Source organism: Saccostrea cucullata, unplaced genomic scaffold (genome assembly GCF_032062105.1).
Source record: "Saccostrea cucullata isolate Sc308-1 unplaced genomic scaffold, CSIRO_AGI_Scuc_v1 ctg1309, whole genome shotgun sequence".
In the NCBI taxonomy this organism is placed as follows: domain Eukaryota; kingdom Metazoa; phylum Mollusca; class Bivalvia; order Ostreida; family Ostreidae; genus Saccostrea; species Saccostrea cuccullata.
The window spans coordinates 23,324-95,412 of NW_026921628.1; the positions used below are offsets into that span (position 1 = coordinate 23,324).

Here is a 72,089-nt window from a genome sequence, read left to right on the forward strand (position 1 = left end):
TGGCCCGATGGCTAGAAAATTCTGGCAATGTATGACATGAAAATTGATCACAGGCAAGGAAGAGTGCACAATAATGCGGATTCTTTAAGTAGAAGACCCTGTGCGAGTGAGTCGTGTTCACATTGTGATAACAAGGATCACAGATTTGATACTCATCGCGACGTACAAACTCAAACTGAAATGACTTATCCTGAGACTTTGACAGAGATCTGCAGCTCAATATCTTCGGAAATGATGATAGGACAATGTAATAGAGTGTCTCAAACCACAGAGAGATTTCCAGAGAATGACTCAGATGGGAGCTCAGTGATTGGAAATGAAAGTTGTCACGATATATTGAAGAGTATTCAAGAGACTGGAGTTATCTCCCTTAAGAATGTAAAGAAGCTTCAAGACAATGATAAAGTCCTAGGCAAGTTAATGACTTGGATTAAGTCTTGGGAAAAGTCAGAATGGAGAATTATTTCACCTGAAAGCAGGGAAGTTAAGTTTTACTTAGCCAGATGGGATTCAATTTACCTTAGACAAGGTGTATTATATCAAAAGTGGGAATCTGATTCAGGACATCAGATAGCGGGAAGCTGGTATTACCTAAAGAGCTAAGCTCATTTATTCTATATGAATTGCACAGTTTACCATCCTCTGGACATTTAGGAGTAAATAAGACATTAGAACGGATTAAAGCTCGATTTTTCTGGTATGGGATGAGAAGAGATGTTGAACAGCTGTGTAAAACATGTGATTTATGTGCATCAAGGAAAAGACCGAAACAGCATTATAAAGGACCATTACAGAGACATACAGTTGGGATACCTATGGAACGTGTTGCTCTGGATATAATGGGCCCTTTACCTTTGAGCGATAAAGGAAACAGATATTTACTTGTTATAGAAGATAACTTTACAAAATGGTCAGAAGCAGTTCCATTGCCTGACCAGGAGGCTATAACAGTAGCAAAAGCATTAATTGGAAATGTGATTGCAAAATTCGGAGTTCCGAGAGAATTGCATTCAGATCAAGGAAGTAACTTTGAATCAAATGTTTTTAAAGAGATGTGTAAACTTCTAGGAGTTCAGAAGACTCGTACAAGTCCTTACAGACCACAGTCAGATGGGATGGTTGAGAGAGCTAATCAGACAATTGAAAATATGCTTTCCATGTTTGTAGAGCCACATCAAAAAGATTGGGACAAATATATACCTTTGATCATGATGGCTTACAGATCATCAGTTCACGCATCAACAGGAGTGACACCATGCTGTATGATGTTAGGAAGAGAAATTGCTCTTAGAGTTGATCTTTATTTTGAAAGACTACCAGAAGAATGGAAGTGTATACAATTCTGTCTATGCATTTGAATTAGAGGAAAAGTTAGCGGAAATTCATGAATATGCACGAAAGAACTTACAGATTGCTGCTGGTAAAATGAAAGAATATTATGACAATAGGATGAATTTTAAGAAGTATGAAAAGGGAGACGCAGTGTGGTTGCATAATATGGCAAGAAAGAAAGGAATTTCACCGAAACTACAAAGGCCATGGCAAGGCCCTTTTCTAGTGACACACCGATTGAATGATGTTTTGTACAGAATTCAAGAGACACCAAAATCGAAGCCAGAAGTTGTTCATTCAAACAGACTCCAGCCATATGTTGGAGAAAATCATCCCAAGTTTAATGTAAAAGAAAAACAAACAGAAGAAATAAATTACGAAATTACAGATGGTGTTGTTTTGTTTGAACATGTTAAAAGAATTTGTGAAAATCCAGATATTTCGATTTTTCAAGAATGTGAAACTGAAGATAATGGGGGGGTCTGAAAATATAAATGAATTGCAAACAGCTGAAAATTCAAATTCAAGTTTCAAGAATCCTATAAATGACCAATTAAAAGAAACACTCTTTGACAGTAAAAGACAAAGAAAATTACCAAAAAGATTTTGAGATTATGAAATGATATAAAGCATTTATGATAATTGTTCTATTCTTATTACATAATTATTTCTATTTTACAGATCAACACATATTTTTGCAAAATATGTGATCTGCAGTCAGAGTCTAAATATTCTATCAATCGACACATAGAACAGCATTCAGGGTTCGCGTGGCAGTGTACGTCTTGCAAAAGAAAATTAAGAAAGAAGAATGAAGACCATTCTCCATGCGGCCAAGATGTCAGAAGTTTATGTTTACATTACAGGAGTAAATCAGAGGGAGAAAAGGCAGAGAAAATGTTTAAAGATTATTGCTTAAAGACGTTGCCAAATGAGGTTTTGCAAATTAAATTACCGAGACCAGCCCCAAGCAACCAAAGAGAAAGAGAAAGAAAAAGAAGTCCTAATGAAGATGCAATTTCCCTTCTATCACCTGAAGAAGAAATTGAGTTTGACGAGGACACTTTTGGAATTTCCTCCAAGAAGACAAAAACAGAGTCTGATATTGATCTTAAGAAGATGCAAAATCACTCGATTCTAGATGTTGGTGGTAACAGATTTAAAGTGAGCAGATACACCCTAAAAAGTGCAGAGGGGAGTATCTTTGCAGGAATTGAGACCGTCAAGCCCTTGCCAGGATCAACTTCAACACCAACGTATTTCATTGATAGAGATCCAAAGTTCTTCCCCATTATTCTGAATTACCTAAGAAATGGAGACATACACCCATCCACCTTACCAGACGAGAGAGGTCAACTCCACGCATTGAGCCTCGAGAGCAAATTTTTTTTAACGCTTTAAAGAAATGCTAAAATTTGATCTTTTTAAATGAGTTTTTAAAATCTTATCATCAACATTTGAATTTAGCTTAAGATAATATATAAACAAGAGAGCTCACAAATGTTTGTAAATATGTTTGCATGAATTTTAACTTTCTGTTCATTTAAGCACTCATGTAGTAGGTTGTAGTTAATTTAGGGACTAAATAAGTCTTAAGAAGGGGGTAATGTTATACAGTCATATAAAACTTAGGTAATAATTTAAAAGTTTATAATTAATTTTGTTAGACATTAAGTAAGTAAAACAATCTTAATTCTAAGATAGAATATAATCCTAGCTTTACACAAAGTTGCATTGATAAGATCTATGTAATGGTCAGCCGGAATCTTAGCAAGCAGGCTAAATTGGAAGATGGGACCTCCTGGTGGAAAAGTACTTTGACTGCAGCTTCCGCCCTTAAAAACCGTAACAAAGACCATTAGACTTTGCAGTTCTTCTAGGATCCCGAAGATGTCAGAGGCCCAACTAAGAGCTGACCGTGAATTGGTATATTTTTGGATCATTTGATAATTTAAACTGGTGATTTTATGGTTAATAATTGGAATAGTTTCATTGGTACATTTAGGTGAAATCTGGATTATACATGGTGCCCTTATAGTATTCTTGAAACATAACCCTTATTCAATAGGAGTTAACTCATTAGTACTGGTGATGTTTTTATACACCAAGTCTCAAATGCATAGATTTTGTACTATTTTATGAAGCTTACAAGAAATATAGCACCAAAAAGGAGTGGTAGAGTTTTGGGGAACATCTGTAATGGTCCCCGTTACAATTAGCACTAGTTGTTGATATTTTAGATTCACCGGGTGCGTTCAATCGTCAAAGTCTGCTCACAACACCTGCACTGACTGACAATATATTGTGTGTTTGTTGTGCTTTCGAACTTTGTCTACTCTGAATTTTTTCGATTGTAGTATTAATTTTATTCATTTATACAAAACAAGATTTCCAATTTTCCTAAGTATTATGAATAAAATTAATTTTTTTCAAAGTGCAAGAATGTGTCAATCAAACCAGCTAAATAATTTGATATTTTAATAACTTTCAAATGAAATAAGATTTAGTATAAATTTTTTTGTGAAATGCTATTAAAATATATATGTAAGTCGTAATAATGTATAGAAAATATTAACTTCAACGCTGTTTCCAAGTACCTTAATACTGTTCGTTATAAATATGTTCTGTATATTAATCACACTATTTTATATGTCACTACAGCTGGAAAACCTTTTATTACGTCTTACCTTTATTATCCTGTATGTTATCGATTAAGCAAAAACTGTTATCTGAAAAAAAAAAATGATATCCGATCCTCAGCCAGGAAGGATAACTCCAAAAATAGTTATCTTTATTTTAGAGTAATAAAATTATTTCTTTTTCTAAAATCTGTACTTTATTATAATTTTCCTCTGAAACCAAAATCTCTATTCTATATACCAAACAAGAGATGTTTGTAAAACACTTATGCCCTCCTCCCCCCAAATTGGAATTTTTTTAAGTCCGAAAGGGCATAACTGTCAAAATTGGTGCGATTGTAACAAAAACAGAACCATTCATCTGATAAATCAGTATACTAAATTTCATCTCAGTACGTGCAACCTCTATAAAGGAAATGAATAAAAACTGCAAATAATTTGAATGTTTCTAAGTCCAAGGGACATAGATCTGTCAAAAATGGTGCGATCGAAACCAAAACAGAACTTGACCTAGACATACCTCTGATATATCTGAATAAAAATTTCATTTCAGCATGTGCAACCGTTGCAAAGAAAATGAACGGAAACTGCAAATAATTAAAATTTTTCTAATTCCAAGGGACATAAATCTGTCAAAAATCAAGCGATTGTATCGAAAACAGAACTTGTCAAAGATGGCGCGATCATACCCAAAACAGAACTTTACCTAGATATTCATGTAATATATCAGTATACCAAATTTCATTTCAGTATGTGCAACAGTTGCAAAGAAAATGAGCGGAAACTGCAAATAATTGAAATTTTTCTAAGTCCAAGGGGCACAACTCGGTCAAAATTGGTGCAATTATACCCAAAACAGAACTTGACCTAGGTATTCATGTGATATATCTGTATACCAAATTTCATTTCAATATGTTCAATGGTTGCGAAGAAAATGAACGGAAACTAAGTAGACCGACAGACAGCATCAAAACAATATGCCCTCCCTTCTTCGAAGGGGGTCATAAAAAGCCCAGTAGCATATCTACGTAATTGTTGTGGGTAGTATACTTTTCCTTCATTTTACATATTTTGCCACGCACACCTTACCTGGTATCTTTTTTGTACCGGTTCCTATAAAATTCTGTGCCTCTATTTTGAAGGCATGGTCGTGCGATTGAGCAGTTCTGATAACAAGCACAGGGCTTGGAAGAGAATTTGAAGTCCCTTTGTACTCCTCTAGATTGACATCTATGGGTGTGTACTCATCATTGTCTTTGTTTTTAGTACTCCACTGAACCAAAAACACCGCTGGACAGGAATTTGTCATCGCTGTAAAAGCTAAAGTCCCATTTCCTCCCTTTTCCGGCCTTTGTACTTGAGGTTCAGGGATACCTATTAGATATAGAAAAATTTCAAATAGTTTTGATGTTTTCTTGTTAATTAGAAGTGCGAGTGTATCCTTAAAATTGAGTATTTTAGAGTGGCGACTAAAGTTTCTATTGTGTGCAACTCTGGAATTTTATAACGTGTTATTCACATGTTCAATGTACATGCAAAGTTTTGGAGAAATATCCCTTTCAAGTATTTTTGACCAAGTCGTTAAAATTGGTAGCAACTGATCCTTCGCCATGCGCTCGGCACTTGGAAGTGGAATTTGCGGGTCCTTCGGATGAGACCTTAACAATCGAGGCCCCGTGTCAGCGGCAGGCATTGGTACGATAAAGATCCCTCAATGCTCAATGGTCCTCAGTGCTAAGTAAAGGTCAAGATTTTAAGCCCTTCACCGGCATACGGTGACGTCTCCATATGAGTGAAAAGTTCTCGAGAGGACGTTTAACAATATACAGTCAATCCAAGTATTTTTACAGGCCGTCTTAAATACAGGTATAGTTAGTTTAAAATTATATGGGATAGTGTCAATTTTTCCCAATTTAAAGCATATTATGCAATTACTAAAATAGACGTCTTGCTCAATGTATATAATATATGATGCTATATATAATGCTATATTTCAAATTGTATGTTAGAAATACAGAATTATACAGTCTTGTTTTCGGAGGGACAAAAGTAATGAAATTTTCCTTTTTTATTGGAGTACTACATAAACATGATAGAAAAAAAAGTAATACAAATGATTGAGAAAATCTAAAATTCCTTTGTTGTAAAAAAAAAAAAACCTTTACTTTTGCCTTTTATGCCCTGTGAATTTCCGAAAAAACTTAAACTACTTAGTTTTAGTTAACAATGCATTAAATATCACAGTCAATGCATTACGATGTCGCGAAATGTGTCAATTTCATCATATTCTGAACAAGAAGCCCATGGGCCACATCGCTCACCTGAGCACTGGTTGGAAAAGCAGAAATCAGTTAATTATTGAAAAGCTTAAATCCAAAAGTGGTCCCAACCAATCCTTAAAGGGAAGAGGGTATTATTTGAACAAACATGAATCTACACTAATTATAACAAAGGATGTAGCTTTATTGCCCTTTACATTTGAACTGACATTGTGGCCCCGCCCTACCCTGAACACAGGAAGAAACAAGACCTTTCAGTTAAAACTGAAAGACGGCTTTCAGTAACTTTTCAGTGGCCATTCAGCCACTGAATGGCACATACATTTCAGTGACCTTTCAATTGCCTTTCAGTCACATTTCAGATACCTTTCAGCCACCATTCAGTGACCACATTTCCGTCAACTTTCAGTGGCCTTTCCATCAACTTTCAGTGACCTTTCCATCAACTTTCAGTGACCTTTCCGTCGTCTTTCAGTGACCTTTCCGTCGACTTTCAGTGACCTTTCCGCCACCTTTCAGTGATATTTAAGTCTCAATTTAGCAATTCTTTCACTAGCGTATTATTTATAATCAGATATTTTTCCTAAACAAGGAAAGCATATTTTGAATAAAGATTTATTATTCAATCTTAATTGTGTTTATTTTTTTTACTTATCGTGATCAAATTCGGGTACTTTGAAATATGTCTAAGCAATTATTGAAATTTTATAAAATATTTGAGACTTATTCAAAATGATTTTTAATTTTCTAGTTATATTTAGAAAACAAAAATTCGTCAAGTGATAAAAAATGATGATCCGAGAACCGATTCAAAATTTAAATAAATGCATAACATTCTATAGTGCTTATACCTGTATTTTTCATGGAAATATATAGTTTTGATTGATGAGACAGAATTTATATTATTTAAACCATCTCTGGAAGATCGCAAGTATTACTGATCAATTTCGTTTCTTAATTATGTCATTGTCAAAACTGCAGGATATTTAGTTTCTGAAAGACATTATTTTAAATTCATTTTTAATTACAAGAATAAATAAATCGTTTATACATGACTCTTGTAGAAAAAAATATATAGTAGATTTTAGCTTTCTAAATGATATTGATTTAATAAAATCATTCTTCTATTAGTTTCTAGAGAGAGAATTTACAACGATCTTAAATCTTTGACACAGGAACAGGTGCCCGTCTCTGATAATTGTCATCATCCCGATAGGAGATGTGTAATTAATTAGTCTGTCCCCAAAATCCGCGCAACTAACATAGAATATACAAAAGATATACAAGATATATACACATCGCAGCTCCTCGATACCACAGGTGAACTGATTGTTCCATCGATTTCTATAGATTAATTGATTTTAAATCCTTATTTCTTAACAAGAAGTCGTGGCGTAATCGATAAGGTCGCGGACACCTATGCAGGAGACCAGGGTTCGATTCTGGGCATGGGAGTAATTATTTTTTCTTGTATTAATTTTTTCCTATTTTTTTTTATTCGGAATTAGATACATTTAATGCTATTATACCAGGAAAAAGTGAAATAAATTTTTTATGTAAAAAAATAAGCCGATTATTCAATAAAAAGATTCAACTGAATGATCACGGAAAGGTCACTGAAATGTATGTGCCATTCAGTCGACTGAATGGTAACTGAATGATCACGGAAAGGTCACTGGAAAGGGTCTTTTCAGTGACCTTTCAGTGATCATTCAGTGGCCATTCAGCCACCATTCAGTCGACTGAATGGTGGATTTTCATCCTGTGGAAGGGGTTATGACTTGAACAAAATTAAATATACACTACCTGAGAATGCTTCCATATAAATATGACTAATTATCACTTTGCTAGTCTTGAGAAGAAGATTTTTCAAGAAATTTCCTATAAATTTGTATGTAAAACTTAGATCAGCCATTGCGGCTCCGCTCTACCCCCGGAGGGTCAAAATTTAAACAAACCTGAATCTACGCTACCTGAGGATGGTTCCAGATGAATATGATAATTCATGCCTTTGCTATTCTGAGAAGAGGTTCTTAAAGAATTTCCTGAAATATTTCTATGTAAAACTTGATCGGCCATCGTGGCCCGCCCCTTACCCCAGGGGTCATTATTTGAACAAACCTCAATCTACACTACCTGAGGATCCTTCCATATACACTTCATCTTTCCTTGCACAGTTGTTCTTGAGAAGAACATTTCTAAAGAATTTTCTATATATTTCTATGTAAAGTTTTGATCGGCTATTGTGGCGCCGCCATACTCCGAGGGATCATGATTTGAATAAACTTGAATCTACAAGACCTTAGGATGCTTCTATATAAATATGATCAGTCATGCCTTTGCTATTCTTGATTTTTAAAGAATTTCACAATATATTTCTATGTAAAACTTTGATCGACCATTGTGGCCCCGCCCTTACCCATGATTTGAACATACTTGATTCTGCACTACACAGGATGCTTTCCTATAACTTTGAAGTTTCCTGGCACAGTGGTTCTTGATTTTTAAAATATACCAACAAATTTTCACTATATTTGAAATATTTCCCCTTGGAAAAGGAAATGGCTCTTCATTTGAACAAATCCGAACCCCTTTCACCTAAGGATACTTTGTTACGAGTTTGGTTGAAATTGGCCGAGTGGTTCATGAGGAGAAGATGAAAATTTAAAAAAAAATTACAACGACGACGACAGACGACGGACAAATTTTGATCAGAAAAGCTCACTTGAGCATTCCGCTCAGGTGAGCTAAAAAGTCTACATAACAGCCAATTTTTAAAGCTAATTTTTGAAAATTGATAAAGAGCGCAACCTTTTATCTAAAATATACAACTTAATAATAGAACTGTTTTGATTCTGTGGTTTAAAAGACATGTTTTAGGTTTTAGATAAGAGAGTGTGCTCGTATTGTTTTTCTTCACCGTAAGTACTCAAATAAACCGTGTTACCTTAAATTCAAGAATATTGCATTTCATAAAGCCAGTTTTCAAAGACCTGGACTTTTAGGAGAATATTTTTTTTATTTGGAAATGAAACCACTAAGTCTGCCTACAGGGCCATTTTCTGCATGAAGTGAACTGAGCTCTTTGAGAGCATACCTTTAATAATTTTTTTGTTGTATAGTGTGTTTATGTCTTTAATACCTTCAGTTTATCATGTCAAAATCACGACATCTATACCTGCATACATATCAGTTGAAAAACCGTTTTTAACATCAGTTACTAGTATATGAAATTGTTATTAATTTTTTTTCATTTTTAACATGTAATTACTTAATTTAATCATCTTTTGTTGATTTTGCAAAAAGTCTGCTTTAAAACAGTAAATATACTTCGTTTTACAATTATGTGCGAGGTAAAGCACAATGAAAATCCAGTCACCCCAATCAAGATGGAGACGATATGGGGCTTTGTGGATGTAAGTCAAATACAATGTCAACTCACATATAGGTTTACAAATGTTTAACATTGCCTGTTTGTACACTCCAAAAGAATTTTGTTTTTTCAGTTGCCTAGACAGTTAATTAATATCACGATTAAATTTTATATTAGAATAATGTAAATAAAGCGCCAAATTATACAGGGATTCCATGTTACCCCAGAGGAACTAGAAAAAGCCTCTACTTCAATATAACTCTTCCTTGTTCTTAATATTCTGAATGCAAATTTAGTGCATTAAAAAAATAACTGAAGGTATTATTACTGTTAGCAAATCCAGAGATATCATTTGTATGATGGATTATAGTAAATATTGTGACATGAATCTATATCGAGTCAAAAAGTAACACAACTGCGACAAAAACACGGCAAAAATTGAATATCAATGATTACCTAGAACGATGATATCCCCAAGAGTTGTTCCCAAGGCGTTGGAAGCTTTACACTGATACGATCCAGCGTCGTGTTCGTTCACATTGTTAATGACCAATGTCGCATCTCTGATTGTTCCTCCAGTATATTTTCCTCCACTACTGGCTGTATCTATCAGTTCATTATTTTTCATCCAAACAATTTCCTTAAGTGGAGGTGAGTTTTCATAGAGAAAAATCTCACATATCAATGAAACTGAACGGTTCTTAATATTCGTTTCAGTACAAATTGAGATGTTTGGTGGACCTAAAGTAAATGATTAAACACTATTAAATTAGTATTGCTGAAATATAAGATCTTTATACCTAATACAATGAGCATTTTCTAAAAAGATTAGAAATTCCGATGCTACTTAGCAATGACGGCTTCCCTAAGCTTTATAAATTTTAAAACATAACACTGCACTGCTAAGTTCGTTAGGGTTTGTTTTGTAAGTTATGTACTTCAAGGTTTCACACTTGTAATTGACTAATCAAAATGAACCAAGTCTCATGTTACATACATATGAAATTGATTTTCGTTCCCACATGGGTTTACCAATTCCTGACTAAGTCATGTAGTCACCAGAAGAACTCACTAACAATACTGTAATATTTACCTCCTGTAACGTTGATAAAAACGGTGTTACTCAGGGATTTGTCGATTTTATTCCACGTTAAAAGTCTGTAAGAAAGCTTGTCATAAAACGTCGCCTTTCTTAAGACAAGGACGGGATTTTTTGGATCTTGTTCAGATCCATAATATTTTGGGTCCCCTACATCTATGTCTTTAAACTCAATCGAATCTGAGCTTTTCTGCCAGACTGCTCCTTCACACGGTGGACAGGATGTAATATTAGTGTCTATCCGAATATCATTGCCAAAACATACAGAATTTTCTGTTGATATTCTAACATTTGGTAAATCTGAAATTAGGATAGAAATAGAAGGTCAATGTTAAACTAGGGCTGATTGGAACGGGAACCGCTATACAGATGTTCCCAAAACGCTCCAAAACACCCTTTTGGTGCTTCAATTCTTCTAAGCTTCATTTAATAAGGCAAACTCTAAGCATCTTAGACTTTAACAACCTTTTTTTCTGTGTATACCATGTATATTGCAAATTTTTGCATTGCACATGAGCGCACGTGCATGTATATGCAAAATGACCATATCATTTTATCTACACTATCAATATTCTTGAATATACGTAAGTTTAAGGCATCTACTTAAAAAGTTAAAAATTACACTAAATCAAGTGCAATTGAAACTTTACGCATTGTACCTGCACGCACGTGCACGCATGTGCATGATGCCTATATCCTCTTGTAGGAGTTCATTAAGTCTATCTATGTTCTAAATCCCATCCCGTTTGGTTGAAAAACAAGGAGGTTATAGCTATTCTAAGTTTAAGCAAATCACATTGCAGTGCACGTGCATGCGCATGTTTTCACGACAACTGTTATATATCATATTGTAGGACATCCTAATGCATGACATTGTTTAAGATTTCAAAGCATTTCGTCAAAAATTAAAAAAGAAATTGCGATTTTTGTTTCAGGCAATCAAAGCAAAGCACACATGCATGCATGTGCATGACGAACATACCTCCTTGTAGGAGTCCAAGATGTCTGTCTATGTTCTAAATCCCATACTGATTGGTTGAAAACAAGGGAGTTATAGCCATTAAGATTGTAGTGCACGTGCATGCGCGTATTTACATGACAATTGTTATATATCATATTGAAGGGCATACTAAAGTATACCTATATTTTAAATTTCATTGCATTTCGTCAAAAACAGAAAAGATACTGAGATTTTTGTTTCAGCCAATCATAGCGAAGCGCACGTGCATACGCGTGAGTTCGTGCTAATTTGACAGTGTCACATTATCTACAGTATTAATATATCTTTATATATTGAGTTTCAAATCATTTCATCAAAAAATGTAAAAGTAATAGCTATTTTAAGTATATCATTCAATTCACCCATTTCAAGCGCACGCACGTGAATGCGTATGCGCGCAAAATGACCTTCGTTCCTTTCACCTACACTACACATCTATTAACCCTAAAAAAGTTTCAGCTCAGTTGGGTGAACAGTTTCTGAGAACACTCGCGGACAAAAAAGTACCATAGAACAAATAAGAAAAAAAACTAGAGCAAAGCTCGTTGCAAAGCAACGAGTAGGTCTTCCGTCCTGTTTGACCGGAAATTACTTTTATTTTACAAAAATAAGTAACAATGCCGAAAAATGGTTTAAATCCTATAAATCTATGAAAACTAATGCAAAAATAAGCCAGTTTTTGCTACTTCCGGTTTGACCGGAAGTGATGACGACGGAGGAAAAATTAATTTTTATGCTCCCAGTGACAAATGTTACCCAAAATCTTGTCAAGAACGGCAAAAATATGCGTTTTCTGACTTCTTCCGGTTTGGCCGTATTTTGACTCCAGTAGATGAAACTTGACATTTTGAACAACTTTGCTTCTTTGACGTATAACAAATTCTCAATACTTTTTTAGATATAAAAGAAAAAGATTTTACCCCGCTAGACCCTTAATTTTAGGGGACAGCCCTTTTTTCGAGATATCATTTTAAAAATCTTGGAATTCTACACTTCTTTTGTTATACATGTTTTCACAAAATATTTCTAGGTAAAATGTTATCTTTGAAAATTCTCAAAATTTTTGAAATTGGCGATAGGACTATTTTCGGGCTTTAACGAGCTTCCGTACTCAGCAATTTAGGTGAATATGAAATGCGTTCCGCTCAACAACATTTATTGCTCTATTATCTCTGAAAATCTCAAGTTTCTAATTTAAGCCGTTTTCGAGAAAACTCGCGGACAAACTAGCCCTCTAAAATTCAATAAAATGCAAAAAAAAAAAAATCTCAGAACCGGAAGTGACGTCATCAAAATAAACAAGAGGCCCAGGGACAACATCGCTCACCTGAGCAATTGACTAGGAAAAAAGCACATATGACATCAGAACTAAAAGTTTACTGAAGGTGGGGGGCTTGAATTTTAACCCCCAGGGGTCATGATTTGAACAAACTAGAATCTACACTACCTGAGGATGATTCACTATAAATATCACTAAGCATGGCTTAGAAGAACATGAAAAGAAGATTTTAAAAGGTAAAAATTTAATCGGCCATTTGGGCCCCACCCTACCCCCGGGGGTCATGATTTGAACAAACTTGAATCTACACTACCTGAGGATGATTCCACATGAGTTTCATTTTTCCTGGCTCAGTGGTTCTTGAGAAAAAGATTTTTTTAAAATGCCATTAATTTTTCTCTGATTCATAATTATCTCCCCTTGGAAAAGAGCGTGGCCCTTTATTTGAACAAACTTGAATCCCCTTTACCCGAGGATACTTTGTAGCAAGTTTGGTTGAAATTGTCTTAGTGGTTCTTGAGAAGATGAAAATGTGAAAAGTTTACAACGACAGACGACGGACAAATTTTGATCAGAAAAGATCACTTGAGCCTTTGGCTCAGGTGAGCTAAAAAATATATGTCTAGATTTTTACATATTCCATCAGCCCTGAAAGTTTCATGAAAATCGAGCAAGCCGTTTCCGAGAACTCGCGTACACAAAATCGGTAAGAAAAAAAAAAAGAAAAACTGTGGAAAAGAAACCTAAGAATTACAGAAAGGTCTTCCGTTGGAAACGGAAGACCTTAACTAGATTCGATCTCGTTGCGAATAATATTTTATTTAAAATATTAAATATTATTAAAAATATTTCCCATTTTCGAGATATAAAGCGTCAAAGATTTAGCATTCTAGGCCCTCGTGGCCCCCAATTATGTTATATATAATATAAAGATCATAATATATAAATGTAGTTGTAGACTGTTGAAATCAGCAATTTTACTTCAGTATTGTATATCAAACTATTGACTGTAAAAGAGTTAATAAATAAAAAAAAATTGGACCTATTTGCCCTTCATGTGATGAGTCAGCACTTTTTTCTTGATATCAAATTACAGATAATTCTGCATAAATATTGTTCAGTATGTTTTAACAAAATATTAATACTTTAAAATATATTAGTTTTGTTTCAAAACTACCATTATTCCTCTCTAGTATAACAACATAATTTTTTAAAAACTGTAATTCTACATAATGGCTTAACAACGCTTAGCTTTGGGGATTTTGGCATTTTGCCAAATTGAGAAAATTACCATTTTAGACCCTTTTTCAAAGCCATTTTTTAATACTTTGCACACTGATTTGAAATTCAGGAAACAGTGCATTGTACAGATGGTAAAAAAGTTAGTTTAAACACATTAAAATATTTATGGGACACCCCACCTTTTTGTTTTAAAAAGCTGATGAAAAATTACCCAAAATCTGCAAAATTTCCATATTTCAAGGAACATATGCACATTTCATTAAGTTCATATAGAAAAGATATGTTCCTTTCTACCTGTTTTGATGTCGTTTACAGTAAAATTAGTCCATATCTAGGAGACGTGTCATGTAAAAATATTCACATCCCATTTCCAAGAGCATTAATACATGTAAATATGTTCGTAGATAAGAGAACTGTGAACACTTGCACAAAATGCCCCCCCCCCTTCCGTAAAATTGACAATTTTGAAGTACATGTAGACTAACCAGGGCATGTTTCAAGTTTCCTTATCCTATCCCCTTAGATTGAAACTAATATGAAATAAAATTTTCCCTATCCATTCTCTATTACTATGGAAACAGGAATGCAAGATTTGTTACCATGGAGACAATACCAGATTTTTAACCAAAATGGCTGCATTTAACTTAATTCCCAAAACTACACTTATTTACTTTTTTATAAAACCTGTGTAATGAGTTAAATGTGAATGTGAACTAAATTTTTTGGCATCTTAAATTTGCATCTTTATGATGTTGCAAAAATATAATGCATTTTGTAATGCTATGCCAAACAATTGCAAAACCTTGTGGCTTTTACTTTTTCAAGATTTGGTCAAACTTGAAAAATTCTGAAATGAAACTAAAACAAGCAGGGCATTCATAATATTTTACTCATTTCAACTTCTTACTTTGTATAATTACTTATTGTCCCCCGCTTTAAACATTAAATCTTATTTTATTTAAACATTAAATCTCATTCGTCTGTCCGTCTATCCGTCTGTCTGTCTGTCTGTCTAGCTGTCCGTCCGTCACAAAAACTTTAACCTTGCCCATAACTTTTGATTTAGTGGAGCTATGACTTTCATATTTCATATGTGTATTCCTTGTGACAAGACTTTTCTTTGGGTACTACCAAATTTGACCTTGACCTTGGAGTTTGACCCAATTTTACACAAAAATTCCAAACTTTTACTTTGGCCATAACTTTTGAATGGTAGGTACTAGGACTTTCATATTTCACATATGTATTCTTTGTAGCAAGACCTTTTATTGGGTACCAACAACTTTGACCTTTTGACCTTGACCTTGGAGATTTCAGTACTTATGAAAAAATTTAACTTTGACCATAAGTTTTGAATGGTAAGGGCTACGGCTTTCATACTTCATATATGTAATTCTTGTGAAAAGACCTTTCATTGAATACCAAGAACTTTTACCCTTTGACCTTGGAGTTTTACCCACTTTCCAAAAAGTTTGACCTTGGCCACAACTTTTGAACAGTAGATACTAGGACTTTCACATATGTATTCTTTGAGGCAAGACCTTTCATTTGATGCCAACAATCTTGACCTTTTGACCTTGACCTTGGAGATTTTTTGTACTTTTGAGAAAACTTTAATCTTGACAATAACATTTGAATGGTAAGGGCTAGAGCTTTCATACTTCACATATGTAATTCTTTTGAGAAAACTATTCATTGGATACCAAGAACATTAACCCTTTGACCTTGACCTTGGAGTTCAGTGATAATTTCTAAATAGATGACTCATGCTAGGGTGTTCATATTAGACACAAAATGTCATAACAAATGACAACTCACCCAAAAAGACACCGAAAGCGGGGGACCACAATTCTTTGAATTTGCTTGTTAAATTCATGGGCAACTGCAAACCACAGATACTTTGAATGAAGTGAAAAATTTATCCCCCCCCCATTCTGATTTTTTCTTTTAAAACTTATGAAACATGGCTTTAAACTTGAGAAAAATTACATTGGTTTAAAAAAAATCACATCCTATTGGGTGAGTTAATCTGGATTTAAACAAAAATATCCAACAATGGAAAACTTTAAACATGGTGTTTGGCATATAATTAATAATTAGGTTTGCAATGGATCTTTTGTATTCTGTAAAGTCAGTTGAAACAATGCTCCTCCCCATGAGACACTGTCCCTCACAAGTATCATTTTAAGTAAGTTCTTCCTTTCATTTTACTAGGTTCCTGCCAACATCTCATCACACCAACTATGTCAATATCCTTTTCTTTTTTTCACATGTAAATATAAATTCTGAAAACAAGAGAACTTTTCGCTTTTTTATTTTTTATAAAATGCAACATTTAGAGTACATGTATTCTCAACTACGGTACATATCATTAGATTTACGTGACAAATTCTACTGTTTCTGCTGCTCTGAAAATCTTGATTTTTCAATTTTAGAGTTTTTATTGGTCAGGCATGTACCAATAATCACCTACATTGACATACGCAAGTAACACTGATAATTTGTTAATGAGAATTATGTTGAGTTGAGTTTTTTTGGCAAGGTACAGGATAAAGCATGATAAGTTCTAAAACATATGGTTTTACAGCATAAGATTTGAGGATGCCATCACATAATATGATAAACAAGTTCCTATTATACTTGAACTTTGACATCTCAAACACTGATATCTTGAAGACAGTGGGTACAAGTATGTTGAAGTAGGTTGGAATTCAGCTTTCACTTGCCTGGTTTCAAACCTAAAACATGGCAGCCCTTCTCAACCTGCAATGGTGAATAATTCCTGCACTTTCCAACATACACTGATTTCAAGCTAATTAAATGTGTATGTAATCCTTTAGAAAGTTGTTTTCTTTATTCTAGTATAATAATTCTTCTGTTACTGGGCAGGTATTAACTTTTGTTTAAAAAAAAGAAATAAGCAAGGTTTAAATTAGATATAAAACTGAAATATTTTTTAACAATTAAAGGACAGATGATACAAACAAACTTTTGTCAAAGAATTTGAAAATAACAACTGGGGTCATATTTAAATCAGTAAAATTAATAACTTTCTTCAAGTACTTTTTAATTTTTAGTTCATATTTGCATAAAAATGGAATTTGAAGTGAAAAATATTTGTATAGATTAATAAGGATAGTTTCAAGAGGGCAGACTTTTGAACATCACAGAAGGTTTACAATTTCTTAATATTCTAGAAATTTATTAATAGCATCATTAATTTGCAATTAAATTATGCCAAAAAATATGTACCAATCCAGGCATCCATTTTTTGTTTGTATCATCTGTCCTTAATTTACTTTAATATTTTAAGAATGGTTACTTTGAAAAGAACAAAATCTAGGCTGTCCACTTTCTTGCAGAATGCACTTGAACTTCAGTCATGGCCTATTTGGTCCTGTTTTGGTTTACTGGTCTTATTTTTTTCTTTATTCATCTTATATGGTAAATCCTTTGATGAAAAAATGATGAAAATAATTATTTTCCTAGGAACATGATCAAAAGGAAAATTCATTTCATTCATACACAGACATGTTCATGTGTGTGATCATCTTACCAGTAGTGAATATTTGCCTGAGTATCAAATAATTTTTTTAGAATATTATAAAACATGGTCAGTCTGTATAACACAAATATCATTATAAATCAGAGGTGAATATTCTACATACATGTACATGTATTTAAGAAATAAGGTATCATTTGTAAACATCTATCGGGATATAAATACGGGTTGGTCACGAGATTAAATTCCATAAAGCCCGAAGGGCTTTATGATGGATTTAATCTCGTACCAACCCGTATTTATAGCCCGATAGATGTTTTAAAATGATACCTTATTACTTATATTTACATTTGTGACTTATTCATACTATATATTTGTCTGATTATGACTTTTAACGTGTGAAATGCATTATTTTTCAAACCCAACGGCAAGTATTGTAATCCACTGATCGCGCGTCGACCCTTTATGACGTCACTGAGAAATTACGTCAAACGATTATCCAAACGCACATCTATGACCTCTTGACCCCATGCCTGTATTTATACAGTTATAGATACGCATTCCTTTCAGTAGTGTTATATAATGGAAAACATTTGCAAATGTAAATATATGGTTTTATTATACCCTCCGCTTGAAAAGTGGTAGGATATACCGTAATCGGTATGTCCATCTAGCTGTACGTCCATCTGTCTGTACGTCCGTCTGTCTGTTACGCTTTTGGGTACCCATCTCTTATTATCCACAACTCCTCTTACATGTATACCACTGCAATGAGTGAAATTTAATTAACCTTTCACAGAATCTTTATTACATTTTGCCATTGTGCACCTCCTATTTTACTTTTTGATTCGACGCATATTTTGGGTTTCCCGGCCACAGTAAAACATGGATTTGTCATCAGTTATAACCATATGGGAGGCAGGGGGTATCATTTAGTGAGCTCATTGCTCACAGTACCTCTAGTTAAATTTTGTTTTAACACTAATACATATGTACAAGTGTACATATATATTTTTTAACTGTTTGCTAGTTGAAAAGATTATCATTATTCACACAAAATTGAATTATAGATTATTATGTACCGGTACTTCACAGACGAATGAAAGAGTCTATATAAACAAAAGTAACTCAAAATTTCCAGTGCATTCTTAACCTAGATCTATTTTGTCAATTCATATAGTACAGTTTTGGATATATACGTATTATAAATTTAAAGTTTAAAAGATAGAAGCTATTAAATAAAACAATGACATCAAAACAAACATAGTGTTTTCCTATTTTCTGCTTATGAACATCACATGACCATATTTTGCTGATATATAGAATACTAGGCCTATTTAAAAAACTTAGCTACTTTATGCTTGTGCTCACACATTATAAACGTTTGATGCACTTTTATTATAGAAACAAACTTGTTCTAGTTAAATATTTTAACAACACAATTCTGTAAAATATGTGCCTAATGCCAATAAAGAATTGAAATAATAGGATAAACAATGAATAAAAACTGACAGAAGTGGAAATTTATACTATAAAGATAAATAATGTTCACTTAAAAGTCTCTCTCACCACATCATAAAAAGTAAACCTACTGAATGGCACAGATTTTATACAATCAGAATCTCTATAGGCCCTATAGACATTTATATTTCGAGGGGGGGGGGGGTTCAGCTGTATCACCAAGTGATGTTTATATGCTTCAAATTCATTTTTATTAATAAAAATAATTAATTCATTGGTCAGAAAGTCAAACTGTCAAAAGGTATAGTTCGCTTGATTTGATAAGGACCACTGACCACTACCGGTAAAACAACTGTGTATTGTAAGGCAAATAAAATTAAGAAAATATGCATTTGTTAATCTTGATATTTTTGTAATGCTCAGTATATACATAAATTTACCTTCTGTCTTCATTGTTTAGGATGTCTAGCCTTCTTTTCTTCTTTCAGACTGTAAAACTTTGATGAGGTCTTTCGCCAGAAATTTGAGAAAATGTTCATTGCTGTTTACTAAATACACATTGTACCTCCAAACGTTAGAGAGTAGTTCAAGGGAAGTAATTAGGAAGCAAAAAATGCTTTAAAATGTAGAAAAAAGTAATCTTTACCTTTGAATTCCTTTTACATCTTTGAGTCTCCCACCAATATTTTACATATTTTGATATAATCAAATATCAGCCTTTCATAATTAATTATTACTAAATTTGTAATCAGTGTGCCTGTTTTGTTTTAAGCCTCCAAAAACTCCACTAAACCAATCACATATCTGATATGTTATAATATGTAAAATGGCCATTTACTATTGAGAGATTAAATTAAAACTACAGATATAATTACTTTAATCTTTAGTATTAAATTTAAATAATGAAAACATAGTAAGTTATCCCTTTTTATTTCTGGACACAGTTTTTCTTGATAAGTACACATTTTTCAAAATTAACAAAATTGAGAATTTTGCACCCCGTTTCTATGGCAACCAAGGGTCTATTTCATAAACCCACTTTAGATTTCATAATTAATGACATAGCTCTTTAAAATTATTATAAAAAAATCAAAATGTTTTTCTATGCGTGGACAACCAATTTTGATAATTACAGAGAATTGATATTAAATTTTTCAAAAAATTTAAATTGCTTCTAAATGTAAAATTAAGTACTGTATTTGTATTGTGACAGATGGAGAACATCATACAATGTGTTTTGAAACCTATCAGAGGTCAAATAAAGTGAGATTTAAACGATTTAAATTTTTCAAAAATTTTAAATTGCTTCCAAATGTAAAATACTATATTTGTATTGTGACAGATGGAGAACATTAAACAATGTGTTTTGAAATCTCTCAAAGGTCAAATAGAGTTAATAAAATTGAAAAATTTAAATCGTTTAAATCTCACTCTTTTTTACCTTTGATAGATGTTTGTATATTGTATAATGTTATCCATCGGTTATAATACAAATATAGTACTTGATTTTATATTTGGAAGCAATTAAAATTTTTAGAAAAATTCAAATCGCTTAAATCTCATCTATTTGACCTTTGAAGGTTTTCCAAACACATGGTGTTCTTCATCTGTCAAAATACAGATATGGTACTCGGTTAAACAATTGACAGAAATTTAATTTTTTTTTTTTTAAATCTAAATCGTTTAAATCCCACTCTATTGGACCTTTGAGAAAATTCAAAACATGTTGTATGATGTTTTCTATCTGTCAAAATACAGATAAAGTACTCGATTTTACATTTGGGAGCAATTTAAATTTTTTGGATATTTTAAATCATTTGAATTACACTCTATTTGTTCTTTGAGACATTTCAAAAAACACCAAATGTTGTTATCAATCTTTTAAAATGCAGATGTAGTCCATGTTTAAACAATTAGGGAGCAATTTAAATTTTTTGAAAAATTCAAATTGATTGAATTTCACAATATTTGACCTTTGAAATATTTCAAATTACATGGTCTACTGTTTTCAATCCTTAAAAATACATTAATAGTTCTTGCTATACCTTTGAAAGCAATTTCAAACAAAATTTAAAAAATTAAATTGTTTCAATGCCACTGTATTTGACCTTCCAGAATTTTCAATACACTGTGTAATAATTTTTTTTATATCAGAGGATACAAGCCAAAGATCGTAGAGTACAGTCATTCACACCAACTGCAAGCGTCCTTCATAATGAATTTGACCTGTTCTGTCAAAACAGAATGTTAATATACCTGAGCTAACAGTTTCTGAATTAGTGCATTAAAAATCCCAAGAAATATACCGTTGAAAACCTCTCAAAAAGATTAATTTTAAATTTGATTTAAAAAGTGTTAAAATGGGTCAAGAAATGGACGAAATAGGACGTTTTACATACATCAAAGAATATCCACCAACGATCAAAGATATCTAAAGAGTACCATCAACCGCAAGGGTCTTGATAATGAATTTGACATGTCCTGTCAAAACGAAAGGCTAACTTACCTGAGCTAATATTTTCATTATTTGTCGTGTACAATCAAAAGAAATATACCGATTGAAAGGTCTTGAAAAGATGTATTTGATGTGTAAAAAAATGAAATCGGTCAATAAATAAAATAGAAATGATTTTTTTAAAAGAAAAGGATCTGTAAAAATATTTCAAATCCGTTCACGCACAGCTGAGATATCGCCTTAACTATAAAAAAAGAAAAATAAAAATAACTAGATGAGATCTCGTTGCGAGCAACGAGTGGGTCTTCCGTCCAATTATTGATGAGATGAGATAAGACTTTGATTGAGATTTCCATTCTTTAATAATGATTAAGGTTTTAAAGAAGAACGTTTTGCCTCCATAATCTGTAAAAAGACATTGAACATTACAAACTTAAAAAAATCGACTTTTGGCCCCTCTTGGCCCCGAATTTTTAGTGCCCAGCCCCTTTTTTGATGTCATCTTAAAGCTCTTAAGATTTTGAACACGTTTTGTTCAACAACTATTCAGAGACTCTTTTTCATTTTCGAGTTATTTGCAAAAGAAATATTTAGGGGCCAACCCTTTAACTCCCTAATTGGGACGTTTAGCGAAAAATGAAAGGTTGCATATTGTTTAGAACATTATTTTAAACAACTTTTGTTCAATTTCACTTATCAAAATATTTCTCACTTTCACGATATAAAAGTGTCAAAGATTTAGCGTTCTGGCCCCTTGTGGCCCCTAATTATGTACAATACGACATGAAAAACATAATATATAGTTGTAGATGCTTAAGACAAACATCTTTGCTTCAGTAATGCATTACAAATTATTTACTCATAAAGAGTAATCCATTGAAGACTTTTGGCCCCTCTTGGCCCCTTATTTGAGCGCCCAGCACCCTTTTCTTGATGTCATTTTAAAGCTCTTAGGATTTTGAACACTTTTTGTTCAACAACTATACAGAGATTCTTGTTCGTTTTTGAGTTATTTGCAAAAGAAGTCAAAGCGTCAAAGATTTTGCCTTCTGGCCCCTTGTGGCCCCTAATTATGTACCATACGACATGAAAATCATAATATATAGCTGTATATTGTTGAGGTAAACATTTTTGCTTCAGTAATGTATAACAAAATATTGATTGTTAAAGAGTTATCGATTAAAGACTTTTGGCCCCTTTTTGCCCTTAATGTGATGAGTCAGCACTTTCTTCTTGGTATCATATGAAAGATCTTGTAGTTCTGCACAAATAATGTCCAGTATGTCCTTACAAAATAATTATACTTCAAAAGATATGATGCGAAATGTTTCAAAAAATCAGTCATGATTCGTGTCCTAAATTTTGACCCCTACCGAGCTTCCATACTAGGCACTTCCGGAAAATATCCTGACCCAGGTGCAATATGGGAACATGTCCTCTATCATTCCTGAAAATTTCAGCTTTCTAGCTTGAGCCGTTTTTGAGTTCCATCACAGACATGAAGGTCATCTTAATTTTGATCAAAGGGCGATAACTTCCGACCGGAAGTGATTTTTTTCAAAATCGAAGGGCCGGTACAAACTTCAGATAGAAAGACATCAACTCAACAAATTTGAACCAAATCGATCGAGCCATCTCTGAGAAATCTTCTGCACAAAATCGGTAAGGAAAAAATAGAAAAAAAATAATAACTAGATACGATCTCGTTGCGAGCAACGAGTGGGTCTTCCGTCCGATTCTTGATAAGATGAGATAAGATTTTTGATTGAGATTTTCATTCCAAAATGATGATAAAGATGGTGATAAAGAACGATTTTGCCTCCATAATCTTTAAAAAAAAAAAGACATTGAATATTAAAGACTTTAAAAAATTGATTTTGGCCCCCACGGCCCCTAGTACGAGGTATCAACCCTTTTTTCTTCATTTCATCTTAAAGCTCTCAAGATTCTGATCACTTTTTGTTCAACAACTATTCAGAGATTCCTTTCCGTTTTCGAGTTATTTGAAAGAGAAATATTTAGGGGCCAACCCTTCAACTCCCAAATAGGGATGTGTAGCGAAAAATGAAAGGCTGCATATTGTTCAAAACATGATTTTGAACATCTTCTGTTCAATATAACTTATCAAAATATTTCTCATTTTTGAGATATAAAGCGTCAAAGATTTTGCCTTCTGGCCCCTTGTGGCCCCTAATTATGTAATGTACGACTTTAAAATCATAATAAACAGTTGTAGATTGTTGAAATAAACATTTTTGCTTCAGTAATGTATCATAAATTCTTGATTGTTAAAGAGTTATCGAAAAAAGACTTTAAGCCCCTCTTGGCCCCTAATTTGAGTGTCCAGCCCCCTTTTCTGGATTTCATCTTAAAGCTCTTAGGATTTTGAGCACTTCTTGTTCAACAACTATTCAGAGATTCTTTTTCGTTTTCGAGTTATTCGCAAAAGAAAAATTTAGGGGCCAACCCTTCAACTCCCTAATGGGGACATATAGCAAAAAATGAAAAGTCGCATATTGTTCAGAACATCATTTTGAACATCTTTTGTTCAATATTACTTATCAAAATATTTCTCACTCTCGAGATATAAAGCGTCAAAGATTTGGCATTCTGGCCCCTTGTGGCCCCTAATTATGTACCATACATCATAAAAATTATAATATGTAGCTGTAGATTGTTGGAATAAACATTTTTGCTTCAGTAATGTATGACAAAATATTGACTGTTAAAGAGTTATCGAAAAAAGACTTTTAGCCCCTCTTGGCCCCTAATTTGAATGTCCAGCCCCATTTTCTGGATTTCATCTTTAAGCTCTTAGGATTTTGGGCACTTTTTGTTCAACAACTATTCAGAGATTCTTTTTCCTTTTCGAGTTATGCGCAAAAGAAATATTAAGGGACCAACCCTTCAACTCCCTAATGGGGACTTTTAGCGAAAAAGGAAAGGTTGCATATTGTTCAGAACATCATTTTAAACCTCTTTTGTTCAATATTACTTATCAAAATATTTCTCACTCTCGAGATATAAAGCGTCAAAGATTTGGCATTCTGGCCCCTTGTGGCCACTAATTATGTACCATACGTCATAAAAATTATAATTTATAGCTGTAAATTGTTGAGATAAACATTTTTGCTTCAATATTATATAACAAAATATTAACTGATAAAGAGTTATCGATAAAAGACTTTTGGCCCCTCTTGGCCCCTAATGTGATGAGTCAGCGTTTTTTTCTTGATATCATTTGAAAGATCTCGTTGTTCTGCACAAATGATGTTCAGTATGATTTTACAAAATATTTACACTTTAAAAGATATGGTGCAAAATGCCTCGAAAAAACACTCTTGATTCGTGTCCTAAATTTTGACCCCTACCGAGCTTCCATACTAGGCACTTCCAGAAGATTTGAAAATATAGGTACAAAACTACAACGTGTCGACTATATTCGCTAAAAATTTCGTTACTCTAAATTTTGCCGTTTTCGAGTTTTTGTCTGGACAAAATGGTCACTAAAAGTCCAAATAAAGGCCGATAACTCATGACCGGAAGTGAATTTCGAAAAATTAAAGAAAACATATTAACTTCAGATCATGATACATCATCCATAAAAATTTCATATAAATCCGTCCAAGCATCTCTGAGAAATCGTCTGCACAAAATATCGACAGAAAAAAATAATACAATGTAATAACTAGATGAGATCTCGTTGTGAACAACGAGTGGGTCTTCCGTCGAATTCTTGATGAGATGAGATACTATTTTGATTGAGATTTTTTACTATGATAATATTAAGAAAACGACTTTGCTGCCGTTATGTTTAAAAAAAAAAATATTGAATGTTAAATAGTCATAATTTCGAATTTTGGCCCCTCTTGGCCCTTTATATGAGGGACCAGCCCTTTTTTCTTCAAATCATCTAAAAGCCCTCAAGATTTTGCACACTTTTTGTTCAACAACTATTCAGGGGTTCATTTTTGTTTTCGAGATATTAGCAAAAGAAATATTTAAGGGCCAACCCTTTAACTCCTTAATGGGGACGTTAAGCGAAAAACGAAAGCTTGCATATTGTTCAGGTCATTATTTTGAACATCTTTTGTTCAATATTACTTTTCAAAATATTTCTCACTTTCGAGATATGAAGCGTCAAAGATTTACCTTTCTGGCCCCTTGTTGCCCCTAATTATGTATCATACGACATAAAAATTATAATATATCGTTGTAGATTGTTGAGATAAACATTTTTGCTTCAGTAATGTATAACAAAATATTGATCGATAAAGAGTTATCGATTGAAGACTTTTGGCCCCTCTCAGCCCCTAATTTGAGTACCCAGCCCCTTTTTCTGGATTTTATCTTAAAGCTCTCAAGATTTTGAACACTTTTTGTTCAACAACTATTCAGAGATTCATTTTCGTTTTCGAGATATTAGCAAAAAAATATTTAGGGCCAACCCTTCAACTCCTTAATGGGGACGATTAGCAAAAAATGAAAGGTTGCATATTGTTCAGAACATTATTTTGAACAACTTTTGTTCAATATTACTTTTCAAAGTATTTCTCACTTTCGAGAAATAAAGCGTCAAAGATTTCGCATTCTGGCCCCTTTTAGCCCCTAATTATGTACCATATGACATAAAAATTATAATATATCGTTGTAGATTGTTGAGATATACATTTTTGCTTCAGTAATATATAACAAAATATTAACTGTAAAAGAGTTATCGATTAAAGACTTTTGGCCCCTCTCAGCCCCTCATTTGAGTGCCCAGCCCCTTTTTCAGGATTTTATCTTAAAGCTCTCAAGATTTTGAACACTTTTTATTCAACACCTATTCAGAGATTCATTTTCTTTTCGAGATATTAGCAAAAGAAATATTTAGGGGCCAACCCTTCAACTCCTTAATGGGGACGTTTAGCAAAAAATGAAAGGTTGCATACTGTTCAGAACATTATTTTGAACAACTTTTGTCCAATATTGCTTATCAAAATATTTCTCCCTTTCGAGATATAAAGCATCAAAGATTTAGCATTCTGGCCCCTTGTGGCCCCTAATTATGTACCATACGACATAAAAACCATAATATATAGTTGTAGATGGTTGAGATAAACATCTTTGCTTCAGTAATGTATTACAAAATATTAACTGATAAAGAGTTATCGATTGAAGACTTTTGGCCCCTCTTGGCCCCTTATTCGAGTACCCAGCCCCTTTTTCGGGATCTCATCTTAAAGATCTTAAGATTTTGAACATTTCATGTTCAACAACTGTTCAGAAATTCTTTTTCGTTTTTGAGCTATTAGCAAAAGAAATATTTAGGGGCCAACCCTTCAACTCCTTAATGGGGACGTTTAGCAAAAAATGAAAGGTTGCATATTGTTCAGAACATTATTTTGATCAACTTTTGTTCAATATTGCTTATCAAAATATTTCTCCCTTTCGAGATATAAAGCATCAAAGATTTAGCATTCTAGCCCCTTGTGGCCCCTAATTATGTACCATACGACATAAAAACCATAATATATAGTTGTAGATGGTTGAGATAAACATCTTTGCTTCAGTAATGTATTACAAAATATTAACTGATAAAAACTTATCGATTGAAGACTTTTAACCCCTCTTGGCCCCTAATTCGAGTGCCCAGCCCCTTTTTCGGGATCTCATCTTAAAGATCTTAAGATTTTGAACATTTTGTGTTCAACAACTGTTCAGAAATTCTTTTTCGTTTTTGAGCTATTAGCAAAAGAAATATTTAGGGGCCAACCCTTCAACTCCTTAATGGGGACGTATAGCAAAAAATGAAAGGTTGCATACTGTTTAGAACATTATTTTGAACAACTTTTGTTCAATATTGCTTATCAAAATATTTCTCCCTTTCGAGATATAAAGCATCAAAGATTTAGCATTCTGGCCCCTTGTGGCCCCTAATTATGTACCATACGACATAAAAACCATAATATATAGTTGTAGATGGTTGAGATAAACATCTTTGCTTCAGTAATGTATAACAAAATATTAACTGATAAAGAGTTATTGAATAAAAAATGTTGGCCCCTTTCAGCCCTTAATTTGATGAGTCAGCACATTTTTCTTGATATCATATTAAAGATCTTGATATTTTGCACAAATGTTGTTCAGTATGTTTTAACAAAATATTTATATTTTAAAAGATATGATACAAAATGTCTCAAAAAATCACTCATAAAACGTGTCCTAAATTTTGACCCCTACCGAGCTTCCATACTAGGCACTTCCGGAAAATATCCTGACCATGTTGCAACGTGGCAACATGTCCTCTATCATCACTAAAAATTTCAGCTTTCTAGCTTGAGCCGTTTTTGAGTTCCATCACAGACAAGGAGGACCTCTAAATTTCGATCAAAGGGCGATAACTCCCGACCGGAAGTGAATTTCAAAAAAATGATTTGCCGGAATTAACTTCAGATGACAACGCATCGACTGTGAAAATTTGAAGCAAATCGAACGAGACATCTCCGAGAAATCTTCTGCACAAATTTTGTAAGAAGAAAAAAGAATAAAAATAATAATAACTAGATGAGATCTCGTTGCGAGCAACGAGTGGGTCTTCCGTCCAATTCTTGATGAGATGAGATAAGATTTTGATTGCGATTTTCATTCTAAAATAATGATTTACCACAATCTGTAAAAAGACATTGAACATTAAAGTCTTTAAAAAATCGGCCTTTTGCCCCTAACGGCCCCTTATTTTAGGAATCGGCCCTCTTTTTTCATATCATATAAAGATCTTAAGATTTTGAACATTTTGTGTTCAACAATTGTTCAGAAATTCTTTTTCGTTTTTAAATATTAGAAAAAGATACTTTTAGGGGCCAACCCTTCAACTCCTTAATGGGGACGTTTAGCAAAAAATGAAAGGTTGCATATTGTTTAGAACATTATTTTGAACAACTTCTGTTCAATATTGCTTATCAAAATATTTCTCCCTTTCGAGATATAAAGCATCAAAGATTTAGCATTCTGGCCCCTTGTGGCCCTTAATTATGTACCATACGACATGGAAATCATAATATATAGTTGTAGATGGTTGAGATGAACATCTTTGCTTCAGTAATGTATTACAAAATATTAACCGATAAAGAGTTATCGATTGAAGACTTTTGGCCCCTCTTGGCCCCTAATTCGAGTGCCCAGCCCCTTTTTCGGGATCTCATCTTAAAGATCTTAAGATTTTGAACATTTTGTGTTCAACAATTGTTCAGAAATTCTTTTTCTTTTTTGAGATATTAGAAAAAGAAATTTTTAGGGGCCAACCCTTCAACTCCTTAATGGGGACGTTTAGCAAAAAATGAAAGGTTGCATATTGTTTAGAACATTATTTTGAACAACTTTTGTTCAATATTGCTTATCAAAATATTTCTCCCTTTCGAGATATAAAGCATCAAAGATTTAGCATTCTGGCCCCTTGTGGCCCCTAATTATGTACCATACGACATGGAAATCATAATATATAGTTGTAGATGGTTGAGATGAACATCTTTGCTTCAGTAATGTATTACAAAATATTAACCGATAAAGAGTTATCGATTGAAGACTTTTGGCCCCTCTTGGCCCCTAATTCGAGTGCCCAGCCCCTTTTTCGGGATCTCATCTTAAAGATCTTAAGATTTTGAACATTTTGTGTTCAACAATTGTTCAGAAATTCTTTTTCGTTTTTGAGATATTAGAAAAAGAAATTTTTAGGGGCCAACCCTTCAACTCCTTAATGGGGACGTTTAGCAAAAAATGAAAGGTTGCATATTGTTTAGAACATTATTTTGAACAACTTTTGTTCAATATTGCTTATCAAAATATTTCTCCCTTTCGAGATATAAAGCATCAAAGATTTAGCATTCTGGCCCCTTGTGGCCCCTAATTATGTACCATACGACATGGAAATCATAATATATAGTTGTAGATGGTTGAGATGAACATCTTTGCTTCAGTAATGTATTCCAAAATATTAACCGATAAAGAGTTATCAATTGAAGACTTTTGGCCTCTCTTGGCCCCTAATTCGAGTGCCCAGCCCCTTTTTCGGGATCTCATCTTAAAGATCTTAAGATTTTGAACATTTTGTGTTCAACAATTGTTCAGAAATTCTTTTTCGTTTTTGAGATATTAGAAAAAGAAATTTTTAGGGGCCAACCCTTCAACTCCTTAATGGGGACGTTTAGCAAAAAATGAAAGGTTGCATATTGTTTAGAACATTATTTTGAACAACTTTTGTTCAATATTGCTTATCAAAATATTTCTCCCTTTCGAGATATAAAGCATCAAAGATTTAGCATTCTGGCCCCTTGTGGCCCCTAATTATGTACCATACGACATGGAAATCATAATATATAGTTGTAGATGGTTGAGATGAACATCTTTGCTTCAGTAATGTATTACAAAATATTAACCGATAAAGAGTTATCGATTAAAGACTTTTGGCCCCTCTTGGCCCCTAATTCGAGTGCCCAGCCCCTTTTTCGGGATCTCATCTTAAAGATCTTAAGATTTTGAACATTTTGTGTTCAACAATTGTTCAGAAATTCTTTTTCGTTTTTGAGATATCAGAAAAAGAAATTTTTAGGGGCCAACCCTTCAACTCCTTAATGGGGACGTTTAGCAAAAAATGAAAGGTTGCATATTGTTTAGAACATTATTTTGAACAACTTTTGTTCAATATTGCTTATCAAAATATTTCTCCCTTTCGAGATATAAAGCATCAAAGATTTAGCATTCTGGCCCCTTGTGGCCCCTAATTATGTACCATACGACATGGAAATCATAATATATAGTTGTAGATGGTTGAGATGAACATCTTTGCTTCAGTAATGTATTACAAAATATTGACTTTTAAAAAGTTATTGAATAAAAACTGTTGGCCCCTTTCAGCCCTTAATTTGATGAGTCAGCACATTTTTCTTGATATCATATGAAAGATCTTGATATTTTGCACAAATGTTGTTCAGTATGTTTTAACAAAATATTTATATTTTAAAAGATATGATACAAAATGTCTCAAAAAATCACTCATAAAACGTGTCCTAAATTTTGACCCCTACCGAGCTTCCATACTAGGCACTTCCGGAAAATATCCTGACCATGTTGCAACGTGGCAACATGTCCTCTATCATCACTAAAAATTTCAGCTTTCTAGCTTGAGCCGTTTTTGAGTTCCATCACAGACAAGGAGGTCCTCCAAATTTTGATCAAAGGGCGATAACTCCCGACCGGAAGTGAATTTCCAAAAAAAAATTTGCCGGAATTAACTTCAGATGAAAACGCATCGACTGTAAAAATTTGAAGCAAATCGAACGAGCCATCTCCGAGAAATCGTCTGCACAAATTTTGTAAGAAGAAAAAAGAATAAAAATAATAATAATAATAAAGGTAAAAAAGAAACGTAAGAATAATAGAAGGGTCTTCCGCTGAAGACGGAAGACCCTAATAAAGGTAAAAAAGAAACCGAAGAATAATAGAAGGGTCTTCCGCTGAAGACGGAAGACCCTAATAAAGGTAAAAAAGAAACATAAGAATAATAGAAGGGTCTTCCGCTGAAGACGGAAGACCCTAATAAAAGTGAAAAAGAATCAATAGAATAATAGAAGGGTCTTCCGTTGGAGAAGGAAGACCCTAATAATAACTAGAGCAAAGCTCGTTGCAAAGCAACGAGTAGGTCATCCGTCCTGTTTGACCGGAAGTATCTTTCATTTTTAACAAAAATGAGAAATAACGCCCACAAATGCTTTGAGTCCTCTAAAGCTGTGTTAATAAATGCAAAAATAAGCCATTTTTGCTACTTCCGGTTAGACCGGAAGTGACATAGACGCACGGAAAATTAATTTAGAAGCTCATAGAGATATTTGTTACCCCAAAACTTGTCAAAAACGTCAAAAATACGCGTTTTCCGACAACTTCTGGTTTTGCCGGAAGTGACGATGCTGGACGTAGTTTGACGACTCCATTAGATTAAACTTGACATTTTTAACAACTTTGCTTCTTTGATGTATAACAAATTCTCAATACTTTTTGATATATCTTGAAAAAAATTTGGCCCCTCTAGATCCCTTAATTTAGGGGTCAGCCCTTTTTCAGACGTATCATTTAAAAGATCTTTTGATTCTGCACAAATCTTGTTCTATATATTTTAACAAAATATTTTTAGTTTAAAGAGTAATTTTTGAAGTTCTTTTAAGCGTTCTAATTTTTTACCCCTATATAGCGCCATTTTGAATAGAGAAATCGAAAAACAAAAAGATGTGCACAACTTTAATCCTTTTATTTCTAAAATCGGTAGAATTTCTGCTTTTGTCTCTGAGCCTTTTCTGGAAAAGAAAATATTTTCGTTTAAAGGGAAATAACTAAAAACCGGAAGTGACTTTTTGAAATTTTAAGCATGATAGAGTTTATTAACGTCTTTAACCTTGAAAATTTGAGCGAAATCCGTTGGTAAATGAGTGAGATATGAGGCCTCAAAGTTGCGGTCTAGGAAGCAGAAGAAAAAAAAAGAATAATAATCTTTACCAACAGAACAGTAAAAGGTCTTCCGTTGGAAACGGAAGACCTTAATTAATAAAGATTTTGCGAGCAACGAGTTGGTCCCTAATTCTTGATAGATAAAAATAAGATTATTGATTGCGATTTTCATTTAAAAAAATGATTTGCTTCAGTAATGTATTACAAAATATTAACTGATAAAGAGTTATCAAAAATCTCTTTGGCCCCTAACGGCCCCTAATTCTAGTGCCCAGCCCCTTTTTATTAATATCATCTTAAAGCTCTTAAGATTTTGAACATTTTTTGCTCAACAACTATTCAGAATTTTTTTTCGTTTTTGAGCTTTTAGCAAAAGAAATATTTAGGGGCCAACCCTTCAACTCCTTAATGGGGACGTTTATCAAAAAATGAAAGGTTGCATATTGTTCAGAACATTATTTTGAACATCTTTTGTTCAATATTGCTTATCAAAATATTTCTCCCTTTCGAGATATAAAGCATCAAAGATTTAGCATTCTGGCCCCTTGTGGCCCCTAATTATGTACCATACGACAAAAAAACCATAATATATAGTTGTAGATGGTTGAGATAAACATCTTTGCTTCAGTAATGTATTACAAAATATTAACTGATAAAGAGTTATCGATTGAAGACTTTTGGCCCCTCTTGGCCCCTAATTCGAGTGCCCAGCCCCTTTTTCGGGATCTCATCTTAAAGATCTTAAGATTTTGAACATTTTGTGTTCAACAACTGTTCAGAAATTCTTTTTCGTTTTTGAGCTATTAGCAAAAGAAATATTTAGGGGCCAACCCTTCAACTCCTTAATGGGGACGTTTAGCAAAAAATGAAAGGTTGCATATTGTTCAGAACATTATTTTGAACAACTTTTGTTCAATATTGCTTATCAAAATATTTCTCCCTTTCGAGATATAAAGCATCAAAGATTTAGCATTCTGGCCCCTTGTGGCCCCTAATTATGTACCATACGACATAAAAACCATAATATATAGTTGTAGATGGTTGAGATAAACATCTTTGCTTCAGTAATGTATAACAAAATATTGACTGATAAAGAGTTATTGAATAAAAATTGTTGGCCCCTTTCAGCCCTTAATTTGATGAGTCAGCACATTTTTCTTGATATCATATTAAAGATCTTGATATTTTGCACATATGTTGTTCAGTATGTTTTAACAAAATATTTATATTTTAAAAGATATGATACAAAATGTCTCAAAAAATCACTCATAAAACGTGTCCTAAATTTTGACCCCTACCGAGCTTCCATACTAGGCACTTCCGGAAAATATCCTGACCATGTTGCAACATGGCAACATGTCCTCTATCATCACTAAAAATTTCAGCTTTCTAGCTTGAGCCGTTTTTGAGTTCCATCACAGACAAGGAGGACCTCTAAATTTTAATCAAAGGGCGATAACTCCCGACCGGAAGTGAATTTCAAAAAAATGATTTGCCGGAATTAACTTCAGATGACAACGCATCGACTGTGAAAATTTGAAGCAAATCGAACGAGACATCTCCGAGAAATCTTCTGCACAAATTTTGTAAGAAGAAAAAAGAATAAAAATAATAATAATAAAGGTAGAAAAGAAACCGAAGAATAATAGAAGGGTCTTCCGCTGAAGACGGAAGACCCTAATAAAGGTAAAAAAGAAACATAAGAATAATAGAAGGGTCTTCCGCTGAAGACGGAAGACCCTAATAAAAGTGAAAAAGAATCAATAGAATAATAGAAGGGTCTTCCGTTGGAGAAGGAAGATAATAATAACTAGAGCAAAGCTCGTTGCAAAGCAACGAGTAGGTCATCCGTCCTGTTTGACCGGAAGTATCTTTCATTTTTAGCAAAAATGAGAAATAACGCCCACAAATGCTTTGAGTCCTCTAAAGCTGTGTTAATAAATGCAAAAATAAGCCATTTTTGCTACTTCCGGTTAGACCGGAAGTGACAAAGACGCACGGAAAATTAATTTTGAAGCTCATAGAGATATATGTTACCCCAAAACTTGTCAAAAACGTCAAAAATACGCGTTTTCCGACAACTTCTGGTTTTGCCGGAAGTGACGATGCTGGCCGTAGTTTGACGACTCCATTAGATTAAACTTGACATTTTTAACAACTTTGCTTCTTTGATGTATAACAAATTCTCAATACTTTTTGATATATCTTGAAAAAAATTTGGCCCCTCTAGATCCCTTAATTTAGGGGTCAGCCCTTTTTCAGACGTATCATTTAAAAGATCTTTTGATTCTGCACAAATCTTGTTCTATATATTTTAACAAAATATTTTTAGTTTAAATGAGTAATTTTTGGTTCTTTTAAGCGTTCTAATTTTTTACCCCTATATAGCGCCATTTTGAATAGAGAAATCGAAAAACAAAAACCGATGTGCACAACTTTAATCCTTTTATTATCTAAAATCGGTAGAATTTCTGCTCCAGCTTTAGCCGTCTCTGAGCCTTTGTCTGGAAACGAAAGCCTATAAATTTTCGTTTAAAGGGAAATAACTAAAAACCGGAAGTGACTTTTTGAAATTTTAGTCAGCATTCTGATAGAGTTTATTAACGTCTTTAACCTCTGAAAATTTGAGCGAAATCCGTTGGTAAATGAGTGAGATATGAGGCCTCAAAGTTGCGGTCTAGGAAGCAGAAGAAAAAAAAAGAATAATAATCTTTACCAACAGAATCAGTAGAAGGTCTTCCGTTGGAAACGGAAGACCTTAATTACTAGATACGATCTCGTTGCGAGCAACGAGTTGGTCTTCCGTCCAATTCTTGATAAGATGAGATAAGATTTTGATTGCGATTTTCATTCTAAAATAATGATTTACCACAATCTGTAAAAAGACATTGAACATTAAAGACTTCAAAAATCGGTCTTTGGCCCCTAACGGCCCCTAATTTTAAGGATCGGCCCTTTTTATTCATATCATCTTAAAGCTCTTAAGATTTTGAACATTTTTTGCTCAACAACTATTCAGAAATTCTTTTTCGTTTTTGAGCTATTAGCAAAAAAAATATTTTGGTGCCAACCCTTCAACTCCTTAATGGGAACGTTTATCAAAAAATAAAAGGTTGCATATTGTTCAGAACATTATTTTGAACATCTTTTGTTCAATATTGCTTATCAAAATATTTCTTCCTTTCGAGATATAAAGCATCAAAGATTTAGCATTCTGGCCCCTTGTGGTCCCTAATGATGTACCATACGACATAAAAATCATAATATATAGTTGTAGATGGTTGAGATAAACATCTTTGCATCAGTAATGTATTTCAAAATATTAACTGATAAAGAGTTATCGATTGAAGACTTTTGGCCCCTCTTGGCCCCTAATTTGAGTTCCCAGCCCCTTTTTCGGGATCTCATCTTAAAGATCTTAAGATTTTGAACATTTTGTGTTCAACAACTGTTAAGAAATTCTTTTTCGTTTTTAAGCTATTAGCAAAAGAAATATTTAGGGGCCAACCCTTCAACTCTTCAATGGGGACGTTTAGCAAAAAATTAAAGGTTGCATATTGTTCAGAACATTATTTTGAACATCTTTTGTTCAATATTGCTTATCAAAATATTTCTTCCTTTCGAGATATAAAGCATCAAAGATTTAGCATTCTGGCCCCTTGTGGCCCCTAATTATGTACCATACGACATAAAAACCATAATATATAGTTGTAGATGGTTGAGATAAACATCTTTGCTACAGTAATATATTGCAAAATATTAACTGATAAATAGTTATCGAAAAAAATTTGTGGCCCCTCTTGGCCCCTAATTCGAGTGCCCAGCCCCTTTTTCTGGATCTCATCTTGAAGATCTTAAGATTTTAAACATTTTGTGTTCAACAACTGTTAAGAAATTCTTTTTCGTTTTTAAGCTATTAGCAAAAGAAATATTTAGGGGCCAACCCTTCAACTCTTCAATGGGGACGTTTAGCAAAAAATTAAAGGTTGCATATTGTTCAGAACATTATTTTGAACATCTTTTGTTCAATATTGCTTATCAAAATATTTCTTCCTTTCGAGATATAAAGCATCAAAGATTTAGCATTCTGGCCCCTTGTGGCCCCTAATTATGTACCATACGACATAAAAACCATAATATATAGTTGTAGATGGTTGAGATAAACATCTTTGCTACAGTAATATATTGCAAAATATTAACTGATAAATAGTTATCGAAAAAAATTTGTTGGCCCCTCTTGGCCCCTAATTCGAGTGCCCAGCCCCTTTTTCTGGATCTCATCTTGAAGATCTTAAGATTTTAAACATTTTGTGTTCAACAACTGTTAAGAAATTCTTTTTCGTTTTTAAGCTAGTAGCAAAAGAAATATTTAGGGGCCAACCCTTCAACTCTTCAATGGGGACGTTTAGCAAAAAATTAAAGGTTGCATATTGTTCAGAACATTATTTTGAACATCTTTTGTTCAATATTGCTTATCAAAATATTTCTTCCTTTCGAGATATAAAGCATCAAAGATTTAGCATTCTGGCCCCTTGTGGCCCCTAATTATGTACCATACGACATCAAAACCATAATATATAGTTGTAGATGGTTGAGATAAACATCTTTGCTTCAGTAATGTATTACAAAATATTAACTGATAAATAGTTATCGAAAAAAATTTTTTGGCCCCTCTTGGCCCGTAATTCGAGTGCCCAGCCCCTTTTTCTGGATCTCATCTTGAATATCTTAAGATTTTAAACATTTTGTGTTCAACAACTGTTCAGAAATTCTTTTTCGTTTTTGAGCTATTAGCAAAAGAAATATTTAGGGACCAACCCTTCAACTCCTTAATGGGGGCGTTTAGCAAAAAATGAAAGGTTGCATATTGTTCAGAACATTATTTTGAACATCTTTTGTTCAATATTGCTTATCAAAATATTTCTTCCTTTCGAGATATAAAGCATCAAAGATTTAGCATTCTGGCCCCTTGTGGCCCCTAATTATGTACCATACGACATAAAAACCATAATATATAGTTGTAGATGGTTGAGATAAACATCTTTGCTACAGTAATATATTGCAAAATATTAACTGATAAATAGTTATCGAAAAAAATTTGTTGACCCCTCTTGGCCCCTAATTCGAGTGCCCAGCCCCTTTTTCTGGATCTCATCTTGAAGATCTTAAGATTTTAAACATTTTGTGTTCAACAACTGTTCAGAAATTCTTTTTCGTTTTTGAGCTATTAGCAAAAGAAATATTTAGGGACCAACCCTTCAACTCCTTAATGGGGACACTTAGCAGAAAATGAAAGGTTGCATATTGTTCAGAACATTATTTTGAACATCTTTTGTTCAATATTGCTTATCAAAATATTTCTCCCTTTCGAGATATAAAGCATCAAAGATTTAGCATTCTGGCCCCTTGTGGCCCCTAATTATGTAACATACGACATAAAAACCATAATATATAGTTGTAAATGGTTGAGATAAACATCTTTGCTTCAGTAATGTATTACAAAATATTAACTGATAAAGAGTTATCGGAAAAAGACCTTTGGCCCCTCTTGGCCCCTAATTTGAGTGCCCAGAACCTTTTTCGGGATGTCATCTTAAAGATCTTAAAATTTTAAACATTTTGTGTTCAATAACTATTCAGAAATTCTTTTTCGTTTTTGAGCTCTTAGCAAAAGAAATATTTAGGGGCCAACCCTTCAACTCCTTAATGGGGACGTTTAGCAAAAAATGAAAGGTTGCATATTGTTCAGAACATTATTTTGAACATCTTTTGTTCAATATTGCTTATCAAAATATTTCTTTCTTTCGAGATATAAAGCATCAAAGATTTAGCATTCTGGCCCCTTGTGGCCCCTAATTATGTACCATACGACATGAAAATCATAATATATAGTTGTAGATTGTTAAGCTTAACATTTTTTGTTCAGTAATATATACCAAAATATTAATTGTTAAAGAGTTATCGATTAAAGACTTCTGGTCCCTTTTTGCCCTTAATGTGATGAGTCAGCGTTTTTTCTTGGTATAATATGAAAGATGTCAATGTTCTGCACAAATGATGTTCAGTATGTTTTTACAAAATATTTATAATTTAAAAGATATGATGCGAAATGTTTCAAAAAATCGGTCATGATTCGTGTCCTAAATTTTGACCCCTACCGAGCTCCCATACTAGGCACTTCCGGAAAATATCCTGACCCAGGTGCAATATGGCAACATGTTCTCTACCATCCCTGAAAATTTTAGCTTTCTAACTTGAACCGTTCTTGAGTTCCATCACAGACATGGAGGTCATCTAAATTTTGATTAAAGGGCGATAACTTCCGACCGGAAGTGATTTTTTCAAAATCGAAGCGCCGGTACAAACTTCAGATAGAAGCACATCAACACCGAAAATTTGAACCAAATCGATCGAGCCATCTCCGAGAAATCTTCTGCACAAAATCGGTAAGGAGAAAAAAGAATAATAATAATAACTAGAGCAAAGCTCGTTGCAAAGCAACGAGTAGGTCTTCCGTCCTGTTTGACCGGAAGTAGCTTTCAATTTTAACAAAAATGAGAAATGACGCCTAAAAATGGTTTGAACCCTCTAAAGCTATGTTAATTCATGCAAAAATATGCAATTTTTGCTACTTCCGGTTTGACCGGAAGTGATGACGAATGACGGAAAATTAATTTTTATGCTCCCAGAGATATATGTTACCCAAAAACTTGACAAGAACGGCAAAAATACACGTTTTTCGACCACTTCCGGTTTGACCGGAAGTGACGACGTCGGACGTATTTTGTCGACACAAGTAGATTAGGCTTGAAATTTTGAACAACTTTGCTTCTTTGACGTATTACAAATTCTCAATACTTTTTGAGATATCAATTAAAAACTTTTGGCCCCTCTTGATCCTTTATTTTAGGGGTCAGCCCTTTTTTCGAGATATCAATTGAAAGATCTTAGAATTCTTCACAACTTTTGTTCTATATATTTTAACAAAATATTTACAAGTAAAATGATATAATAGAAAAAGTGTTAAAAGTTTGAAACGCTCAATATGACTTTTTTCAGACCATACCGAGCGTTAACGTGCAGTACTTCCGGTGAAAGTTAACAACACAGTGCAAATCTACATATGTTGCTCTATCTTCCAGTAAAGGTTTCATCGTCCTGTGATGAGCGGTTTTTAAGAAGAGCGACGGACAAACTGACCCTTAAAAATCACAAAACTGCGAAAATCTCCGAACCGGAAGTGACGTCATCAAAATAAATAAAAGGGTATCGAGATTTTTTAATGTTCTATCAGACCTGAAAGTTTCATTACAATCTAATGAGCCGTTTTCGAGAAATCGCGTGCACAAAATCGGTAAGAAAAAAAATAATAAGAAAAACAGTTGAAAAGAAACAAACGAATAACAAGAAGGTCTTCCGCGTCCTTAATAATAATAATAATAATAATAATAATAATAATAAAAGTGAAAAAGAAACCGAAGAATAATAGAAGGGTCTTCCGCTGAAGACGAAAGACCTTAATAATAATAAAAGTGAAAAAGAAACCGAAGAATAATAGAAGGGTCTTCCGCTGAAGACGGAAGACCCTAATAATAATAATAAAAGTGAAAAAGAAACCGAAGAATAATAGAAGGGTCTTCCGCTGAAGACGGAAGACCCTAAATAGAAAGTCTGCTATTGCAAGCAATAGCATATGTGGCCCCGAACTGGACAAGACTTTCATTTTTTCTATCACTAAAACAATACCCATTAGCTAAGCTTGGACAAACATCAACTCCTATCAGTACTTTCAGTACTTTGATTTAAAAATAAAAGTAAATGCATTTCCACTTTTACCCTGTTTCCATTGAAACTATTGACAATTTGCAATTTTTTGATGCAACACGCACATTGACAGATACTAATCAATAAATCAGTAAAGTTTCATGAAGAATGTTCAAGGGACCAGAGAGAACACTCGCCGACAAAAGTCGTCGCTTTTTGCAGGATTCCATGGCAACGGTAGCCATTTTGAAACTCACATTTTGACCACACAACACAACTACAACCAGTGAACCTCCTTTAAGGAAAGTTTTTTTTTTAAGTTTCAAGAAGATTGTCCCAGCCATCTCCGAGAAATAGCCTGTATAACAAAAACATGCGTACAATCGCATTATGTCGCCCGCCTTGGTTCAGGGCGACAAAATAAAAAGTAGACGAATAACAGTAAAGTCTTCCGAAGGAAGTTGGAAGACCTTAATAATAATAATAAACAGAAGGAAAACAATAAGGTCTTTCGAGGGAAGTCGGAAGACCTTAATAATACATTTGTAACTACCTGGTAGATGACATCTCGTTGCGAGCAACGAGTACGTCTTCCGTTGAATTTCACGATATGATATGTGATTTTGACTGAGATATTCGTTAAAAGAGAATGACATTAAGCTTTAATTCATTAGATTTAAAGTTTCTGATTTTTATCATGATATTCTGAACATCTTTTGTTCAATATGGCTTATAAAAATACTCCCTGTTTTCGAGACGTAAGCATAAAAATTATAACATCTTGGCCCCTTGCGACCCCTTATTACGTAAAATATGACCTAAATTTTATAATATATCATGCAAAACGTTAAGATGAATATTTTTGCGTCTGTAATGTATCACAAAATATTGATCATTAAAGGGGTACAGATGCAAGACTTCTGGTCTCTTTGAACCCAGAATTTAAGGAGCCAGTCCCTTTTTATATATCAAATGAATGGTGTTGTGATTTCAAAGACTTTGTGTTAAACACCTATTCAGAGATTTCTTTTCCTTGTGAGATATGCTTCATATAAATATTTAAGGGCCACCCCCACAAGTACTTAATGGGGCCGTTTAACAAAAATTTAAAGTATGAATATTATATAGAACATTATTCTGACCATCTTTTGTTCAATATTGCTCATCAAAATATTCCCCCTTTTTGAGATATAAAGCACGAAAGATTTGACATTCTGGCCCCTTGTGACCCCTAATTACGTAACATATGATCCAAGTCTTATCATATCTTATTGCAAATCGTGAGGATAAATACTTTTGCTTCAGTAATGTATAACAAAATATTGATCATTAGAGAGTAATAGATAAAAGACTTTTGACCCCTTTGAGCCCCTAATTTGAGGGGTCAGTCCCTTTTTCTTGATATCAAATGAAAGGGCTTGTAATTTTGAAGACTTTTTGTTCAACACTTATTCAGAGATTTATATTCGTTGTTGAGATATGCGAAATGGAAATATTTAGGGGCCACCCCTACAAGTCCTTAATAGGGCCGTTTTACAAAAAATCAAAGTATGCATATTGCTAAGAACATTATTTTAACTAACTATTGCTCAATATGGCTTACCAAAATATTCCCCCTTTTTGAGATATAAAGCGTCAAAGATGTGACATTCTGGCCCCTTGTGACCCCTAATTACGCAACATATATTCAAAACCTTAGAATATATACTTGCAATGCGTCCAAAATTGAAAAATACCGAAAAATCAGGCAGAAAAAGTGATACAATTTATTTGGACACATGGGGGATTGAACCCGGGTCGCCCGTGTGACAATCCAACGCGCTTACCATTTAGCCATTCAGATCGCCGCTTCAAATTTTCAAATGCTTATATCTCCAGACAGGCTTTTTCGATTTTCAAACAAATTACACATTTAGCTTCTGCAAAAGGGTCTTTATCGAATTCAAAAACAAAAATATTACAAAACAAAAATTGAAAAATTGCGTTTTTTATATTCACTTCCGGTAGCGACGGGAAGTATTGACAACGCACGAAAAGGCGATTCTGCAACGTTATAAATCATGAAGTATTATCTCCAATTAATTTTCAGTTTATATCTTAATCAGTTTTCGCTACTAAATCAAGACAAAATTGAATTTTAAAATCAGAAAATTGCCCATATCTCACGACCGGAAGGGACGTCATAAAAACACTTAAAACTTATCAAGATCGTTTGATGATCTATTACATATGAAAATGTCATGTAAATCGACCGAGCCGTTTCTGAACTAGAAGTCTCTGTCGAGACTGTAGCTCTACTGGTTTATACTTAAAACAGAGGAAGTGAAAAGTACCAGTTGGGACTTGAGACTTTCAAACAGCAATAAATAGAAAAATGATCCTTGCCACTCATCAAAATCAAAAACCAATGCACAGAATTATGTATCCTCGTGTAGTCTACTTGTGTGCGAAGTTATATTGAAATCGGACTAAAACTGTAGGAGGAGTAGCATTTTGAAAGAATTTCAGAGAAATTTCTATTTTTAGTAACCATGGCAAGATCATTCATCGAAATCAAAAACCAATGCACAGAATTATGTATCTTTGAGTAGTCTACTTGTATGCCAAGTTATATTGAATTCAGACTAAAACTGTAGGAGGAGTAGCATTTTGATAGAATTTCTAAGAAAATTCTATTTTTAGAAACCATGGCAACACCGTTCATCGAAATCAAAAACCGATGCACAGAATTATGTATCATAGTGTAGTCTACTTGTGTGCCAAGTATTATTGAAATCAGACCAAAACTGTAGGAGGAGTAGCATTTTGAAAGAATTTCTAAGAAAATTCTATTTTTAGTAACCATGGCAACACCGTTAATTGAAATCAAAAACAGATGCACAGATTTATGTATCTTACTGTAGTCTACTTGTGTGCCAAGTTATATTGAAATTAAACCAAAACTGTAGGAGGAGTAGCATTTTGAATAATTGTTTACAGACAGACAGACAGACAGACAGGCGGACGGAGGACGGACGCATTACTATTGCATAAGCTCTTCTGGTCTCTGACCAATAGAGCTAAAAATCGCGTGCACAAAATTGGTTGGAAAAATAATAATAATAACTAGAGCAAAGCTCGTTGCAAAGCAACGAGTGGGGTCTTCCTTCTTAGCGATGAGCAGAAAGTGAAATGTTTCAGTTGTCAATTTTGCTACCATTCTTTATTTCTTTGACCCAAACAGCAAACCCTTTCTTAAAGCAATATGAGCTGCATGTTTGACATCGGAAAAAAAAATATTTCAAATTTGTAATAAACTATTTCAATGACAGGAAAATAGAACGTTTATAATCCTCTTTTGTTCATATTTGCTATGGAAGAACTTTTTATACGCTTTGATTGAAGCAAAATAGAATTATTGTCATACTGTACAATTATGATTTCTTATATAATACTGTATGTTCGGTTGTTCAGAAATAATTCTTCTGTACATTTTTAAACTTTATTTTGGTCTTATTGATCATAATGGTTTAGATTACATACAGATTAATCATAATTTTACCAGCAAAATAAAATTCTCAAAAATGCAGCTCATATTGCTATAAAATCTGAGTATGGAGTGAGCACGAGGATAAATAATCCAATGGTAATCACTCCAACAGCATTGAAACTGTACCCAAAAAACTTATTTTCCCTCATATTCTAACTTTGATTTGTAGGCATATATCATCTTTGATACAATCATGTTAGTGAAGTATGGCATACTAGACAACTATCAGTGTTTTGATACATCACAGTCTTAAAATTTGCTTTAAAAACATTAATTTTACACAGAATAATTAGATAGTGAGTAAACCCAATTTGTAACTGATAAACTATCTTCATTTTTTGTCAATCAGTAAGAAGACCAATACTTTTACAAGAAATACATAGGAATGTGTTGTGTGTGTCTAATTTGCAGTCCTCCACTGGCAAATGGTGGTATCTCAATAGGAGTGCAGTGAAAATCTATGAATATGACATTCAACAAAGAGATCTCCTTTTGACATTCAACAAAGAGATCTCCTTTTGAAAGCACTGCCCTTCATATAAACAAATTTTATCCCCCTACACTAAAGAATTCTCTGTGCCAAGTTTAACTTAAATTTGTCCTGTTGTTCAAACAGAAAATGGAATTCTGAAGAATTTAAGATAAAGATGATGAAGGGTGAATTTTAATTAAAAAAAATTTACTACAGCTTTAGCTTACTGTAACATATTACATTTAGCGAAGTAGTCTATTTAGCGATTTTGGCAGAAAGCAGTACGCTAATTCAAGTACATCGGTAAATGTCTTGTATATTAACTTTTATAAATAGCAACTTCAGACAGTACTAAATCAAATCTACGCTAACTTATTGAAGATTGAATTTCCGCCAAATATCATACACGCCAAATGTAATACATTAACAGTATATGAGCAAAACTGTATACAGATTTAGTGATTTGTTGACTTTGAAATGGGACTGGACATCTCTTTGATCTTATGTTTGAAACAACATGTCCTTTGTGCTGAATCATGCACAAATGTTAATGCTTGTTATTTATGGAAAAATAACAACTTTCCTTCTATTATTATGTAAAAATACACATATTAGATCTTATATATTACTGCTGAAGACAGACCTTTATCATCTTCACCATTAGAATTGGTATGTTTTCCCTTGGAAACGGAAGACCTCAATTCAGATGTAAACATGCAGAATCTGACACACATTTAAAAAGAACATTTATTCCAAACTAAACAAAGATTCTGTAACAAAATCTATTTCTCTTGAAAAAGTGAAAGCAATTGATATATTAATATTTGTGGATTTATGTCTGTTTCTCAAATCAAAATTTAATATGATATATTTAAAGACATCTTCTTAAACTGAGACTTGACAGTTTCAATTTCATTATGCTTTTTATTCTCTGTCATCTCCCATCATATGCTCTTCTAAGTCTTCTGGCAAATCATGGTCATGCTTGGCATCAAATTTCAGTACTCAGATGACAGTCACATTTATCAAAAAGAAATTGAAATTTTTTATTGAATTTTTTTTTTAAGTGCAACTTATAAGATACTGTCACATTTTCTGCATGTGTATTATTTGTAAAACTACACTATAAATATTTATGAATATAGGTTTACAGGCAGTCATTTGATGATGTTATAAAAAAGCATATTAGTTTTTCATGATTTCAAATAAAGGAAATGTACATTACTTGTTCATGTCAAAATTTATTAGGAATGGTAATGGTTAACAGTTGTTAACCGACTAATCAGACAGAAAGGTGGTACATGTATCCGGTTATGATTTTTTATGTGTCAGGATAAGGCCATTTGTAAAGGTGTTACAGCATATTAGGAACAATGTACTAATGAAGTCACAAAACACTATCACATAAGGAACAATGAGCTAGCGCAAACTAACATTGCGGCTCATTTAAAACACCATGATACTAGATCTATGACAACATGCTTGCTGGTTTAAGACACTTGCACGCTAGCGTGAAGTAAAATGCGCTACCACGCTTCTGACACTGGGCTAGTGTGTTTCAAGGACAACACGGTGACATTGTACTTGTGCGTTTGTAAAAAGGTTTCAGCAGGCTGTTACACCACGCCGTCAATCTTAGACATACTAGATTGTGTATAGTTGTGTTAGCATGGCAACATGCTTTGTGTCGTCACAATTGCATGCTGTTTCAAGTTGCCTTAGCCTGACAGTGTTGAGAACACTGTATTAGCACATTGTTCCTAGCTAACACGCTGTTACACTTTTACAAGTTGCCTTATCGGGACACCGTAATTTTCATAACTGCATCAAACCTAAGACAAAAACATATACACATTAATGTTCTTTAACCATGAACCCAGCATTTGAAGTGAATGAGACCTTAAAAACCTCACAGTACATGTTACTTAGGACAATGACCCTGAGTTCCAAATAAAGGACTAAATTGAAGCTTTTCACCAATATATTTTACATCTATAAATGAGTGAATGAGTAAAAATTCTCAAATAACATTATCAATTAAAGTATCAAGCCTATACTTAGGTCGCAAGTTCAAATCCCATTGCGAAACGCTTGAGACAGGTTACTCCAATGAGACTATAAATTAACCGAGATTCTGTGTCACAGTATGTGTTGGCATAAAAAGAATCCCTTACTTCTCAAAGGCAATAAGTGCTGAGTACAAGTCTATATTTGCAGCTTACTATCCCAAGTAGTGGCATCATAAAATGACTGAAAAATTTTTGAAAGGCCAATAAACAAACAAACCATTCCTGCAGTTTATCACAGAAAAGAAGCAAACTTTTTATTATTACAATTTTTTAAATAAATTTCTTTTGCAATTTAACTGAACAACATATGTGCCATTTTTTGCCAATAAATTATGATACTAAAGACTTTGTTTGAACAGCTACATGTACGAGGGCCGTTCAAAAATTACGCGGACTGTGCTATTATTTAATCTTACAGACGTCATAGAGATATGAAATTTCACAGAAATATGTATCTCAAAGATTCCAATAAATTTTGGTCAAAATTCCTGTATTTTAAAAACATTCTACTGAAATTATCGGTATATTGATATCGCTGATGGAGAGGTACGGAGCACGACAAAAAATCTGAAGCAAAAGAATTTGGAATCCAAAATTTAACTCATTTATTTTCTATAATTCGCAATTGTTTTCGACAATTTTCTCAAATTTATCTTTAAATTGTTCTATTATTGTGTATTTGGATTTCTGGCGTGATATTTGAAGTACTAACAGAAATAAAGTGATTTTCCTCTGATGCGATTCCCGTGAAAACGACTGTGAAAATGACGTCTCGTGAAATGACGGCGCACCACACTTTAGTTAAATTAAGTGTAATGCTCGAAGTATTGCCAACATTAATCCAAAATATGAATAATAAAACATGTAGTAAACTAGGGTATTCGTGACATTTGTCCACAAATAGAAAATAGGAATTTTAGACCATTAGATCTCTGTTAAATGGCTATACGGGAGGACGGGAAGAAGATTATCGACGAAAACTTGATCCGGACTACAAAGAATGGATTGAGAGTCATCAATATCATACTATATCTCATAAGTACCTGCAGGTTTTTGGTTTTAAAACAAAAAAAGAATATTCTTTACTTGTTTAATAGATTTAAAGCTTGACAAGAAATGGTGTTTGGATGTTGAGTGGATAAGATAACTCAAACTGTACAAGTACTCTTGGGAAAATGCTGAGAAAATGAAAACTCAATCACATTTTTGTTATAATGACTTTGACGTCGAAGATTTTGCTGCTCCGTGACTTAATGGTATGTCATGAAGAATCACTAAAAATTGATACCAATTTACAACATTTTGAAATTAAATTTTGTACACCATATAAGTTAAGATTCTTTCATATTATGTGCGACATTTTGCCCGATTTTGTCGTCAAATATTTTTTCTGTGCAGCAAGTCCGCGTAATTTTTGAACGGCCCTCGTATTTATAGTTGCCCGCGTGGCGCAGTGGTTAGAGCATCTGCTCTAGAGTTGCAAAGTTAGGAGTTAATCCTTACGTCGCGGGTTCGAATCCCACTGTGGAACGTGGAGACCAGTCCTTTGGATGAGACCGTATAAACAGAAGTCCCCTGTCGCAGTACGTGTTGGCACGAAAAAGATCCCTCCCTGCTTGGTGGCCCTGAGTGCCAAGCATAGAACAAAAATTTGCAGCTCTCCACCGGCAAGTGGTGGCGTCTCTATATGAGTGAAAAATTCTCAAGAGGGACGTTAAACAATATACAAGCTACATTTTTGCAAGATAATGACCAAAAGTTTCCAAAAAAGAAGCTCACCTTGATTTAATGGATAAATTACAGATAAATAGTGAAAATAAACATTCTTCATTCAAGTCAGCACTTTTAAAGCTTTAGACTGGTAATGTAGGCCTAACTTACACTGCGACGTCATGTGACTTCAAAGTCTAGTGCCCTGTTCACATGAAGAGTTTAATTCACAGTAAATTATCGCGAATTAAACTAACGCGAATAACAAACAAATGCGAATAAAACTATGTTTACATGACAGGTAAAGTAAACAAATGCAAATTTAAAATTTTACTTCTACATTCAGGCGTCAGTAAGGCTTTTATGACATCATTTACAAATCATTTCACCTTTAGCAGAAGCAGATGTATTTGACATAATAGCACAGTGTCTCTAGAAACATTCTAGTGATTAACACTGTTTTCCTTAGTTTTTCTTTCAAAATTAAAGCTGAACATAAACATGTAGCATTTGACTTAATTTTGCCATTACGCATGCCTCAAAATTTGATTCGAATTAGCTTTCCTTAGTGTTCACACAAAGCTAATGCGAAGTAATTTAATGCGCAGTCAATTAATTTGATAAAATTAAACTTATTTGAATTAAACTCTCAGTGTGAACAGGGCATTGATGCATCAAATGTCAAGTCCAGTTTGAAAAACCTGAGCTAATTTAAAGTGAATAAGTATCTGACCTCACCCTAATAGTCGCACCATTAACATATTACATGTAGTTGAAGAATATACACTGTACCAATAAGAGTAATGAGAATTAAAGTATGACTTTGAATGCGAGTCTTGTTGAAATTACATGTTCACATATACGAGGGCCGTTCAAAAATTACGCGGACTTGCTGCACAGAAAAAATATTTGACGACAAAATCGGGCAAAATGTCGCACATAATATGAAAGAATCTTAACTTATATGGTGTACAAAATTTAATTTCAAAATGTTGTAAATTGGTATCAATTTTTAGTGATTCTTCATGACATACCATTAAGTCACGGAGCAGCAAAATCTTCGACGTCAAAGTCATTATAACAAAAATGTGATTGAGTTTTCATTTTCTCAGCATTTTCCCAAGAGTACTTGTACAGTTTGAGTTATCTTATCCACTCAACATCCAAACACCATTTCTTGTCAAGCTTTAAATCTATTAAACAAGTAAAGAATATTCTTTTTTTTTGTTTTAAAACCAAAAACCTCCAGGTACTTATGAGATACAGTATGATATTGATGACTCTCAATCCATTCTTTGTAGTCCGGATCAAGTTTTCGTCGATAATCTTCTTCCCGTCCTCCCGTATAGCCATTTAACAGAGATCTAATGGTCTAAAATTCCTATTTTCTATTTGTGGACAAATGTCACGAATACCCTAGTTTACTACATGTTTTATTATTCATATTTTGGATTAATGTTGGCAATACTTCGAGCATTACACTTAATTTAACTAAAGTGTGGTGCGCCGTCATTTCACGAGACGTCATTTTCACAGTCGTTTTCACGGGAATCGCATCAGAGGAAAATCACTTTATTTCTGTTAGTACTTCAAATATCACGCCAGAAATCCAAATACACAATAATAGAACAATTTAAAGATAAATTTGAGAAAATTGTCGAAAACAATTGCGAATTATAGAAAATAAATGAGTTAAATTTTGGATTCCAAATTCTTTTGCTTCAGATTTTTTGTCGTGCTCCGTACCTCTCCATCAGCGATATCAATATACCGATAATTTCAGTAGAATGTTTTTAAAATACAGGAATTTTGACCAAAATTTATTGGAATCTTTGAGATACATATTTCTGTGAAATTTCATATCTCTATGACGTCTGTAAGATTAAATAATAGCACAGTCCGCGTAATTTTTGAACGGCCCTCGTATTTAAATAAAATATATCTAAGCTGCCAAAGGTTTGTAAATTTTAGGTTAAAAATTTCTTACCTTCATTCCCATAGTCCACGCCAATCATACATTAAAATGTCACCCTCAACTCTTTCCCCACTCGATACATTTATCACTGGGAACTCCGAAACAGAATCAAGAGTGTTCATCATAATAGTACAGTCGGGATTTCCTCGAAAACAATTCACACAAGAAATTGTAAATCGGATAACTCTGCTTGGAATAATGCTCCAGAGAATTAATAAAGTACTTCGTAGCTGCGGATTAAATGTGCGTGCATGTCTACATACGGCTTGTATGGTGAAAAAAATGTTCAACTTCACATCATTTTGAGTTTGTAAACATGTGTCCGATTTCGATGGGACGCACTAAAAACAGGATATACTAAAGACCTGATATTTACATAAAGTTTTTATCTTAAATAAAGTGATAATATTGAGTACTTTAAATGACTTATTTAAAGACTTTATTACTATTATGCATTATGCTATACAAAATATCAATTGTTTGGAATATTTACTGACAATTATGAATCAGGTCAAATCAGGTTTTTAGTACATCGCGTCTTTAGAACCTTCACATTTCCCACAATGCCGCGTGTTGTTTACAAACAAGAGGCCCCGCAAAAAATCCTCTAAACTAAAAATGTTGTGTACATCACAATATCTTTAATTATTTGAATAAAAAGAAAACAGAGAAACACCGAATCAAAACTATATCTTTCAGATAAAACAGTACACATGCCGTAAAGGCTTGTCTGGCTATAGTGGACAACTTGTTCCTGAAAGATTTCTCACATATTTGTTTTATAAAAAACAATTAAATATAGCTTGAAGTTTATTTCCTTTTATATCAAATGACAGGATTTAATTAGTTCGAAATTATTTCAGTCAAACTTTTTCATAATATACCAATATTTTTAGCTGTCAGAAAATAACGTGTATGAGCTATTAACCCCTAATTATAGGGGCCAGTCCCTTTCCCTTGATCTTATATGAAAGCTTTTGTAATTACGCACAACTTTTGTTATATATTTCTTACCAAATTATTTTCGGTTCAAAAGTTATTACACAAAAAGTAGCAAAATTTCAAGGAAAAAAAAGTTACTAAACTTTGCCATCGCATAGCTTCCGAGCTATAATAAATCAGCTTATAATTTTATCGTTCTGCACATCTACAATGTATTGGCTACAAGTTCTCCAACTTTCATGTTAATATCATATGTCGTTCTTGAGATTTTAAGTGGAAACGAGACATCAAAAATTATCAATTAAAGGGCAATAACTCACAAAGAAAGGCATGTATCAAAAAATTGTAAACAGGTATAAATAGGTGTAAATACAAGGTATCTAACCTGAAAGTTTTATAAAAATCGGTCGAAAGGTCTTTGAGAAATCGCCTGTCAAAAATCCTGCAGAAAGAAAAAGAAGAAACAGTAGAATAACAGTAGGGTCTTCCGAAGGAAACGGAAGACCCTTACTAGATGAGATCTCCTTTCAAGCAACGAGTAGGCCTTCCGTTGAATTTTTCGATAAGATGAGATGTGATTTTGACTGAGATATTCGTTAAAAGAGAATGACATTAAGTTTTCCTTCATTAAATTTTGATCACGATTTTCCGAACATCTTTTGTTCAATATGGTTTATAAAAATACTCTCCCTTTTCGAGACGTAAAGCATTAAAAATATAGTATTTTGGCCCCTTGCAACCCCTTATTACGTAAGATATCACCAAATTTTAAATTATATTGTTGCAAATCGTGAAGATGAATATCTTTGCTTTTGTAATGTATTCTGTCATGTATGACAAAATATTGATCATTAAAGAGTTAAAGATATTAGACTTTTGGCCCCTCTGAGCCCCTAATTTGACGAATCAGTCCCTTTTTCTTGATATCAAATGAAAGGTCTTGTGATTTCAAAAACTTTTTGTTCAACACCTATTCAGAGATTTCTTTTCGTTTTGGAGATATGCTGAATGGAAATATTTAGGGGCCAACCAACAAGTACTAAATGGGGCCATTTTACAAAAATTCAAAGTACGCATATTGTTTAGAATATTATTTTGACCATCTTTTCTTCAATATTGCTTATCAAAATGTTCCCTCTTTTTATGATATGAAGCGTCAAAGTTTCAGTATTCCGGCCCCTTATGGCCCCTAATTACGTAACATATGATTACAGAGATAAACATCTTTGCTTCAGTAATGTATAACAAAAATTTAACTGATAAAGAGGTATTGATTGAAGACTTTTGGCCCCTTTTGGCCCCTAAATTGAGAGCCCAGCCCCTTATTCTTGATTTCATCTCAAAGCTCTTAGGATTTTGAACACTTTGTGTTCAACAACTATTCAGAGATTCTTTGTTGTTTTCGAGTTATTAACAAAAGAAATATTTAGGGGTCAACCTTTCAACTCCTTAATGGGGACGTTTAGCGAAAAATGAAAGGTTGCATATTGTTCAGAATATTATTTTGAACATCTTTTATTCAATATAACTTATCAATATATTTCTCACTTTCGAGATATGAAGCGTCAAAGAATTAGCATTCTGGCCCCTTGTGGCCCCTAATTATGTACTATATGACATAAAAATCATAATATGTATTTGTAGATCGTTGAGATAAACATCTTTGCTTTAGTCATATATTACAAAATATTAATTGATAAAGAGTAATTGATTGAAGACTTTTGGCCCCTAATTTTTATGCCCAGCCCCTTTTTTTGATTTCATCTTAAAGCTTTTAGGACTTTGAACACTTTTTGTTCAACAACTATTCAGGGATTCTTTTTTGTTTTAGAGTTATTTGCAAAAGAAATATTTAGGGGCCAACCCTTCAATTGCCTAATGGGAACGTTTAGCGAAAAATGAAAGGTTGAATATTGTTCAGATCATTATTTTGAACATATTTTGTTCAATTTTACTTATCAAAATATTTTTCATTTTCGAGATATAAAGTGTCAAAGATTTAGCATTCTTGCCCCTAATTATATATCATACGACATAAAAATCATAATATATTGTTGTAGATTGTTAAAATGAACAATTTTGCTTCAGTAATGTATAACAAAGTATTGACCGTTACAGAGTTATCGAATAAAGACTTTTGGCCCCTCTCGGCCCCTAATGTGATGAGTCAGCACATTTTCTTGATATTATGTTAAAGGTCTTTTCATTCTGCACAAATATTGCTCAATATATTTTAACAAAATAATTATACTTTAAAAGATATGACGCAAAATGTCTAAAAAAAAATCAGTCATGTTTCGTGTCCAAGATTTCGACCCCTACCGAACTTTAATTCATACAGAGCACTTCCGGAAGATTTAAAAGTACAGTTGCAAATCTACAATATCAGTCCTGAAAATGACAGCATTCTAGCTTTCGTTATTTTTGAGTTTTTGTCCAGACAAAATGGTCACTACAAAATCGATTAAAGGGCGACAACTTCCGACCGGAAGTGATTTTTCGGAAAATAAAAAAAAATAAGGTTTAGTTCATGATACATCATTCCAGAAAATTTCAAGTCAATCCACTAAAGCATCTCTGAGAAATCGTCTACACAAAAATGTGTAAAGAAAATAATAATAACTATATACGATCTCGTTGCGAGCAACGAGTGGGTCTTCCGTCCAATTCTCGATGAGATAAGATTTTGATTGGGATTTTCATTCAGAAATAATGATAATATTTTTGAGGTAAACGATTTTGCTTTCGTAATGTGTAAAAAGATATTGAACATTAAATGCTCATAAATTTTGGCCCCTCTTGGACCTTATGTGTGGGGTCAGCCCTTTTTGTATTCAAACCATCTTCAAGCTCTCATGATTTTAAACATTTTTTGTTCCACAAGTATTCAGAGATTTTCGTTTCAAAAATATTTGCAAAAGAAATATTTAGCGCCCTTCAACTCCTTAATGGGGACGTTAAGGGCAAAATGAAAAGTTGCATATTGTTAAGAACAGCATTTCAAACATCTTTTGTTCTATATTACTAAAATATTTCCCATTTTTGAGATGTAAAGCGTCAAAGATTTAGTATTCTAGGCCCTTATGTCCCCCTTTTATGTAATATATAATATAAAGATTCTAATATATACATGTAGTTGTAGATTGTTGAAATCAACAATTTTACTTTAGTAATATAACAAACTATTGACTGTAAAAGAGTTAATAATTTTTTTTTAAAAAAGGACCTATTTGCCCTTCATGTGATGAATCAGCACTTTTTTCTTGATATCAAATTACAGATATTGTAATTTTGCACCGATATGACTTCCATTGTATTTTGAAAACTGGAGAACATTACATTATGTGTTTTGACATTTCTCTAAGGTCAAATAGAGTGAGATTTAAACGATTTAAAATAAAAAAAAATTTTAATTGCTTCCAATTATAAAATCAAGTACCATGTTTGTATTATGACAGGTGGATAATATCATATAATATGTTTTAAAACCTCTCAAAGGTCAAAAAGAGTGAGATTTAAACGATTAAAATTTTTCAAAAAAAAAAAATTAAATTGCTTCTAAATGTAAAATCAAGTACTATATTTGTATTGTGACAGATAGATAAAATCATACAATGTGCTTTGAAACCTCTCAGAGGTCAAATAGAGTGAGATTTAAACGATTTAAAATTTTCAAAAAATTTTAATTGCTTCTAAATGTAAAATTAAGTACTATATTTGTATGATGACAGATGAAGAACATCATACAATGTGTTTTGATATCTCTCAAAGGTCAAATAGAGTGAGATTTGAACGATTTAAAATTTTCAAAAAAATTTTATTGCTTCCAAATGTAAAATCAAATACTATATCTGTATTTTGACAGATGGAGATAATTATAAAAAGTGTTTTGCAATCTCTCAAAGGTCAAATAGAATGAAATTTAAACGATTTAAATTTTTCAAAAAAATTAAATTGCTTCCAAATATACAATCAAGTACTACATCTGTATTTTGACAGATGGAGAAAATCATACAATGTGTTTTAAAATCACTCAAAGTTCAAAAAGAGTAAAATTTAAACGACTTAAAATTTTCAAAAAAATTAAATTGCTTCCAAATATAAAATCAAGTACTATAACTGTATTTTGACAGATGGAGCACATTACTCAATGTGTTTTAAAATCTCTCAAAGTTCAAATAGAGTGAAATTTAAACGATTTAAAATTTTCAAAAGATTCAAATTTCTTCCAAATGTTAAATCGAGTACTTTATCTGTATTTTGACAGATGGAGATTATTATACAAAGTGATTTGAAATCTCTCAAAGGTCAAATAGAGTGAGATTTAAACGATTTAAAATTTTCAAAAAAATTAAACTGCTTCCAAATATAAAATCAAGTACTATATCTGTATTTTGACAGATGGAGGACATCATACAATGTGTTTTGAAATCTCTCAAAGGTCAAATAGAGTGAAATTTAAACGATTTAAATTTTCCAAAAATTTAAATTGGTTTCAAATGTAAAATTAAGTACTTTATATGTATTGTGACAGATAGAGAACATGAAACAATGTGTTGTGAAAACTCTCAAGGGTCAAATAGAGTGAGATTTAAACGATTTAAATTTTTCAACAAATTTAAACTGCTTCCAAATGTTAAATTAATTCTCTATTTGTATTCTGACAGATTGAGAGAACGATACAATGTGTTTTGAAAACTCTCAAAGGTCAAATAAAATTAGATTTAAACGATTTAAATTTTTCAAAAAATTTAAATTGCTTCCAAATGTAGAACCAGGAACTTTTTATGTATTGTGACAGATAGAGAACATCATACAATGTGTTTTGAAACCTCTCAGAGCTCATATAGAGTGAGATTTAAACGATTTAAATTTTACAAAGAATTTAAATTGCTTCCAAATGTAGAACCAAGTACGGTATATGTATTGTGACAGATAGAGAACATCATACAATGTGTTTTGAAACCTCTCAAAGGTCAAATAGAGTTATATTTAATCGATTAAAATTTTTCAAAAAATTTAAATTGCTTCCAAATGTTAAATCGAGTACTATACAGTACCGACCGGACACAACCTAACAGAAAGCAAACCTGGAGTGCACCCCGGGTTCGCACTCTGGGTCCGCTTCGGGTTCGCTCAGGGTCCGCTAGGGCTGACCCCAAGCGAACCCGTAGCGGACCCCAAGGGAACCCGTAGCGGACCCCGAACGAACCTGAGGCGGACCCAGAGAGCGAACCCCAAATTCAGTAGCGGTCCCAGCGAGCGAACGCGGGTTCGGTATTTCTTTATGGAGCTGTCAATCAGGATTAGCGATTAACCAATCAGCGCATCGACCAATCAAAATAGCATATTGATCTGTCGATTAGGATATAAGATCGAACGTGTTGATTTAATTTGATATAAATCCAAACACTACATACAAGCAAACCGTGTTAATGTGCTGTGTAAATCTATTATGATGATTAAAATACGATTTGATATTATTTATTTTAATTCTCCGGGTTGTATTTTATATTTATATATTTACTTCCTTTATTTTATTAAAGCAATTAATTAATTATATGTTTTAATTTCCCACGTAGAATTATACATGAAAATTTACGTTTTTATTTCCTTTATTTTTTTTTTATACCAGTATTGAAAGTCCATTTGGTAAATAAATTGAGTAAATACATCAGTCAATGCATAAAAATGGAAATCAATTGATATTACAATTAATATTTTACTGACAAAAAGAGGAAAAAAGAAATAGTTGGTATTCGACAATTATTGTAAAATTTCATTTTCTCAAGATACTAACAGTTCAGGAATATTAACTAGCCCAATATTTAAATATAAATAGATACAGGAAACATCGAGACGAGAGAGAGAGAGAGAGAGAGAGAGAGAGAGAGATCATAACTGTAAACTCTCATTATTTGACTTGATTATAATAATAAAGCCTGATGACTTACTTAAATTTCTATGAGTCATCCTCCCAATATTGTACTCAAATTGTTTTCTATAAGCCTGCTGCAGCTATTTTTAAATATACATGTACAGGAAGATGTATATAAAGCACTAAGAATGACCAACAGTTTTCGGGACGCTCTGTCCCTTCCTCGGGACAAAGAACAAAGTTAAAAAGTCATAAGATCAAAGGAAAAAGAGAAACGAAAAACAACTAGCACTATACATGTACAACTAAACACTATATATTTACATAGTTACATGTTGAATTGGAAATATATATAAACACTATTTAAGAAAGAAATCCGGACCGCTATGAAATAAGTCTGGTTTATCGGGGTATACTCAGGTGACTCGCGATTTACATAATTGAACGAATTAATTACGCTAATTAATCACAACATTTAGTAGATCGTACATTGTTTCATTCTCTCAAAATGGCGTAACTATACTTGACAAAGAATAATTAGATAAAAATAATATAGAAGGGATATTTTAACATATGAATTATGATCTATTATACATTTTAAAATGTTTTAGGACTAATTATTGGGAAAAAATAATTAATAACGGCGTAAGCAATACATAGTTATGTGGGTTGTTCAAGAGTTGGTAACGCAAAATAACTGTCGAGTTACACTTAATTGAAAGAATAATCTTGTTAAGTATCATCAGGCATTGAGTCTAATTCACGTTCATATTTTTTACGAACTTTTAATGTGTAACTACAATAATAATAAATGAAATGTAAATATACCAGATGTACTAAAGGTTACATGTAATTTATAGATGCAATATCATAATTCAGGTGTTAAGCAAAAAACATTTAAACTACGATTTAGCAAAACGTAAGGAATAACAATTTTTAAAAAAAAAAAAACTATATAAGCATGAATTTAAAAGGTATTTAGTTAGTTAGTTTCACTTGTACACCATTCGATACTGAAAATCAATTCAACACTCTTTTTTGTTTTCTCGATATAACTTAAGAAAAACCAGAAGTCTCTGTCGAGACTGAAGCTCTACTGGTTTGAACTTATAGCAAAGGAAAAGAAAAGTACTTAAGCAGCTGGGATTTGAAATTTTACAAAAGCAATAAATAGAATAATGATCGTTGATAAAGTCTCTTTATGTTCTTAGTGTAGTCTACTTGTGTGCCAAGTTATATTGAAATCAAACCAAAACTGTAGGAGGAGTAGCATTTTGAAACAATTTGACAGTCTTTTCTATTTTTAGTAACCACGGCAACACCGTTCATCAAAATCAAAATTAAAATTCGATACACAGAATTATGTATCTTAGTGTATTCTACTTGTGTGCCAAGTTATACTGAAATCAGATCAAAACTGTAGGAGGAGTAGCATTTTGAAACAATTTTACAGATATTTCTATTTTTAGTAACCACGGCAACACCGTTCATCGAAATCAAAAACCGATACACAGATTTATGTATCTTAGTGTATTCTACTTGTGTGCCAAGTTATACTGAAATCAAACCAAAACTGTAGGAGGAGTAGCATTTTGAAACAATTTGACAGTCTTTTCTATTTTTAGTAACCACGGCAACACCGTTCATCAAAATCAAAATTAAAATTCGATATACAGAATTATGTATCTTAGTGTATTCTACTTGTGTGCCAAGTTATACTGAAATCAGACCAAAACTGTAGGAGGAGTAGCATTTTGAAAGAATTTCACAGAAATTTCTATTTTTAGTAACCACGGCAACACCGTTCATTGAAATCAAAAACCGATACACAGAATTATGTATCTTAGTGTAGTCTACAGGTGTGCCACGTTATATTGAAATTAGACCAAAACTGTAGGAGGAGTAGCATTTTGAAAAATTGTTTACAGACAGACGGACAGACAGACAGACGGACGGACGCCGGACGCATTACTATCGCATAAGCTCTTCTGGTCTCTGACCAGTAGAGCTAATAAATGCCTTATAACCCGCTGTTAAATTAGTTTAAATTTCTCGGGATCGAGAAATCAATTATTCATGTACATGTTAATCTATGTGGAATGTACAGTTGAATTTAAGAAAAAATTATCAGTGTTCTCCATTACATGTCCGCATCGTCGCATAAACAACAATGATCGATAAACAATTATACCATTACTGTATTGGAATATACAAGGGGCGGGGCTTACTGGCGGTGAGATGAAAGCGGGGTCCGCTTCACGCATCAGTGCGTAAAGCGGTCCCAGGGAGCAAACGCCGGGTTCGCTATAGCGGACCCAGAGCTGACCCCGAGCGAACCCGGAGCGCACCCAAAGTGCACCCAGAGCAGTCCCAAAATTTCTGAAAGCGAACCCAAAGCGGACCCCGAGCGAACCCGGGAAGCGAACCCGGGGTCCGCTCCGGGTTCACTCTGGTGTTAGGTTGTGTGCGGTCGGTACTGTATCTGTATTTTGACAGATTGAGATTATTATACAAAGTGTTTTGAAATCTCTCAAAGGTCAAATAGAGTGAGATTTAAACGATTTAAATTTAAAAAAAAAATTAAATTGCTTTCAAATGTAAAATCAAGTACTTTATATGTATTGTGACAGATAGAGAACATGAAACAATGTGTTTTGAAAACTCTCACTGGTCAAATAGAGTGAGATTTTAACGATTTAAATTTTTCAACAAATTTAAACTGCTTCCAAATGTTAAATTAAGGTCACTATTTGTATTCTGACAGATTGAGAGAACGATACAATGTTTTTTGAAAACTCTCAAAGGTCAAATAAAATTAGATTTAAACGATTTAAATTTTTCAAAAAAATTAAACTGCTTCCAAATATAAAATCAAATACTATATCTGTATTTTGACAGATGGAGGACATCTTACAATGTATTTTGAAATCTCTCAGAGGTCAAATAGAGTGAGATTTTAAACAATTTAATTTTTTCAAAAAATTTAAATTGCTTCCAAATGTAAAATTAAGTATTACATATGTATTGTGACAGATAGAAAACATCATACAGTGTGTTTTGAAATCTTTCCAAGGTCAAATAGAGTGAGATTTAAACGATTTAAATTTTTCAAAAAATTTAAATTGCTTCCAAATATTCAATCAAGTATTATATATGTATTGTGACAAATAGAGAACATCATACAATGTGTTTTGAAACCTCTCAGAGGTCAAATAGAGTGAGATTTAAACGATTTAAATTTTTTGAAAAATTTTGAAATCAAGCGTGTATCAGATTTCAAAAACATTGTCTGATGTTGTCTATCTGTCAAAATACCCATGTAATGCATTTTGTTACATTTTGAAGCAATTTATTTTTTTTGAAAAATTTAAATCGTTTAAATCTCACTCAAATGGACCTTTGAAAATTTTTTTAAAAAAACATTGTTTGGTGCTTTTCATCAGCCAAATACAGATTTCATCTTTAGTTTTTTATTTGGATGAAATTTAAATTTTTTGAAAAATTTAAATCTTTCAAATCTTGCTTTATTCGACCTCTGAGATATTTCAAAACACATTGTATGGTGTTCTTCATCTGTCAAAATACAGATTTCATCTTCGGTTTTTTTATATGGATGAAATTTAAATTTTTGAAAAATTTAAATCGTTTATATCTAGCTTTATTCGACCTCTGAGATATTTCAAAAAAAAATATATGATGTTCTTCAAATATCAAAATACAGATATGGTACTCATATTTATATTTGGAAGCAATTTAAATTTTTTGAAAATTTTAAATCGTTTAAATCTCCCTCTATTTGAACTTTGAGATATTTCAAAACACATTATATGATGTTCTCAATACATCAAAATAAAGATATGGTACTCGATTTTACATTTAGAAGCAGTCTAATTTTTTTGAAAAATTTAAATCCTTTAAATATTTCTCTATTTGACCTTTGAGATATCTCAAAACACATCAGGGTTCTCCATCTTTTGAGATTATATTGTGGTGCAGAGTTTACGCGAAACACTAATATTTCGCGGTATTTTCGCAAACAAATTCGCAACTGAATCACAATAACACAATCACACACTTATTTAAAAATCACTAATTCGTTACACAAATGGCATGGTCGAACATACTGATAAAAGGGAAAAAACGTTCTGAAAAGCAGAGGAAATTCTGACCGTTAGACGAACTACTTATAGATTTGCCGTGTTTATTTATCAGGTTTCTTGATCGAGTTACCGCATTACAATAAAAAAAAAAAGAACTTCAGAACAGTAAAATATTTCAAAGAATTTCTTGAACATGCTGAAATTTCAAAATTTTCGGCATTTTATTTACATCAATTAAATGACTTCGGTATATACGATGTTATGTTTGACTTACACAACTGTTACAGTGCTTACATAATTCTAGAGCCGTGGCTCTATGCGAAAGACATCTGTAATTATTTTTCATAAATTATACAATGTATTAGTATTTTATTGCAACTACCAATTAACCGGTACATTGAATTGTGAAAACAATTTATTTGTCTTTGTTCCGTCATGCGTAAAATCCGGCGAGGGTCTAGTAGATAATGGTGTGTTCCCATTTCGCCTTAACTGTGAAATTCTGGTTAGAAAAATTTAAAAAGTACTAAGGCGAAATGGGAATTTTAGTATTTGTAAATATTATCACTTGGTTGAAATAAAAATTTAAATGATAAAATTGATTACTCAAGGTGAAGCCCTTTAAGTGTTATAACTTTTTGAATTGAAAGACGGTAGAATTGTTTGTTAAAGTTTCAGTTAGAGAGAATTTGTGTGTTTAGATTTTCAAATTATCACAACTCTTACTGTGTCGGCAAAATTTTTACTGTGTCGCATGCATGAAATTTGAATCGTTACTGTGTCGGAGAAAATTTTACTGTGTCGGGAGCAACACAGTAAAAGAGCTCATGGAGAACCCTGCACATTATATGATGTTCTGCATATATAAAAATACAAATATGGTACTCGAATTTAGATTTGGAAGCAATTTAAATTTTTAAAAAAAATTTAATTCGTTTAAATCTTCCTCTATTTGACATTTGAGATATTTCAAAACACATTATATGATGTTCCCCATATAACAAAATAAAGATTTGGTACTCGATTTTACATTTGGAAGCAATTTAAATTTTTTGAAAAATTTAAATTGTTTAAATCTTAATCTTTTTGACCTTTGAAAGATTTTAAAACACACAGTATGATATTCTCAATCTGTCAAAATAGATTTATAGTGCATGTTTTAACATTTGGAAGCAATTTAAATTTTTAGAAAAAAATTAAATTTCTTCCAAATGTTAAATCGAGTATCATATCAGTATTATGACAGATGGAGAACATCATTCAATGTGTTTTGAAATCTCTCACAGGTTAAATAGAGTGAAATTTAAACTCAAGTGTCCTAAACACACCTGAGTGTATATATTGTTTATTATTGTACTCAAACACAAAACAAATTCATTTTTGGAAAGCTCTTGCCAAGATCTATCTGATGGTAAAAGAAATTTTAAAATTGGAACAAAATTTTTTTTTTTGAAAAATTTAAACGTCTTCTTAAATTTTCAAAGCTCAGGTGCACATGCCAAGATTACATTTAATCATTCCTGAAATTTTTAAATGTCTATTTTGCGTAGTTTTTTCAGAATAGGACTTACCAGTATTACACCAAAACGTCAAAAATACGTCATATTTAGCGAACGGAAGTAAATTGATAAAAAATGAAAAAATTATTTTCAAGAGAACATCGTTCCCTATCATTTCTGAAAGTTTGATAAAAATCCAATGAACAGTCACTGAGATAATGGTGTAGGAAAAAATATTACTAGCCCCTTGTTATCCCTAAATACGTAATATATGACGTCAACAGTATAATATAAAGTTGAAGATTATTAGGAGGAACAAAATATCGATCTTTTTAACAAATTGTTCGGTGTCCTTTTTAACCCTAATTTGATGAGTCAGCACTTTTTGATTGACATAATTTGAAAGAACTTGTCATTTTGCACAAATATTGTTCAGTATCTTTTAACAAAATGACTATACTTTTAAAGATATGATACAAAATGTCTCGAAAATTCACTTTTGATTTGTTTCCTTACTTTCAACCCTTAGCCGTTTCCATACTACACATTTTCGGAAAATTTGAAAACCTTGTTGCAACATGGGGACATGTTCTCTATTATCACAGAAAATTTCAGCGCTCTAGCTTTTATCGTATTTGAGTTGTATCGCAGACAAAGAGGTCCTCAAAATTTTGATTTAAGGGCAATGACTCTCGACCGGAATTTATTTTAAGAGTCAAAATCAGCAAGCATCGAGCATTTAGTTAAAAAATGTGGAAAGTGGCATAGAAACAGATTTGGTTAAAACTCATATAAAAATTTTCAGAACAAAGAGTATGATAGAAAAAAGCAAGCAAAAATAATTTTTCGCATTGTTGCTATGGAAACCACGCGCCTTTCCGATAGCGTGTTTTGTAGTTTATCATGACACTTGAAATTATGGTTAAACAAATACTTTTTTATTACTAGTCATTAAAAAAAAGCTTTTTTAAATTATTATTTTATTTATATAAATATACTCTATTTTAGCAACTGTTGATTTTTGAAATTCTCTTCACCTTTTGATAAATATAACTAGTTTATGGAGGTTTATTTTGCTTTAAAAGACAGCAAATTTGAAGTACTTTATAAGAAATCTACAACCACATTAAAGCTTATCAACATAAAATATTTATTAAACAGTATTTGTTCTAGAAGAATCATGAAAAAAATCTGCAGGCAACTAAAGCATTTATATATGATAACTGATTTAAATCCATATTTTCCTAAAAACTTTTGCTTTAAATTACCTCCCTTTGGTGTAGCTCTCTAACATAGGAGGAATAAACGGTGGTTTGCTTACATTGTTTTCAATAACAATGTACAGAAGACTAGTAGAAAATTACAAACTTGGAGCGGTGTGAGCCTCAGTTTTGGCGTTTTCATGGGTCTTAATTATGGTGAGTGATTGATTTTTTTTTCCAATTACCATTACAACAGTTACTAAAGCATGATTAGCATAAATTAATCATGCAGTAAGATTTGTACACTTGACAATCAAGTGTTTTTGTACATTTTAATTTAAATAATTCTGATTGATTATATATGTTAGCATTATTTAAGTATTTTATAATATTAAAAAGAAAGATTATGCATGGCTCGAGGAACAAAGAGTAGGGGGTATGTCCCCCCCTAATATTGCCGATATTAAACAATAATATCAATTTATCATGATAAAATAAATTTAATCCCCCAACTAAGATTGTATCTGTGGACCTAACGTGAAAAGGTTGGTCAGTCACATCACTGTATCACAAATTATAAAGTTTAATTTTAATTTAGTTTATAATTTTGATTTGTCGTATTCACGGTATGTATGCAACCAAAGTTGCTCACCAGCTACAATGATTATAATTCATAAATTGATAGTCTGGTAAATCAAAATTTTGTAAAGAAGATATTTTTATTTAACATTTAAGATAATACCTGCTTTTCACATGAAAAAAAAGATATGAATCTATGAAACCAACACTATTATGAAATATTTGTAAAATTGAAAGACTTTTGTTAGGGCGTCCGTAAAAAAAATGAAAAGGAGGAAGGGGGTTAACTCTGTTACTGTACTTAATATTTTTAGTTTAGGAAAGGGGATTACCTCGGAAGTATTGTGATACAGACAACTGTATAAAGTAGTGTACTAGTGGTAACTGAATTGTAAATATACCACAGCAAAATAATGAATTAAAAAAAAAACAAAACTTTTTTGCTGCTGTCATCCAGTGTTTACCTATAAAAGAAAATTCATGTCCAGCTAACATTTTCTCCGGTACCACTGAACTAATTTAAGCCTACTAGGTTCAAATAATAAGCATCATTAGATTGAAAGCACAAAAATGTTACGAAATGAATATCTATATGCAATTTATTCTTTGGGGGGGGGGGGGGGGTAATGGAAAGATATGAAAAACATAATTTAGAGTTTTGACAAAATGACAAAAACCCAGAATCAGTTGACCTTTTTATTATCTAATTTGTGTTGTTCACTTCTGTTTTTAGAATGAAATTCGGCACTTTGAAGTCAAACTCGGGAAGAAGCAGAAACAGAATTGAATGAGCTAATAATTAGAATAACACAGGTAAAACATGTAAATAATACATTTAAATTAGTAGAAACGTTAACTTTTTTAAATAAAATGATAAACCATTGAGATTTCTTGGAATTTAATTGATTCCAATAATCATGCTAGCATTCATCACCATTGTTCAAGCTCAACTAGACATTGATCCTAGTAAATGAAGATAAAGCTGTATAATATTATTACATTTTAATTTTATCACTTTTTCAGATTCCGAGAATACATTATTACAGTACAGGCCCATTGATGCAGGAAGTGAGTGGATAGTACATGTAATACCCTCAGGGAGCCAGAAAATAGATCCATAAATTGTATTCATTAAAGTGGATCAAATAAAAATGTTCAATCCAAAAGTAACATTCTTTGTTTGTCTGTTATCATTTTTGTATCGATGTAAATCTAATGACTATCAATTTTTGGCATGCAGATTCATAATAAGATAGTAGAAGAATCTGAAACATATCTTTATATTCTGCATTTTGAAGTATATGTATCATATATAATTAATACAAGGTCAATATTAAACTAGAACTGTCCAAATGGGGCAAAATACCCCCGCTGGGTTTTGTTTAGAGGTGCTAAATCTTGAATATTTTATGGATCTAAGAGAAGAGAGAAATGCTAAAACATTTTTAGTGCAAATGTAGTTGCTCATTATTTTTTTATAAATGAAACGAAGGCGCAGCCTAATAAAAAAAAAATAGACTTTATATACAGATCAGACACAAATTATTAACTTCTTCTTCAGTGACCTTGAACTTGCATAAATGACTTTGGTATAAAGTCATGACACAAACTCAGATGTGTATTCAAGTTTTTCAATTATAAACACGAATTAGGAAATTTTTCTTCTAGTGCCCTTGAACTTCCCCAAATGACCTTGTGTCAAGGTCATGACACACCCTTAGGTCATGGGCAATCTTTGTGTGAAATGAGAGCCTACCAAGTTTATCTATAAGAAAGACATGGACCAGACACGTATTATGAAATTTTTCTTCCAGTGACCTTGAACTTCCCCAAATGACCTTTGGTTAAGGTCATGACACACCCTTAGGTCATGGGAAATCTTTGTGTGGAGGAGTAGATTCTAATGTTCCTCTAGAAGAAAGATATGGACCGGACACTTTTGCATGGCTAGACAGACGGACGGACAAACTGATTCCTATATACCCCCAATCAATCAATTAATTTCAAAACTGACAAAATATTTTTGTGAGAGAAAAAAATGAGAACTAGTTTAATACAAAGCTTTCATTTTAAATATTTCACTTTATAGCATTCTTATAATTTTTTTTAGAGTCAGTTGAAGTTTGAGACATTCATTTATATACATATATAAATAGCCCTTGTAGATTTTCATTTTTGGAGATCTTAGCTGTCATGAAATATTGTTTCTTAATTAGGGCAATTTTGAAAGTGCATGGTGTTGGGTAGGCATAGAAAAAACTGCAAGAAAAAAAAGTGGGGAATTTCTCCAAACTCAGGGGGATGGGGCTTTCAGTGAATATCAGGTTACGTTGTGTGTCATCCCCCCCTAAGCAACCCAAAACTGATGCCACATGCCTGATTGATATGGTTTTACTTTAAAATTATATGAAGTGTCAAAGTGATTCTCTTTTATAAACTAGCATTATTGTGAGCAAGCTCATTAAGTGATACCTACCCTCCTGCTATTGCATAAAATGTTTTAATTACAAACAAAGGTCCAAATATTTATTTAAAACCTTTTTAAAACTTTGCAATACAGATGAACATATCCAAATGAATATGACATATACTCAAGTCATAGGTAGTAAAACCTTTAAATTGTGTAGAGCAGAAACTTCCGATTTCTCTTCATTCGAAGTTATAAGAATATGTAAATGTACCAAACTCATATAGTACACTTTTACTGCAGTGACCTTGAAAAAGCTATGTCCTTGAGTCAAGGTCAAACATGTCCAAATAAACTATGGTCATAGTCATGACAAACCCACAGCTCAAGAACAATCCCTGAGAAGAAATTTTAAGTCTTTCCATTACAATGGGCAACGATTGCACTATTCCTCTACCAATGACCTTGAAATTGTTCAAATGACCTTGGGTCAAGTTTTGGACACATCTCCAGATCATAAGCAATCTTAATATCAAGTATGAACGTTCATTGGTGCTTCATTGAAATGTCATGAACATGTAAAAATTTAACATACATATGGAGGGATGAACAAGGTGATTCCTATAAACCCCCCCCCCCTTTTTTTTCAAATTTCGATTGTGATGAATATAAAATTCCTTTTTGAAATTGAATGTGCATTTATTTATCAACAATAGTAAAATTATGAGTATGCTTTGATCAGAACCAATATGACCAATATAATGGGCACTGTACATGTAATCAATTACCCCCACCCCTACAAAATAGCTTAAATAAATGCCAGATTGTCACACATTTTAACCATTTGTAACTTTTTTCTACTAAAGTTGCCTGCAAATTTTATTGTATAGATATGACATATAGATAACCCCTAACAAGATCACAGCATTCATTTTTCCAGCAGTGGTTGTAGATTTCGCATATAAAGTGATAAACATATGTAATTTTTTCAAAATTAATAAGCATTGACGCCATGTTCTTTTCCCGTTGTCATGGCAACAATATCACTACAGAAATTTTGTTTTTCCTATTTTTTAAGAATAAAGTAATTCCATCCTTTAACAAATAAAGTAACCAAAATACCTTATTTTATCACGTTCAGAAAACATATTTATAGAAAAATGTCTAAAAATCATTGATTTTCATAAGGATTTATGGGCCCGTTGCTAAGGAAATGAATTTCCTTGGATACCAGTCCCTTCATACGTTCAAAAAAAAATTTTTAATTCTGTTTTACCATAGGTTAGGACAAAATATTTTATATAACAAAAGCTTTTTAAAAAATAAAATTTTGACTTTCCATTCAATGCTCGATGCTTGCTGATTTTGACTCTTAAAAAAATAATAAAAAAAAAAAAGTATAAGGCTTAGATAAAGATACACCTTCCCTGAAATTTTCAAGTAAATCGGTCGAGCCATCTCCGAGAAATCTTCTGCTCAAAAATTGTACAGAAAAAAAAAAGAACTAGATACGATCTCGTTGCAAGCAACGTTGTGAACAACGAGTGGGTCTTCCGTCCGATTCTTGATAGGATGAGATAAGATTTTGATTGAGATTTTCATTCTAAAATAATGATTTTCCATAATCTGTAAAAAGACATTGACAAATAAGACTTTCAAAAAATCGACTTTTGGCCCATCACGGCCCCAAACATTAGGGATTAGCCCTTTTTTTCTTCATATTATATGAAAGCTCTCATGAATTTGATGACTTTTTGTTCAACAACTTTATTGAGATCCTTTTTCGTTTTCGAGTTATTTGCAAAAGAAATATTTAGGGGCCAACCCTTTAACTCCTTAATGGGGATGTTAAGCGAAAAATGAAAGGTTGCATTTTGTTCGAATCATGATTTTGAACGTCTTTTGTTCAATATTACTTATCAAAATATTTCCCACTTTTGAGATATAAAGCGTCAAAGGTTTAGTATTTTGGCCCCTAATTATGTACCATACGACACGAAAATCATAATATATAGTTGTAGATGGTTGAGATAAACATCTTTGCTTCAGTAATGTATAACAAAATATTGATTGTTAAAGAGTTATTGATTTAAGAGTTCTGGCCCCTTTATACCCCTAATATGGCGACTCAGCACCTTTTTTTGATATCATATCAAAGATCTTGTCATTCTGCACAAATATTGCTCAGTGTGTTTTAACAAAATAGTTATACTTTAAAAGATATGATGAAAAATCTCTCAAAAAATCAGTCATGATTCGTGTACTTAATTTTTACCCCTACCGAGCTTCCATACTAGGCACTTCCGGAAGATATCCTAAAATTTGTGCAACATGGCAACATGTCCTCTATCATCCCTGAAAATTTCGGCGTTCTAGCTTGAGCCATTTCTGAGTTTACTCACGGACAAGGAGGTCTTCTAAATTTCGATCTAAGGGCGATAACTTCCGACCGGAAGTAAATTTTTCAAAATCGATTTGCCGGTACAAACTTCAGATCAAGACACGTTACCTCTAAAATTTTGAACCAAATCGATCAACCCATCTTCGAGAAATCTTCTGCACTAAATTGGTAAGGAAAAAAAGAATAATAACTAGATGAGATCTCGTTGCGAGCAACGAGTAGGTCTTCCGTTGAATAAGATGAGATGTAATTTTGACAGAGATATAGTTAAAAGGGAATGACATTAAGTTTTTCTTCATTAAATTTAAAGTTTGTGATTTTTTTCACGATATTCTGAACATCTTTTGTTCAATGTGGATTATAAAAATGTTCCCCCTTTTCGAGACGTAAAGCATAAAAATGGAGCATTTGCCCCTTGCAACCATTATGACGTAAGATATGACCAAAATTTTATAATATATTGTTGCAAAATCATTAAGATGAATACTTTTGCTTCAATAATGTATAATAAAATATTGATCATTAAAGAGTTGTAGTTTGAAGACTTTTGGTCCCTCTGAGCCCCAAAGAACAAAGTACGGTATTAGCAGTAATTCGCCGAAAATAATACGATATTTTAATCTTCTTTGTACAATTTTTTGATGTTATGCTTTGAAGTAAGGAAGATGCGAACTAAATTCTACTGGCATAAAAATGACGTAATCTTTAACTATGACGTCACTAATGCGCGCTAAACATGGAATGGTCGTGTAAAATCGTTAAATTATATTGAAAAATGAGTAATCTTTGCTGAAATTAGACCCTTTCACATACAACAACCACTTTTATACTCCGCATATAAGTTCATCATTACATATTGCAGTTACACTATTAAAATAGTGTTGGTTGTCACCTGTGATCAATATGAATTTTGGAAATGTTAACATTCGGAAAAAAGATATTTTACCGACATAAATTTCCTGATATCGATATTAATGACGCATAATTGATACATAATGAGATTTTCTGATTTTAAGTACCATCACTGGATATTGTAAACTATTAATACCTATGAATATGAACAAAATATCTTGAAAACAAATAATAAATGGTACCTAAAGATGCCGCTTGTACTTATGTTGTTTGTATATCATCTGCACAAGTGTATTAGACTATAGTGTCCGTTGGTTGTACATGTAGTATTGAACAACAGTACTAAAATATCCTAGACCTCAATTTATTCCACAGAAATAACACAATAATTTTTTTTTAATTTATTAAAAGATTAATTTAAAAAAAAATCGGAAATACCTGAGTATATTTATATTTTCTACGAGTCTTCCTCAATGTACATGTGTATGTTGTCTTACTATAGTCATAGTGTGACCTCCGAACAATAATATGACAACCATAAAAAATACAATAAAATGTATATGCATCGAATACGACAGCATTTTAATGTAACATTAAAAGCATGGTCCAACATTAAATATGTTTTAAAGCCTTTTTTTGTGAAAAATAAATATTATAATATTCATGATAATAATAAATCTGAAGTATATTTGATAGGAGTTCAACAAAACAATACAAGTAAAAAAGTTGCCGAGTACTATATAGATAGTATGCACATTATTAGTCCGATTTAGCACATACAAATACAAATGTTTATTTAATTACATGTAATTTTTTTTTTGGCAAATATTTCATGCAGCATCATCCAAAGTTATAGATTACAAGTTTACACAAATTTATATTTTGAAGCTAGTGGTCGATAGGGAAGGGGGGCGGGGGGTCTTGCTAAAACGCGGAATGGAAAACGGAACGAAAAATTAGTGTCAAGCAAATATACTACATTCTAAATAAATCACACAAAAAGCAATTTTCCTGTTATAAAAGTCATATATAATAAAAATTCATCTATTTTTTTAATCACGTTCATAAAAAGAAATATGGTTTTGAAAAAAGCGGAAGGAAAAGGGTTACTGGTGTGTGTATACATGTACATTATCTGTAAAGACATACCCCGGGTATGTATAACATTCAGCTGATGCATACATGTACATGTATGTAGTGAAGAATCCAGGAATCTTGTAGAAAGGAGGGCAGTTTGGGATCGGGGCAGGGGCCCACAACCACAACAAAAATTGATTTATTAAATCTTATGTATATTTTGAACACAAAAGCCTCCCCCCTGAAATCCGCCAGCTTTGCAGTGGCATGATATGTATATCAAGAAATTCAAATTTAAATAGCTGAAACATCAAAGAAAATTCTTGCAAATTAATTCAAAACATATAATTTTTTTTTCTTTAATTGAAGCGGCCTTAGTATAAAATTTTAATATCATTGTTCCATTCCAGGTGTGTAGCAAAGTTATCCTGTTATGGTTGCCTCTAATCATAATCTTCAAATATTTTTTTTTTGATTTCAGTTTTCTCACCATGAATCATTTAGATATAAAAATTTTGCCATCACTTTTTTCAGACACTGGATAAGCTTTTTTCTCAATAATTGTCATAGAACCCCCCCCCCCCCCCCCCCCAACCATACACATACTTTTTGTTAATGTGATTAAGGCTGACTGGAAGTAATTGTACGTTTGATGTTACCTATAAACTTCAAAACTTAAGAGGGAGGAAGGGAAAAATTAAACAAACGAAATCTTCGAAGAAATGAGTATTTACTCATTAAAATACGGTCAATATTTGTAATCATGTAGGCTTATTGTTTCATAGTAGTTTTAAGTAAACTTGTCACTTTACATGAAAGAATAGACTCTCGGAGGGTTCACATGTTGCCTATTTCTATATATGGAATGTATAGTCTTGCTAAAAGTAAAAGTACTCTTTGAAATATGTTGACTTTTCCGAGTGCCAATTTCTCCGAAACCTCCGTGCACGGTATACGACCTTCGGGCAGCCTAAAGTTGTAAGTTATATAAAAAAATGTACTGAGAGAAGATATGTTTTAACTTGATTAATCCCCCTTCCAAATCAAACCGCTTGTCAAGATCTTTGTTTCAGGGTAAGTTTATTTTATTCTACCCACGCCCCCTCTCAAAAGCAAAATACTTGCCGTACGTCAATGCTATGTCGGCGCATTTCGTGAATAAGAGACAGGACATAACTAAATCAACTTGTATTTAATAATGAGGGATTAAATATGCATAAGATATACCGTTTATGATAAAATTTGTGAAATTTAAGGGATTTAATCTAGCTGAAATCATATTTTAGCAACACCCGGAAGGGGGGATGCTAATTTGGTAAAAAAAAAAAAAAAGAAAGAAAGACTTGTACCCATGCTAGTGGAATTCTGAACATCTTACAATGGTCAGCGACATCCAGCAGCTTATATCTGATCAAGCTAAAGTCTCCCCTCCCTTTCATCCGTGGATTTTCGGATTAGTAGAGAGTCATACAGATGAAACAAAACAAGTTTTA

General features: G+C 32.7%; 1 protein-coding gene across 1 annotated transcript; it reads right to left on the reverse strand.

The window, feature by feature from the left end:
* Positions 1 to 5,028: 5,028 nt before the first annotated feature.
* LOC134260459 (uncharacterized) lies at positions 5,029 to 11,018 on the reverse strand. Its single transcript, XM_062743012.1, has 3 exons — positions 10,717 to 11,018; positions 10,080 to 10,364; positions 5,029 to 5,345 (listed from the first exon to the last, which is right to left on the reverse strand). The coding sequence occupies exons 2-3, from the start codon at positions 10,249 to 10,251 to the stop codon at positions 5,029 to 5,031; spliced, it is 489 nt and encodes a 162-aa protein (XP_062598996.1). The 5' UTR covers positions 10,252 to 10,364; positions 10,717 to 11,018.
* Between the last annotated feature and the right edge of the window lie 61,071 nt (positions 11,019 to 72,089).

Excerpts from the sequence above, each read along its gene's own strand:
- LOC134260459 (XM_062743012.1), bottom strand. The coding sequence starts at position 10,251 with ATGAAAAATAATGAACTGATAGATACAGCCAGTAGTGGAGGAAAATAT. Across the intron at positions 5,346-10,079 it reads TGGGGATATCATCGTTCTAG|GTATCCCTGAACCTCAAGTA; the intron begins GTAATCATTGAT and ends TATATCTAATAG.